This window comes from Ruditapes philippinarum, unplaced genomic scaffold (assembly GCF_026571515.1).
Source record: "Ruditapes philippinarum isolate M1 unplaced genomic scaffold, ASM2657151v2 ctg3025_1_1_1_1, whole genome shotgun sequence".
Lineage (NCBI taxonomy): Eukaryota > Metazoa > Mollusca > Bivalvia > Venerida > Veneridae > Ruditapes > Ruditapes philippinarum.
This window is the reverse complement of record NW_026853145.1, coordinates 23,866-95,954: the sequence shown is the minus strand read 5'-3', so window position 1 is coordinate 95,954 and position 72,089 is coordinate 23,866. Positions and strand designations below refer to the sequence as shown.

The following is a 72,089-nucleotide window of genomic DNA, read 5'->3' as shown; positions in this document are numbered from 1 at the left end:
ATTTGATAATGGGTAGTTCCAACAGTGGAATCTGTACCAGTACATTTAAGAAGTGCAGGAGGTCAAGAGTTTATGATGCCTTGTTAGCTGTATAGACAAAACATTAGGTTTCATTGGATTTAGATTTGTGGTAATTATTTTTGCTCTTCACTATGGAGATTTAGTTATAGGCACTCTTTTCTATATTATTGGTTGATGATTTCAAGAGATTCATGTTTGAAATTAACAGTCTACAAAACAATAAATATAGTTGTGTTACTTGTGTATATGTACTAAATTCAGGAGCCCTTGTTAGGTAACTGCCTGCCTGTAATTTTCTAAATTTCTTTTGGACTAAAAATACACAGACACTCGGGGTGTGGAGCTCAAAGCACCTTTAAAATCCAAATAAAATGTATATTTTTTAAATCCAAGCACATGTACTGATCATATATTATATATAAAAAAAACTTAATATAAGCCGTTTTGAAAAAAATTCATATTTCAACGTCTATAATAATACACAAGATAAAAATGTTCGCTGGAAAAAAATCTGCACACCTACCATCACCATGTATTTTATTCCATTTCCAATATTTTCACATAATCCTTTGGTCCATTGACACAGAAGATATAATTCTTCATGATGATGGTCAATTTTAAACTTCAGAGTCAATATAAACAACGCAACAGGCAAAATAAACAATAAGATTATCGCTGTTATACTCCATTTACAAAATATTTTGACAAATTCAAATGTGGCTCCCCAGCTTTGCCGTGTACAAATACGCCCCGCTTTGAATTATGGCAACCAACATATTACCGAATGGCTCCGCCTATAGCTAACTTGTTCTCATCTTCAAAGAGCAGTTCAGGATCCTTTGGGAAATTGAAATAAAACAAATTTTGTATACTTGAACAATTTCTTAGATGGTGAAGAAAAATCAAACATGTTCATAAAATGAAAAATAAAGTAAAGAATCACAATAGTCTTGTTTATTGGTCGTTTATAGTATATTAAGCAACTGAATTATTTTCACAGATGTCACTTGCCAGCACTTTATATTGGCCTAGAATATGGACTAACAAACAATCCTAAGTTAGCAGAGAGATTCTTCCGGCAAGCTCTTAGTATAGCACCAGATGATCCATTTGTTCTTCATGAGATGGGTGTGATAGCCTTTTCAAAATGAAAGAGTAAGTGAATATTTGTGAAGTCTATGTCAGGGGTACTTGTTGACTTAGTTGTTCAGTCATTTTAGTGTACTCAGGTTGCTACTATAAATACTTTTACAAAATAGTGACATTTTATTATGGTCTATACTGTATTCAGTAAGTACTAGATTTGAATATTTTGCCAAAATTGATGACTCCAGACAAGTCCATTTAGTTAAGGTGACAACGGAGTCAATTATTACTGAAAAATACCTAAAATAGAGATTCTTTGCTTAGTAGATTTATAAACCTTTTCTGAACCAATTCGTGATTTAATTTTGAAGCAGTTAGGTCCAAAAAATATTAGTTTTAACGTTTTAAAACGGCGTACCTGTACCATTTTTATTGCTATTCGCGTAACCTGTCAATTTATCGATAACGCTCGCCCCCCTTGTTGAGGCTCAATGAGGGAAAAATCGGTGTTCCATTATCCGGTTCACCCGTCCTATGGTCCATATCTCGTATTTATGTATCGTACTACCGTACATCTTTTATGAATATCGTCTACCTTTTATTTAAGCATTTTTATAAAAAAAGAATTGTCGGCCAATGTAGTAACATAATGTATGAAATATAAATAATTGAAGGCTTAGCGGCAAATGCACGACCCACGGTTGATTTTTAAATAATTGCTAAATCCATAATGTGTGAAAATAATTTGTCTGTCCCGTTAATCTGATAGATATTACATTGAGTTTATAATGGAACTTTTGTACGGATTCATCGGCTTGCTTTACATTCAACCTCGTTTTCTAACAATGTCAAGTAAAACAACAACAAAAACAGACAACATTTTTTTATGTGAACGCCTATATGACTTGTGGTAAGGTGTCCCTGAAAAATTTCTAAACCATTTTAGATTGTTTAAGGATGATCATTTCTCATGAATCAATAAAAAAAGATATAAATATATATTATCGGTGAATGCTCTGAATAAATTGTTCGCCAGTAAATCGAACACAGTACTAATAAACCTGGGACAAAGTATGGAATTTATTGTATATCCCAGTAGAAACTGGATATCTATGCCGTGCATAGATGATTTTCATGATAAAAGAAGTCATAAAGGTCAGATCATAATGATCGAGTGATACTTTTATTTCTATTATAATATGTCAAGCATTTATTTCAATTTGGAGGAAGAAATATATAATATCTCGTTTTTATTTTTACATTTACCATGGACTTTAAAAGACCATCAGAAGCTCAGTTTTTTGTTATTTTAATTTATATTTTAACGGAATTTCATACACGAATACACAGACAGAGTGACACTGGTATAATATAATAATAATGCTGATGATATAATAATAATAAACTTCAAAAGTGAAACAATAAATACCCCGCTAGCGGTGCGCAAATACGTTCCATTTCCCCCCCACCGAGTGCCTCAAATTTTACCGAAAGTCACGTGACATGTGCGACCGACAGTAATCACGTTTAAGATTTGAAGAAATTTCTGTTATAAAACTGATATTAATCAGCAACTTTTTAATTGGTCAGATGTCACTGGGTCATAAAATGTTGTTAGAGTATGTTAGCGCAACTTGTGACCCTCTCTGGTGCGATATTTGTGTATTATGCAATTATTTAGCGTGAAACGTAGGGTCCGAAGAGAGAACAGCCGATTTATGACACTTCGTTGATGCGGGTCGGACTAACTTTGAATCGGCATAACTTTTTTAATAATCAAGCAATTAACATGCGGTTTAAAGCACATGAAAGGGAATTTATTTACGGAGGGACCGTGTCAGGGATTTTTGTTTGCTCAATCAGCGACTTAATTATCTTTAATTACGTAATATGTATGGTGAAAAAAGTCGCATAAAATGTTTGACGTTACGTAATATTTTTTGAGAAAAGATAGAAAAAAATTTGAGACACGGGTTCCCCAGATATATATAAAAGTATGTTTATTTTCCAAAAGTTTTGATGACAAAAAAAAAAAAAAATGACTTTGATATGACGATTTAAAATTTTAGGATTTTTATTAAAAATCAATCATTTACAAAGGCATTTTTTTCAAATATGTTATTTTTTATGTTGATCAACGACATTTAATGCACAAAGATTAAATAAATAACAATTATTACTAAAATAAATTGGTTTAAATGACATTTATGTGAGTACCACGGAAAGTGTCTGTTGTCACCTTAAGCTAGAGATTATTGACATTGCTATGGAGACAAAATTATTCAGCTAAATAAGTAACTAAAACACCAACTTGCATCAGGAGGAATGTATCATGTAGATATACAAAACACTATCATAAAGCTGTCATATGTAACAGGGGGCCAATGTGGAAGATCAGTATAGTCACTTTTAGTTAGAGTCCCCATGCAGAAGAATGCCTTCACAAATATTGAATCATTTTATGTAAGGATGTTAAGTAGTTGGTTTACTTCTGATGCTGAACAGTTAAAAGTTGCTGACTAACAAATACTTAGACCTTGTCACTGTGGATTTGAATCATGCCAATGATTCTTTGCTTGGAGGAAACTGTCCACCCAGCTTACACCTAGTGGTTCTACTTAGATAACAGGAAGTTATCAATCTTGAATCTAGCTTACAGAAGGTCGTAGGTTCTCATCCAGTAACAGGAAATTATCTAGCTAGCTTAAAGAAGGTCGTAGGTTCTACTCAGGTGACAGAAAGTTATCAAGCTAGCTTACAGAAGGTTGAAGGTTTTACTTGGGTGACAGATTGTGAAAGAAAGCATGATGGTGCACCTTAGGTCTTTCTCCTGGAATGAAAACTTTCCTTTACAGTATTATATGGAGTCATTTAAAACAGAAAACAAAACTTAACCTGCATAAGTTTTATATATATGAAAGAATAATACATGTGCATTTTTACATTAAAGGTGGATGAAGGCAGAAACATATTTCAAGGATGCATTGAGGAGAATTCAGGTGTGTGAAAAACAAACAAGTGTACCAGAGAAATGGGAGCCCTTACTGAACAATCTTGGACACACATGTAGAAAACTCAGGGTAAGATGTTCAATCCATATGCTCTTACTTTGTTGTCACAAAGATACTGGTTTTGTGTGAACTATTTTCATGTGTATATAATCTAGTATGAATATAGCTTGGTTACAATCAAGTTAAAAACTTGAAGGATTTCATAAAAACTCAAGGATTTCATATCGAGGTTTGTCACACAAACTTCCCAGTTAAGACAATTTATGGCACACATTTTCCAAGTTCAGTATTGTTTAACTGTGATGTAGTACAAAAATCTCACAGCCTTAAAGGGAAAAACAAGGTTAGAATAAAAACTTGATTTCAGAAAACGAATACTATAAATAATAAATCTGCAAATTTTCTGCCGCCAAATAATAATATTAAACGAATGATAACGAAATTTTAATCGCTAAATCGCCGATTTCTACAAATCAGTAGGCGCGGCCATGTTTGTGTATTGGCCATATAAAAACCTCGTGCGCGTGATGTCATTTCCCCACATCTTTAGATTTTTATGATAAATCTAGTTGAATCGAAGCGAAATATTTACATAGTAAAGTATTGACGCAGCCAATTTGATTTTCACAGGAGGTGTAGAGGCAATTTTTTTCTTGTTCAAAATACGTAACAATATCAAAAAAATAAAAAAAATAAAAAAAATAAAGAAACAAAAAAAAAAATCAACGTCTACCGGTCGCACCACTTCAGGCCAGTGATGCCCGTTACTCCAAAAAATGCTATGTTATTAAAATCTCATCTTTATGAAATTAAACAATTTTCACAGAGTTAATAAATAAAAATTTTTATTTTTTAAAACAAAGTTTCAAAATCAAAAAATTTGGCAATTAAATAAAAAAAACCACCACGAAAAATTTGCTTTTAATTATTAAAACGGCAAAAATTATCATTTTATTAAAATCCTACAAAAACGTACCCTTTAAATAAAAATTTGAAAATTTAAATTTTTTCCCTTTTTGATTCTGACTTTAAAAATTAAAAAGGGTGTAAATATGTTAGAAATTTGATGAACATTTCAAAATATAAGAATCTTTAAAAAAGAAAATTGGGTTTAAAATGTCTGTCATATTGTTGTGGTTTTTTTTTACATTTTAATTTTACCCAAAATTTGGAGGGCAAAAATTTTTATTGGCTGCTCAAAAATCTCATTTGCATAATTTATTCACACAATTTGCTGGTTCTTACTACTTATGACCAATACTGTGCATTATCCATTTTAATTGTTCCTAATTTGCACCAAATGTTCCTGTCACACTGTGTACTAACGGTTTTTATTTGCTCCTTTGTATGTTCCTCTGTGCCGACAGACCTTTTGATCATGCAGACAATGTTTTTCCTGATTGGTTAATCACCCTTGTCAAATATTCTAATGACGAAATAGACATTTTTTTACGGCTCCATCAGTGAACTGAATGACCTTAGGGGGAGTCAAGTTTATACTGTAAATTACAGCATTTCATACAATAGCAACACATTTTTTCAGTTACCAATAATCATTTTGAATATTAAGTAAGATTTATGTTTTTTTTTTTTTATTGGATTAAATTTACGGTAGTAGAAAATGCGCATCTGTTGGGTGGTAAGTAGATAACGTGGAAAAAAGCTATAGGGAACTGGATAAACCCACAGGCGCTAGTCACATAATCAAATATTTTACATAATCGGTCTATATATGTATATAAAGATCTTTATATACATAATTATTACATATATAGACCGATTATGTAAAATATTTGATTTGTGACTAGCGCGCTGTGGATAAACCCTAAGATTAATGCGTGATTAATAGGGAAAATTATGGCCCAATGGGCAACCTGTTGCTGTTGGTACGTTTGACTGGGTGCCTAATTAACCGAACGGAACAGTTTTGTTTTTCATACGATTTGGTTGGGCGATTTTCCTGCCGCCAAATTTTATTTTTAGCGTCAATGTCGTAAAATCGCGGTCCTCGGAAATTATTCTGCATATTGGATTTAGTTGATAATTTACGCTGAGAAAAAGATACATGACCGGCGATGTACCCTATTCAGATACAGCTTGTCTAGCGAAAATTAAGTACCAATAAAAGGATATATCGTCAATTTGAAGAAGTTCTTCTCAAAGTACCCCAAATTAAATTGATGGTTTATCTTTGAAAAGTAGGCAGTCATTGCTTAAATCATGTGGTGGGATTCAATCAGCAAGTTTGAAAATCGGACAAAATTAAATGATAATTAATGCCGCGGCGTCTTCAATTAAAAATTAAAAGCAATTCAGTTCCATATGATGTTTTCAAATAAATAATAAATAATGTACGCAATAAGATTAATTAAGTTCTTCGTCAAGATATATTTCAGTTGTACAGCGTGTACACCTTTACCGGAAGTGGGTAAAAACACGTCACAATCTCGTCTCGTCTGTCTCGCTCGGGAATGACAGAACGCCAAAATGGCGGCGCCCATGAACTTATTTCTCAAGTAAAAAATAGTGTCTTAAAACACGAATTTCTCACTTAAATGGTTGATGTCAACAAAAAAACTGTCATGGTACCTCTTTTTCAATGATGAATATTTATATTAGACAGACATCATTCCATCCATTCCTATTCCTTTAAAAACAAAATCAATAAAAAAATTACCCATTTTCACACAAAGTGAAATAATTTGAATATATATTTTTAACAGAAAACTTGATGAAGCATTAGAATATCACCAGCAGGCTCGGATCTTAGACCCTCAGAGTCCCTCCACCTACTCTGCTATAGGCATTGTGTTAGCTTTAAAAGGGGAAGCAATCGAGGCAGTAGATTATTTTCATAAGGTTGGTAAACTCTTTTATGTGAGGTTAACTATCCAGCTAGCTTACAGAATGTTGGGGTGTTCCAACTCTGTGTGCCCACTTTTGTGCCTGAAATAATTCAGAAAAGCATCTGATGTCTTTTGATATAAATAAGCTAGAAAGTCACCAAAATGACCTCTATTGTGTTTCAGCGGCATTTAACCAAAAAACAAGGAAGAAAATCAAATATATGAAAGTTTTTTGAAACTGGTTATATTATAAAAATATATATTTGACTTGATAAAAATGATATATAAATGTTGTTCAATCATTTTTAAAAATTAGAAAATTCTATACATTTTTATTTGAACCATGATAGATTTTAAAAGCATAATTGTTTTTATTTTCCCATGTATGTTTTATCTTAACAGGCTCTAGCAATTAGGAGAGAAACGATGCTTTTTCTACAACATGTTTGTCAAAATCTTGTAGAATCTCTGATGTTACAGCTCTCACCTAGTGATGGTAAGTCGGATTTACTGATGATCAAATTTACAAGAAAACTTCTCTCATGATTGACATTAGGTATAAACATATAGATTTACCCTTGTTCATCAGTCACACAGTCTATTTTTGACTCTAGCGGCATGATATATAGAACTTTCGTATAGTGCTACTAGACAATGCTAAGTGATAACTATATATGTTGAGGGCGAACCACAGTTCATACGGACATTTACAAAATGCCACATACAAAATGTCTTAACTTTATCTAAAAAAAAAAAAATGATTTACAGTAAAATTGGTAATTAATATCTCTCTTGACCTACTTATGCATCAAACCATGAGTCCATAACCATTTATACTCCAATAAGTAGTGGACCACCTTGGAAGATATTGTTTAAAGCTGAAAATATGAAATCGTTGATGTTTTTACTGCATACTATGACCAAAGGGCCACAATTACAAAATGATTTTTCATCAAGCAAATGTATGTATCTTTAATGCTTATGCAATACTTGAAATTATTTCTTCCAACAAATGGAGCTGTAGCCTGTACTATGTAAAATTAGCCCTGTAATGTTAAAAAGTCTGTGTCATTTTTTTTCTATTCTTAGATGTTTATTATTTTATGATTAATGTACATGTACTTGTATTGGAATAGTTTTTTATCCTATTCACTATTTGATTAAAAGGATAAGTTTAAGTGCCCTCAATAGATAAGAAAACTGAATTTTTTACAGCAATAATTTACTCTTGATGAAATTTATTTTCCTGCTAATATTACTGCTTGTAAAGGAAACTTGATGTAATAATATTTTGTCCAACGTTGTCTGACAACATACAATGATATCAAAGGTAAACATATGAATAAAAAGGTCATTAAGTTGATTATATGGTGCCAAGACAAGCTACTTTTTGTTACCATTTATAGTAACATAAGTACAGTACATGTATCATGGCACAAAATTCATATCTTTGCAAGTTTGGCTAATAATCTGTGAAAATTGCATGGAGGTAAATTTTCACACCACCTTGTGATTCAAATTAACCCTTTAAGGTGATGTGTGCGGGGTCTGTACTCAACAGCGAAGCTGCTTTTTGTGCCCTCAAGTGCGCAGGGATCCTCATTAAGCATAGTCTACCAACAGACAGGTTAATTTTCACTGGGAGTTTAAAGAAATATATATGAGCCGCATTACGACAAAACCAACATAATGGGTTTGCGACCAGCATGGATCCAGACCCGCCTGCACATCCGCGCATTCTGATCAGGATCTATGCTGTTCGCTATCAGTTTCTCTACTTGTTATAGGATTTGTAAGCAAACAGCATGGATCCTGATCAGACTGGTCGCAAACCCATTATGTTGGTTTTGTCATGAAATGGCTCGTATTTATTTTTATTTTTTTTAAATTTCAGATGTAGAAGATAGCCCTGTGTTTATGGCTCCAACAGGAGTGCCTGGTTTTTTCATTAAGATGATCACAATGATTCGAAGGACTTACCGCCTCCACCTATGATGAGACTGACATCAACAGCTTGAAGATTCATCAGTGGGCAGATTCCTCCGCAGTAGACAGTAAGTAGTCTTATGATAGAAGAAGTAGAAATGGGAGATTGAAGAGAAACTAAATGAGCCGCGTCATGACAAAACCAACGTAATGCGTTTGCGACCAGCATGGATCCAGACCAGCCTGCGCATCCGCGCAGTCTGATCAGGATCCATGCTGTTCGCTTACAAACCCTATTACAAGTAGAGGAACTGATAGCTAACAGCATGGATCCTGATCAGACTGCGTGGATGCGCAGGGTGGTCTGGATCCATACTGGTCGCAAATGCACTATGTTGGTTTTGTTGTGACGCGGCTCAAATAATGATATAAAAAACCCACAAACACTGTGAAGGTTTGATATAAAAAAATACACTTGACAGTAATAGTCTTCATATCTGAGAGAGTTGCTATAACATATATAATCACAGTGCTGAGGAAAGCAGTTTTTTGCTACAAGGACAAGAAATATTACAGATCTATTTTTACTTTTAAGCATTTAGATTTTACCTATGCAACCAGTGCATTATCTTGGCAATTCAGACAGTTTATATTTTGAATTTGTCCCGAAAAATTATATCAAAAAAACAAAACATTCAGTTTGAAATATAAGTAAGTTAGCATAGTTTGGTTAATATATTTTAAGGTATGCACACCTTATATAGGCTGCAAAATGTACAGTTAACTTCACTGTTCAGTCAGATTTCGAGGGAGAGCAGGCTTGCCATTTATAAAGGAAATGTTCCGTTATTTCTGAGTATTTTCATTGTAAAAGATGCATAGTTCTGATATGGCTGGAATGATTTTGTAACTTTGTCTTCTTATTCATGTTTAAAAAAACCTGCAACAATAAATGCACTTATTTGTATATTCATGTAATGTATACTTCTTAGAATTTTGCTTGCAAATTAATGCATTTCTTTGTGGTTTTAGAATATTTTCCAGATAAAGGGCTTCAATCCTTTTTGGTCAACTTATTGAAGTTTAACAAAGCAATATTGAAGCACATTCATTTTTTGTTTGCTTTGAACTGCTTGTCCTTTTTTAGGAAAACGCAGGAACAAAGAAAAACAAATCTCACTATTTTGTAATTTAAATATCCAATTTATAAGTTTTCTCTGTGATTTTCTATTGGTTAATTATAATTATTACTCATCAATGGTTGGGACAAGGGGGTATGAGTGTCATTTTGACAGTTTCTTGTTATAGTAGGTTAACTCTTGTATATAGGGACTGGTTGGAGTAAATGAAGTACTTCACATATGTGACATGTGTCCTTCACCTTCAGTTAAAGCCATCATATAACTTCAGCCCTTTCTCTGTGGTGTACCAAATGTCATTAACCTTTACCACCAGTATAGAGCCAGGCAAGTGTGACCAGGCTGTACTGTAACATGGTGTGGTGCTCACTTTCTGTGTTTGATATTTGAAACAGCCTAAACATTGAAATGGACTGTTCCAAAATGGAAGCTGGGCAAATCCAATTACACAAATTCAGTACATTTAGGTCATGATTCGTAAATTACCACAAAAAATTTGTTTTTAATGCAGTAAAATATGTTTTATTAAACAAGTATGTATTAAGAATAAACAAATTGGTAAATTACTAATACTTTGCTTTATTTATTAAAAGCACTTGTCAAATTTACTTTTCTTATTAAGTTAGCATGTAAAAGAAAGAGTTCATATTATATATTGTGCAAGGAACATTTGACTCCTACTGTATATGAGCTTCACTTGCTGTAAGTGATAGTAAAGTAGGCGTAAGTTGGGTAATGTGCCAAGCTTAAGGTAGGTTGTTGGTTTTACCTCTGTGCTATAGTACCTAAATGTATTGAGAGTGTTACGCTATAAAGACATATGATCTTTACGGTATTTTTGATTTAAATTCTGTTTTCCACGCATGTATTATGCTTGTATTCAGATTATCTTTAAAAGGTATATAAATTAACCTCATGTTGGAAATAAATACATAAAGGAACAGTACATCATAACTGTCTCCCGTATAGTGTTCACATATTAGAGGTTTCACTGTACGTTTTATCTTGACATCTAAGTGTTAAATACATGTTCTAACATATGGTGAATTGTATCTTGAGAGCTACAACAACTTACTTCCTTTTTATGATTTGATCTGAAATTTTGAAATGAACCAATTATAAATTGATACGATACTTGTGTGTTGTCTCCCACCACTTTATGTTGTCATTACTGTGAGAATATTGGTGAATCTAAAACACTTGAAATTTTCCTTGTTCCTTTTGTTACATACAAATGATTGCTATGATATTATATGGTATAATATTAAACTATCGTATAAAACATTTTATAGAAACATAATATTCCAGAGTCCTTTTGATTCACGGACAAGTATCATGCTGTACAGATATGATATAAAAGGGTCCATTAAAAGTTTTCTGTAACTTACTGTATATGTTTATTGTCATTTAGAATATTTGTTGAGTGTGAACTGTGAAAACTTTAAAACGACTTGAAATCTGGAAGTTAAACTTAATACTCCCTCCACTTTCATACAGAATGACATTTAACTATTCATTGGTACATTTAACCCGCGACGTAGAGGGGGCGGGTGCAGATAGAATTATTTGCGAATATGAGTATAAATGTGTACATATAATCATATTTTAACCTTGTTATTAATGTGTTAATATAACTACTATATATATGCATGGCCCAGCGCTTCGATACATATAGACAGAAGCGCTTATATGCATGATAATAATAAACTTTTTATTTATAGAAGGTAATATATACAAAGTTTACACACACAAAAAAGAGAACATGTATATACTTTTCAGTACGGCCTTCTGATTTTACAATAATGCAATTACAAAGAAAAAAAGCATATTGCAGTAACATTTGTAAAAAAAAAGAACAATAATTGTAGATCTACATGATGTATAAAAAATTTGAATTCTTTTTTAGCTCACCTGTCACAAAGTGACAGGGTGAGCTTTTGTGATCGCTTTTCGTCCTGCGTCCGTCCGTCCGTAAACTTTTACTTTAAATGACATCTCCTCATAAACCACTAAGCCAATTTCATCCAAACTTCACAGGAATGTTCCTTTGGTGGTCACCTTTGAAAATTGTTATAAGAATTTAATTCCATGCAGAACTCTGGTTGCCATGGCAACAAAATGAAAAAACTTTAAATATCTTCTTATAAAAAACCGAAAGAGGTAGAGCTTAGATATTTGGCATGAAACATCTTCTAGTGAGTGTCTACCAAGTTTGTTCAAATAAAAGCCCTGGGGTCAAAATTGGCCCCGCCTCAGGGGGTCATTGATTTTCCCTATATGCATATAGTAAAAACTTAAAAAATCTTCTTTTAAAGAACCCAAAGAGCTAGAGCTAAGATATTTAGCATGAAACATGTTCCTTATATGAGTATAGCAAAAACTTAAAAATCTTCTACGAAAAATCCGAATAGCTAGAGTTCAGATATTAAGCATGAAACATTTTCTAGTAATTAAAGTGTCTACAAAGATTGTTCAAATAAAAGCCCTGGGGTCCAAACTGGCCCTGCCCCAGGTGTGTCATTGTTTTTAACTATATGTGTAAAGAAAAGACTTGGCCAGCTAGACCTTAGATATTTAGCATGAAACATCTTCTAATGGGTGTCTACCAAGTTTGTTCAAATAAAAGCCCTGGGGTTTAAACTGGCCCCGCTACGGGGGCCTATATACAGGTGAGCGACTTCAGGGCCATCATGGCCCTCTTGTTTTGTACATGCAAACGAAAATTCATATATTCTTTAATGTAAAGCTAAGATATTTTCATTTGTCTTGCTGACATTAATTATAGTACATATAGATAAAATCACAATAATTAAAAACATAACAATATCAACATTATCAACAGTTACACTATGAAGTGGTGTTGGTTGGCATTTTAATTTTCATCATGTAGCTAATTGTACAATATGAAAACGATTTTTACAGCTGTTTTTTTTTTTTTTTTTTTCGAATATTTTTTAAAACAGCAATGCTGAAATGAGAATTTTTTTAGTACTAGATCTTTAAAAGCGAGTGTTGATTTATTGTGAGAGAAGTCAGTATATATTCTCCTCGGTTATCCCTTCAGTGGCTTATAAAGATTTTAACAGGTTATATGGCCATATATAAACGGTTATATTGATTTATACCTTGAGTTGCTAAGCGAAAGCTATGTAGCAAACAGCACTTCATTTATTGCCTGTGAAGAATGTATATATCGAATTTATAATACAAACGTTCATTATAGAAAAAGGAACATAATTTCATGAATTGACAACAGTCGTGTACGGTACGTGTATATAGTTTATAAAAACCATACGATTATCAAATGCAAAGAGACTTTACAAGCGTGCAGTATTATAAAACAGTTAATAATAGTTTGTTTATGTTAAACGCAGAATACTATCGTCGGAGCCAGTCTTCAAGTTGCTCATTAAATGAATTTATGTTACGATAAAAATTACAAGGCAACGGGTACCACAAAACCTCCTTTGATTTAATCTTTGTCCGTATAAATGAACGAATCTCTGATGTCATATCTATATTAGAAATATCACCTATTATAACAGGCAAAATGATATTCCGTTTTGAGTATATGCCCTGATATGCAGCTAAATTAAACTCAAAGGTGTTCCAATAGTCATTACAGTAAGATGGCGTCAACAGTGCTATGACTTTACGACTTTTACGAATAGTTTTGGGTATGACACTGTATAATTTTTCATTGCCATCAAATTCCTCGCGAATGATTAATTTGTACCCTCGGTTTTCAAAAAATGGGTATACGTGTTCTGTAATTGTTCTATGCAATGTGACGCCATTGGTGATGTCAAAATGCTGTTCGTATGAAATGTAAGCGTCTATTTGAAGCAGAGGTTGTTCTTGATCATCCGGATGGTGATATGGGTCTATTTTGACTCTCCCTATATACCACAGATAACGTATTTGCCAACGCTTGTAATAAAGTAATGCTATAACTGAAAACACAAGTAATAATCCGACAAAACCGACCACACATGACGTCAGCACTATCCATGACGTGCATTCATACATCAGTTGTTCTGGTAAAATGTCAAGTGCCGATAAACTTATCACAGTTTTATTGATATATAAGCAATGAAGTTCGTCTTTTTGAACGATATTAACTTTTGTGTTGGCAAGCCAATTGATAAGATCTTGATTGTTACAGTCACACAATAGAAGGTTTCCGGTTAAAACAAGTTCTACTTCTCTTTTCGATGCTATGTAGTCAAGCGCATCCCTATTTTCTCTAGATATATATTCTATTACATTATTAAACAAATCTAGCTTTTGAAGATGTGCCATACGCCGTAACAAGAAGTTTACGTTTCTTATCGAATTGTTAGCTAAATTCAGAGTTTTTAAATTTGTCAAATTATGAAATATATTGTAAGGAAGTTCTTTTATTGCATTGTTACTTAGATCTAATTCTTCTAGTTTTTCCTGACTCGAAAAAGTTTGGCAATCATTGTCTCTGTTTAGAGAAGGGCCAATCTGATTGTTTTGTAACAGAAGTGTTCTAAGGTTCCCCATGTCGACAAGAGCACGTGGACTGAAGTACGTGAATCTGTTGTTTGACAAGTTGAAAAATTGAAGTTCTGTTAATCCACGCCAAGGTCCAAGGAAAGCTTTTAATAAACAGCTTGAAGAATCTAAATATCTTAATTTATTTGGTCCAAATGTCAAAGATGGCACAGGGATTCCTAATTTGATGTTGTTCATGTACATTGTCGTCAAATTTCTTGGTAGATCAATTTTGTCGTCTTTTTTATTATGACCATTCAAATGATTTAGCATATTGCTTATCTGTTCATTTGTGTTGTTGTCTTTATTTGTAACAGAGTCGTCAATAGTGTTGCTATATTGATAACTTATATCCAGCGTTTCTAGACTTTCTAATCTCCGGAAGTGGTCCAGAAATTTTCCCGAATCAATTTTATTTTCCTTTAGAGATATATATCTGAGAGTAACGGGAAGATTTTCAACACATTTAGGATCTATGTAAATAATTCTATTCCAACAGAGGTCCATTGTTTTAAGTGAAGTGTTTGTAAGCCCTTTCAGCATATTTTTTGTCAAACTTATATAAGCCGGAGAATTTCTACACCAAAAGTTGAATCGTATCATTTCTATATTTGTTTCATTTAGCCCAATGGTAGCGTTTTCAATGCCATCTGAACAAAGATGTCGATTATCCGTTATTACTAATGTTGTAAGATTTACCAAACTTCGGAATACATTTGGAGCTACTTTTATGACGTCACATCCTTCAAGATGTAAATGGGATAAAGGAGTTTGTTTGAATTGTTTGAAGGTATTTTCCGTTAAAAAAGGCATATCGCAATATCCATTTTCACCATCCAAATACAAGGCCTTTAGATTTGATAGCTTAGCAAATCCTTCGCTAAATTCTTTATTAGGTAAACCGTCTAAATGCAGATATCTCAGAGAAGTTGCAGACGACAAAGCAATATCCGGATAATAACAAACACTTGTATATACACAATTTCCTTGTAGATACAATTGAAGGAGTCTTCTTAATGGTTTAAACAAATCGTCTGCGTACGAACCATTCTTGTTTAAATAGTTATGATCCAATGTTAATAGTTTTAGTTGCATTAGACCGTTGAAAACTCCACTTTCTAAGAATTTGATTTTATTACGACTAAGCCTCAGTGTTTGTAAAGTTGAAAATCTTGCAAATGTTCCAGGTGAAATTTCTCCTATATTATTATTGGATAAATTAAGTTCTATAGTTTTGTTAGGAACACATCTGAATATATCAGATACATTTGTAAGTCCTAATTCCGAGCAATCTACAGTTAGCCTCTGTAAGTCAACTTTACAATTACATTGTTTGAGAATCTCCACTTCTCCACGGGTAAAATAGACAATACTTATCCATAAACACATTTGGATAATGCCTAGTTGCCGGTACATGGTTTGTTGAAACATCGTTAAGTTAAAACATCAATGATTAAAACATTGATCAACATAAGTTTATTTTCATACGAAAGCTAACGATCTGAAAACAAACAAAAAACGAAATATCACCCGCTGAATCGTGCATACATAGAATATATGAGCTGAAATTTAATACTCTTGTTTCGCCTCTATTGCCCAAGAGTGAACACTAATCTTTTATATATATATGATTCATAAGAATGCACGCCTTGTGAAATTTTATTACATTAATTGATAATGTATATATCCATCAATAAGTACGTTATATAACTCGCCAACAAGTTAGATTACCCATCAACGATTTATATTACCCACCAACAAGTTATGTTACCCACCAACGTCTTATATTACCCACCAACAAGTTATGTTACCCACCAACAAATTATATTACCCACCAACGTCTTATATTACTCACCAACAAGTTATGTTACCTACCAACGTCTTATACTACCGCAACCAACAAGTTATATTACCCACCTACGTCTTATATTACTACACCAACAAGTTATGTTACCCACCAACGTCAACGTTATATTACTCACCAACGTTTTATGTTTTACCCCACCAACAAGTTATGTTTACCCACCAACAGTTTTATATTACCCACCAACAAGTTATGTTACCCACCAACGTCTTATATTACCAACCAACAAGTTATGTACCCACCAACGTCTTATATTACTCACAACAAGTTATGTTACCCACCAACGTCTTATATTACCAACCAACAAGTTAATATTACCCACCAAACGTCTTTATATTAATCACCAACAAGTTATGTTACCCACCAACGTCTTATGTTACCCACCAACAAGTTATGTTACCTACCAACGTCTTATATTACCAACCAACAAGTTATATTACCCACCAACGTCTTATATTACTCACCAACAAGTTATGTTACCCACCAACGTCTTATATTACCCACCAACAAGTTATGTTACCTACCAACGTCTTATATTACCAACCAACAAGTTATGTTACCCATCAACGTCTTATATTACCAACCAACAAGTTATGTTACCCACCAACAAATTATGTTACCCACCAACGTTATATGTTACCCACCAACAAGTTATGTTACCCACCAACGTTTTATATTACCAACCAACAAGTTATGTTACCAACCAACGTCTTATATTACCAACCAACAAGTTATGTTACCCATCAACGTCTTATATTACCAACCAACAAGTTATGTTACCCACCAACAAATTATGTTACCCACCAACGTTATATGTTACCCACCAACAAGTTATGTTACCCACCAACGTTTTATATTACCCACCAACAAGTTATGTTACCCACCAACGTTTTATATTACCAACCAACAAGTTATGTTACCCACCAACGTTTTATATTACCAACCAACAAGTTATGTTACCCACCAACGTTTTATATTACCAACCAACAAGTTATGTTACCCACCAACGTTTTATATTACCAACCAACAAGTTATGTTACCCACCAACGTTTTATATTACCAACCAACAAGTTATGTTACCCACCAACGTGTAATATTACCAACCAACAAGTTATGTTACCCATCAACGATTTATATTAACAACCAACAAGTTATATTACCTACCAACTATTTATATTGTCTACCAACAAAATAATATACCCACTCAAATGTTTGATTAGCAATCCACAAGTTAGTTATAGTACCCACACAAACAAAATTGAATAAATAAATAAAAAAAAAAATAAGTAAAAAAATAAATGAAAGATAAATAAATATAAATAAATAATAGAAATGAATACAGGTAAACACTGATCATTTCAAATAAACTACTTAGAATTATATCTTCAAAACATTCAACATTATGTCTAAATTATCAAGGAATTTCAGCAGGTCAAAAATTCGAATCTGTTCCTTTGTCCGGAAAAAAGCCCCGCTAATTTGGCTATAACAAACTTTTTTCCTGCCATAATCGTATCCCGGCGGCGCAGCCTCACACAGAACGTGTAGGCCACTGTCTACATATTTTTTTTTAAAAAGTGAGAAAAAAAAATAAAGATAATAAATGCTCGCCGAGTTGCATTAAAACACCATGCGTTCAGATCCATGCTAATTCTCACGAAAATTTAAAAATATAAAATATTGTAAAGTGTAAAATAAAAAAAAATACACATTGCAAACTTTTTTCTCATAAAGTACCGAAAATGTGTCGGAATATGTAAAAATAGCTCTTACTGCGTTAGTCACGCAGTATAAATAAGTAAAGTGATAAATAATGCAAATCAGTGATTAATCGCACATAACATGTAAATTATTACTTGAATCTTTTTTTTTACTTTTCTTAAAATCTAAGAACATTTTTATAAGTTTGATTTTCTTGAAATATTTTGCTCATCTGGATGCATGCCGCTCAAAATATTGTCAGAATGCTATGCTTATAATATCCTATCGTGTGCAATAGGCGCACACAAATCCCAGACATTTCCTCAGTGGGAAAACAATATCTTGAAACAAGGGACTCCAGATTGATAAACAATTTAAATAAATATATAATAAACCTCATTATTTTAATGTGCATATAAATATAAAAGAGCTATTAAGATGTAGCGCCTGGGACGCTTGGAAGAATGCCAGATTTATGTTATATGTACCTTATTTTTCAATATATATATTCTTTAACATTTGATATTTTTTACCAAAAGTTATTAAAATCCCTACATACCTTGAAACATATCCAGTATATTAGCTTTTCATAAAAACCGTTTGAAAATTATTTTAATATACTGGTTTACTAACTAACTCTGGTTTATCAAACGCTTGATTGACACATCACATAAATAACACTTGACTTGCTTGATGTTAGCTAGACATTAAAAGTACACGGATCTATACATGTATACAGTCAAACCTGTTGATAAAGGTCAACCAAGGGAGAGGCCGAAAATGTCCTTTAAAGACAAATGGTCTTTATTTGGAGATTAATTTGTTATTTTTCAATCAATGAAAAGTTGTTTTAACACGACCTCTACACACATGTTGATCTTTATACAGAGGTGTTCGTAGATAGGGTTAACTATACATTGTTTTATGGACGGGAGTTGTGCTTACAAGTGCGTGCGTGTGTTCAATATGGAAAAACGGGAGCGACTGACTCGAAACCTTACTATAATGTTTGTACAAAAAACCTTTTTCACACAGTACGATATTGTTATTAATTTAGTAAAAAATAAGAACATTACATGAATAATCTAACCGCTAAAGATATAACACAGATGTCGTTGGGGCAAAGGATGCCTTTTAATTCCCATTCGGTATTTTTATAACCACCTCTCCTGCCTTACGATCACTCGCTGTCGGGTGCCCACATTTTAACGATATTTACGGGCCCAAACATTGTCCGTTTCTCATAAAGAGGACAGTAGTTACTAACGTAATTTATTCAGCAATCTATCACATGATTTAGATACATAGAGGATATTCAAGTTTTTTCTATAAATACAGGAATTATTTTCATCGAGTGGTTTAAAAAATAAATTTTTAGAATTTAGAAGAAAGAAGTCTGGCAAGACACCAGTGAAAATATGGAAAATATGTTTCACTTCAGTTAAAAGTAATTTTTTACAGTGAAAATACAGAAAATGAAAATTATTTCATCATTTTTTCTCCATTATTCATTTATAGGTATATTATAAATTTTGTTATTATTTAACGATGACAAACATTGACTTCGGAACGAAAAAATAAAAACGACAAATGAGCCGTGTCATGACAAAACCAACATAATGGGTTTGCGACCAGCATGGTTCCAGACCAGCCTGCGCATCCGCACAGTCTGATCAGAATCCATGCTGTCCGCATACCAAGTCTATTACAAGTAGAGAAACTGAAAGCGTACAGCATGGATCCTAATCAGACTGCGCGGATTAACCCATTATGTTGGTTTTGTCATGACACGGCTCAAATAAGAAGTTTAACACAACAAAAACTGTTTTCTGTTTTTATCGTTTCCTGATAAAGAAAATCTCACCATAAGTTTTGAGAACAATAAAGCAGAAGGTTCGTTGGAATCTTTTTTTTTTATATATTTTTCCCCTTCAATTACTTAATTCTTTCTATTCGAAATAACAACATATTTTATGGTATCTGTTTCTTCTATCACAATAAATGAAGAATGTCCGTAACCGGAACAAATGATGTCTCAGCAGCCAGTGTCCGTTTTTGCTATACAGACCTTATGACCGTAACGATTCTATTCAGCCCAATACAAATAGTTTCGTTTGGCACACCATTAGGTCCAGCATCCGGCTGTCCGTTAAGAGCGCATAAACATGAATGGCAAAGTTTGAAGTCTAGACCCGCGCTGTTGGTGATTCGGATATGTTCATTACTGATATAGAGTGTAATGATGTCAACATTGTCAGCAAGAGCGTCGACGATATGCATCAAACTTTAATTGAAGGGCAATTGTCGCTCGGATATACTGTGATGTTAGGAAATAGTCCCTGCGTCTCTGCATCGTTCATTTGGTCATTATCATCACCCCCTTGAATGGAAATAGTCATGAAAATATAAGAATATTTTAAAAACATTGAACAGACCATTTTAGAAGAAGTTAGAAAAATATATGTGTATAATGATCAATCTTGCGAAGAATTTAATTAATGTTCATAAATAAACATTTACAAATTAATTATGTGAACACTTACAAATGAACACTAAACTATACGAAATGTAAACAAATAAACGGAAATTGTTGGTTCAAATTATATCGGTGAGAAAGAAGATATAATCAAACTTTCCTTTATCTAAAAAGGCGGTGTATGCTGTTGGTAAACTTTTAGACTTTATAAGTTAGCTTCTGAGTTGGTCCATATATAGGCATATCTCTTTGCTCCTCTACGTAAAGTAAGACAAGAGCATCGCTAATTCTCTCGGGCTTATAAAAAGCATTTCTATACTATATAAGCTTAAAAGGAAAATTATGTAATGTTACTCCTTGAAGAAACTCCTCGATACCGATTGTGTGTGAGTATAAATCAGATTGCCGAGTGTTTTGTTGTTCTTTCTCTTTTGTATCATAGTCAAACATGACAGCACGTTCCCTGTTGTCATAATATGAAACCCCAGAAAAAATGAATATGATATTTCTGCCCCTTTCCCTTTCTCTGCCGTCACAATAAGTAAACCCCAGCAAAAATGAGCCAATCAACGGGCATTATCTGGAGTGCGGGTAACTGATACCTGCACTCCAGTTACCGCACTGTGCATGTATATGTATACAATTTAACTCTGACACTTTTTCAACAGGCAGGTCCCCAAACTATGATACAAACATATTGTTATTGTTGAATGAAATAAAAACACAGAGAAACTTCTTTTGCGATCATTACGTTTTTTTTTCAAAAAGAAGTCCTTTTATGACCTTAAAACATACAAAACATTGGTTAATGTAATAAATAAAAGTAAGCAAAACAACTAACATGATATAATGCATGAAGTACTGTAGCATAAAAAAAGAGTAAAGAAATACTTACATATCGTTCAGTTGAGTCATGCAACAGTTAATACATAGGAACTTACGTATTGTCAAACCATGTAGCGTCATTTCTATGCGCGGATATGTAACCTTTTGGTCGTACAAACACAATTTAAATATAATGTAATTGGATATACATTTCATGAGCTTGCTATTATTTTTCTTTATCAACCTGAAAATAGGAAAAGCAAAAACAGTAGGTTGCTTAAATTATTTCAGCAGATTATGTCATATATCAAATCATTTACATAAAGCAAACGCATAAGACATTATACATCCCGGTTAAGGCCTCAACAGCAGTAGGCTTTTGAAGTAACTAAGATGTACCAGCAAATCTTAATGTGTGAAGGCTACTTTTTCTTGAATTCGTAAAATTTAAGTCTAGGTGTAAGGGTTAGGACATGTTCTATTTTGAAAATCTTGTACAGATTTCTACAGACCTCCCACAATGACAAGTAACAGATTATCAAATTATCTCTTGATAATGGGTGTAATGAATGAAATTCCAGAACAATTAGAGCTAAAAGGTAAACATAGTAGTAAAATGGGGTAAAAATGATGTTGAAAAACTCTTCAGGAGAACCAAAGTTGTGGTATATTCGAATTCCAAATTATTCCGAAAATGATTATGTCCCCGTATTGAACTCAATCAGGGATGTAGTTTGTAGGCGGCCAGATAGCTCAGTCAGTAGAGGCACGGTACGGTATTCCGAGGGTCCCATGTTCGATCCTCGGTCAGGCTGCGCATTAAAAAAAAATGAAGGTGCTTCACTCATTACTCATGGAGAAAAAAATATTTAGTGAGTAAAGTATGTAAGGGATCAATTTGGAGGGACCTTTATTTTAGGGAAACCTCAGATGATTCCTACAATGCAGAATTACAGTCTGATTGCAATTAAGTGTTGTATTGCTTTGAAAATTGTACATCTTATCTCTAAATATAGTTGTACAACTAAATCCTACATTAAAATGACAAGTTAAACTACCTCTATTTTCGATACATTGATAGCTAAAATGTATGGCCGGTATTTTTATCTTTTCCTTCGTCGCCGGCATGTTTTCAACAAATTGATTATAAATGAAATGTAAGAAATTACACGACATGACGAATGTGACGTTTTCATCTTTGACGAGCTCGATATTCCCGCGTATATTTAAACCGATATTGACCTTAGATTCGATGTTCTCCATTGCAAGAATATGAATCATTTTGTTACTTTGTAATTAGCAAGGCTTCATAAATGATTAAATAGTACAAGAGGAGCATTGTATAAGAATGTTTGTCATGGTTATTAATTATAATGCATACATGTATATACTTTTGAGATAACTTCTTTACACAATTCATAAAAACTTCACATTTATTTAACCCGTAATAAATCAAGCAAAACTTTAAGACTCTATAATTATTATCATAAAGTTTTTACGTACAAGATACTGGAATGCTTTCCTCTGTTGTTTGTTCAGTAACTCCACTACCTTCTGATGTATGTTCAGTATTTCTCGTCATCTCTGTTGTAATAAGTTGACTTTTTGAACTTGTTTTTGGGAGAGAAGACAGGCTAGTTTTACTTTCCTTACTCTCTGTTAGCCATGGCTTTTCATTCTTCTTTGGCCATGAAAAGCCATTACTTTTGCTCTTCGTTGACCAAGGAAACCTATTGCTTTCGCTTTTTTGTGGCCATAAGAATCCATGACTTTTACTCTTAAATCCGGTTTGAGAGTTTTTGTCTTCTTTAGATGATGAACGTGACGATTTGTATTTACTACTGTGTAACGATTTTCTATGGGAGTCTCCTGATTCGGAAGAATGACCTTTTACTGATGCCTTAGATTCAGAATGTTTTGATTCCTTTGACGAGCTTTCAGATTTTGTTTTAGAAGATGAAACGCCCGACTTACTGATAGAGTTTCTCCAATTATTATTAAATGTGGGCCTTTTAAAAAGCCATCCACCCACATCTCCAGCTTTATTTGATCTAGAATTTTCTCGAGAACCAGACGTCTTTTTGCCAGATCCATCAACATTACCCCAAGAGCTCCAATTAGTTTTTGTATTTGAAGGTTTTTTTAATACTCCGGAGTTACCAATTCCACCATTTTTGCGTGATCTAGAACTATCTCGTGAACCTGATGTTCTTTTACCAGAACGGTCAACATTACCCCAAGATCTCCAATTTGTATATATAGGTTTCTTGAAAATGTTGAAACCACCAAAGCCTCCAAAATGACGTGATCTAGAATTATCTCGTGAACCAGATCCTTTAACACTGCCCCATGCATTCCAGTTTCTATTCGTTCTTGTAGGCTGTTTTAATAAAGATCCAGTCCCAAACGTGTGTAAATCTTTATTATAAAATGTTTTTTGGTTTTGAAAGTTATTGCCGTATATTCCCCATGTTGACATTACTACATCAAATGAAGCTGCTAAAATGATAAGTTTCAATAGAGTACCCAACATTCTGAAAATATATCATAAGTTGGCTCAATACATATAAGTAACCCTGGAAGGCACCTAAAATGTGTACTTTATACACCATTGTCGTCTATAATCATTTCTTTTGTTCGAATCGAAATAATATTTTTTGTACAGGTATGTTTTCATAAGCATTTGAATTCCTCTTAATTTTAAGAACTAGTAAAATGTAGGTGAATAGTTATTGTTTTCTTAAATCAGCTATTTCTTTAAATGTTACGTTAAACCATAAACTATATAGATATGTGAAGAATACTATTAAAACGTTCAAAATGTATAAATTCACAAAATATATAAATACACACTCTATATTGCTATAGCTCCGTAAGCGGCTATGTGAATATACTGCCGTTACTTCATTCAAAGTGAATGGTAGAGATGCATTCGACAGATATGCAGTGGAGTATCTATTGCCTTCCCTGTATTTAAATTGTTAATTAATGTGAGTCAATAAGATAGGGATGGGGCGTCCGTGCCTGAATGGTTAAGGTCGTTGACTTCAAACCACTTGCCCCTCACCGCTGTGGGTTCGTATCCCGACAGGGACTTTGGATTCTTTCATGTGAGGAAGCTATCCAGCTAGCTTACGGAACGTCGGTGGTTCTACTCAGCTGCCCGTTCGTGCCTGAAATAATGCATGGAAGGGCACCTGAGGTCTTCCTCCACCAGTATAGCTGTAACGTCGCCATATGACCTATACTGTGTCGATGTGACGTTAAACCCAATCAAACAAACAAAGAGATATGGGAAGCTATTTTGAGATATTTATATCAGATACTAACAATTACCCAAGTTATTTGTTCTTATCAGTAATGAAAGTATGAAACTGCAATTCATGATTTAATTTACTAAACTTATCTTAATTGTTTTTATTTTCTTGGCAATGGGTCTGTCTACAAGACACAATTGATAAATTTTCAACTTTTCATTAAAATTCTAGAATAATGATAGACTATCACTATTTCTACAATCTTGACTAATTCATCATTCTATCTTTTATTTAGTTAAACTGTATCAAAATATATTACCTGTAAATATCAATTACTTATCATAACGCAAATTGTTCAGCTGCTAATTAATCCCTTGTGTTTCTCTTTCCTATTACTCAATGATTTTATTTGTAGCAATTCACCACCCCAAATGGAACTTGGAAGGGCCAATAATTTTTGCCGCAAGTGTTACGCAGACAACTAATCCTTTAACATATACTAATTCTTCTATAATCAGTATTTACAAGTTCTTATGTAGGTGATCATTGATGCCTCATTTAACACTGTCATAATCTCAAAGTAAAGATAGATTAGCTATATGCACTTGTGAGAATACCCTTCGGTTCTCCGAGTTCAGAACACAAGTCGTTCATTTTGAAAGAAAGATGTAGAGACATGTTCTGTGTTACAAACTTTATAATGTTATTTGACATGTGTGTGTGTGTATTTTTATTTATCTCCTGGCTTCGAGATACTATGTCGTGGCCACGAGATACTATGTCGTGGCCACGAGTTACTAAGTCGTGGGAACGAGATAACTAAGTCGTGGCCACGAGATAATTAACCAATCAGAATACACTATATATATATATTATGATTCTTTTTAACTTAACAACTTACTTTAACATGCAACGTTAATCTTTGAAAATACTGAAGATATTCGCTATGAACTTGTCTTTAGGATCATATTACAAAGTCACCTTCCAAGGTCCATCACACAAGAATTTTGACTATAGACCTTTGTTGGGACAGTTCTGTGATATAATTGGTCAGTTTGTACGTACTACGGCCTGTTAACCTTGTTTATACGATAACTTGAGAAGGAATAAGTAGGGACATTGCCCATGGACAGTATAAAGGAAAAATCCTTGTCTGAAGGGACAAGCAATGGTTTATATAACCCAGAAAGATCATTGCACCTGATCAGTAGATGACATCTAATAATTTCGAGGTCATTGGGTCAAAAATCAGGGTCACAGTGACGCTAAATGTAAAATTATTGACCAGTCAATAAGTTGTATAAATGGCACTTTTACAGGCTGGTGAAGTAGGGGCATCCTTGTACTATAGCACATGTCTAGTTAATTAGGGAAATTCATATAAATGGTGTAATCTGATTGGTTATTTATCTCGTGGCCACGACATAGTATCTCGTGGCCACGACTTAGCTATCTCGTGGCCACGACTTAGTAACTCGTGGCCACGACATAGTATCTCGTGGCCACGACTTAGCTATCTCGTGGCCACGACTTAGTAACTCGTGGCCACGACATAGTATCTCGTGGCCACGAGATAAATAAAAACACACGCATGTCACCTTTGTACCTCCGTAGAAGTAGCTTCAATAATAAATGAAATAATTAAATATATAACTTCGCTTATTTTTGTTTCACTTCATCGAAGATTTTTCAAAAGAATTAAATGTTAAAATCATGTCCACGTTCATGCATGAAAAGAGTATTATATTGCATTGATTAATGAGTAATCGACATTCATAATACATTTACTGATGCTTTTAAATTAATACCACAAACTATCTATTCAATTGTTTAAGTTGGCATTGTCATTGTCTAATAATGAAATTAACTAGATATGGAACAACATCATTAAATCTATCATCTAACAAGATGTCCATATTGTCTAGCGAAACTTAATCTAATCTATATCTCTTTCGGGAAAAAAAACAAAACATTTATTCTTAAATTGAATATTTTTAATCAGATGTTAAGGTAACGTGAACGGTAATGCAACTACTAAATTATGATAAACAGAAAAATCAATGTTAGTTTTCGCCTTCTGGAATACTTCGATGGTAAAATATCCTGCCTATAAACCACCTGCTAGTGAAAATATCCACTTTCTGTAGGAACATATGCTGGTTAAATGTCCAACTTTTTGGAACCATCTGTTTTGAAATATCTGTCCTTTAGAAACAATCAGCTGAAATGTAATCCGGTCTGAGAGATCAATCTGCTTGTAAAATCACAACCAAAGGGTCCAGCGCTGCGGTAAAGGACCAACTCTTATAACGCGTAAGGAGATAATACTGTCACTCTTGAAACAATTAATTTATTACGATTTAAAATCCCCTATGCGCTTACATTTGTCATGTTGGCGATTGCTATGTGTAATATATTTTAATTTTTAAAAAGAAAGAAACTAATACAAACAGTATGAACTAGCTAGTACATTTACACTAATTTCATGCGCCAATATTTTGTATTTCAACTAAGGCAGAAAACCAATCTTTTATTTGCTTTGTACGTAGGCTTTAAAATCAACAAAGTTGGGGTCATCGTAATTTCAGTTTACCAACACAAGTGGTCAATGTTTTCTCTATTGATTATTAATATTGATCAGTCTTTTGTAACCGAGTTTTATTTACATGTGTATATGAATTACATACAATATGACCATTTGATAATAGAGTTACTTTTTCTGACGAGATCACAGTGATTATGCAGGTCATGTGACCCTTAGGCTGACTAAATATCGGATTAAGATTTTACAATCGAATAACTCCGCAATGGTGAACATTTTATGACCTCAACACTTTTGAAAGACCATTGTTATTGCGAACTTAAGTATTTATATATGTTGTTTGATTCAATAACAAAGTAAGCAAAATTGTAATTTTTAACGCATTTTTGTATTTGGTTAAAAAGGAAAAGCTATAGTTTTGTGTTTCGTACTTACGGATACATATCAACAACAATTTGACTGTTTGGAAGTGAATAGTGGAACGTCTCTGTTATAGCAAGTAGGTGCTCTTGTTGTTGTTATTGTTATTGTTGTTGTACCTCTCGGTAAATTTAGGTATTCGTTGTTTAAAGAGTTTAGGTAGAAGTTATTATGGGCTGCTGATACGCTACCGGACGTTTGTAATGTCATATTGAATCTGGTTATAATATACCCTCTACTGAATTGTCTTGTCTGTCTGCTTGTGTCACTTTCAGTAGGTTGGTAAACGGCCCAGTTCAGTTACAAGAGCATTGTGCCGGCTGATATTCAATACATTTTCAGCATTATACCGACGGGCAGTTGCCGTATTTTTTACTTGCCTTGTCTGTCACACAAATAACATAGAGAAGTTGAAATAAAGATAAGGGATATAATGTCATAAGACATGTTATATTAAAATTTAATCGCCTTGACACAATGTTAAAAGGTATAACACTGTGCCTACTGAAGTAGCCAGATAGGTTTGGTTTGGTTGGGAGTCTATTTCAAGTTTAAAGAGACTCCACTGAGGTTTTTTGACATAATGGGACTGAAAATATTTGTTCCAGATAAATGTGCCATTTGATGTAGGTTTAGACCATTAATCTTTCAGATTTAAAATTTCATATCATTCGCGAACTTCGTTTTTCCAGAATAATTATATAAATTGCAAAAATGACCCAAAATGAAAAACGTTTAAACACTTTTCATTCAAATCTGACTACGAAAAGCATATAAAATACGATTTTCAATTTATTTCAAAGTATATTTCTTACTATCTTTGCATATATTTCTGTTTAAAGTGTCCCAGCTCATTTATGTAAGAAATTCAAATGTTAAGTTTTTATGCTTTTAAACCTCAGTGGAGTGCCTTTAATTGCGTGTATAGGAGTTGAGAATGTAGTAGAATTTCAAAACAGGGAATAATCGATGATGTGTTTGTACATTTTGTAAATTATTTGATTTTTTAGCAAGTTCAAAAACGGACGTGAGTTAATTTACAATTACTTTATATATCAACAAGAAACCTAAGTGATCTAATCGTCTAAACGTGCCACCGGTATTATCATAACATAATCTCTCAAATCTGGTTACTTCATATAATCCGTTCTTAATACAAATGTTAAAATACACGATATATCACAATATGGGCATTAAACAATATGACCTTACCTAAGGGTGTCAACCACAACCTATTTACTAAATGTATATTATACAAACGAAAATTAGAATTAAATGTCTTTCTTTTTTATGATGTCTGACATATTGTAGATCTTTAATCAGAGGTTAAAAACTGTTAAACGGTTCATAACAAAAGGCAACCGTTATAAATAACAACGGTTAGGCCAAGTTTAACATAAGTTGACATTTCCACATATACTTTATTTTCCCTTAAAGCGAGAGAGCAAGACCGCTATAATAGATATCGCATGCCTTTAAAAGTCAATTCGATGACGAATCCATGAATTGTTTAATCATTATTCTCTTTGTAGAAAAGCTGAGGAGATAAAGTTAAATGATGAAACATAAACGGACTGTCGTCTGGGCGTTACGACTGTTATTGTGGATCGGGTTAGGAATATGTTCCATTGTGATTCTATATCAAGGTATTATATACTATATTACTTGCATTTCACGCGCGGAATCATTACCAGTTTTATAGTACTGCACGTTTGTAACATCGCTTTTCATTGGATAATCATGACGTTTCTATGGTTTTATATACACGGCTGCAATCAATGTATGAAGACATCTCAATTTTTTTCCGCAAAAAAGTAAGTTTACTTATTATGAATTCGTTATAAATATTCCTGACAGGTTATATGACCATATAAAAACGGTTGTTTGCAATAAAATTCCAAACAACCGTTTAGATAGGGTCATAAAACATGTCAAAAATCTCTATAACTAATATTATAATATTCTACGTTTGTAACGTTGCTTTTCATTGGAGTATCGTGACGTTTATATAACCCATATTCACGGCTGCTGTCAATTTATGAAATTATGTCCTTTTTTTCTATAATAAATATAATAATGTATTATAAATTCGTTAGGTAATATGGCTGTATAAAAACGGTTGTTTGCTATATAACTGGTCACTTCGAAGCTCGGGTTATATATATAAACAACGTTTGTACAGGGCTATATAACTTATCAAAAATCTTTATAACAAATAATATCAAGTTATCATAAACGAATCACCATTTTCATAAAAAACGTGTAGAAAAGGGAGGTTATTTTTATTATTTTAGAGTGGTTTGTAAAACGAATACAGTATCATTGTTGGTTTTGGTAGTTATCTAACTTTTAACCACATCTTCAACATCCTACATCTCTCTTCAAATGCACCAGCCTCATTTTCCGTATCTGAACTTCGTGAAAGCACACGCAGTTTAATGTCTCATTTATTGCATGGTGCAATATTGAAATATATGATGTATTTCGATATATAATAAATGCAAAACCAATCTAAAATGGATTTATTGGGACACTATAATATTCATACATTACACAAGCAGGCCTACTATCGGAACACCATAATACAGACACACTATTTCCCTTCAAGCAGGATAAGCATTGATTATCTTGTTACAATCTTTTACATGAGTTACATAACCTTATTGAATAAAACATTAATCGATTTAATAGCTGACTTGAACAACATTGGTAATCTTCTTATCATAGACCCGTGCCGCTTTTGCGACTCCGTAAAAATGGTATAGCACGGCCGTTCATATTTTGACGTGACGTCATTTTGCTTTATACAAACATAGCGTAAAGACGCATGTACATTGTAAGTGCGTCAATGAAAAGTGATTCTTACTCACTTTAAACGGTCTTTATTTTGGATATGTGATAAATAAAATAATTAATATATACTTTGAGGTTCATTACTGAATTTATTGAACTCTCGTTGAATAAAAACAAATGAGCCGCGTCACGACAAAACCAACATAATGGGTTTGCGACCAGCATGGATCCAGACCAGCTTGCGCATCCGCGCAGTCTGGTCAGGATCCATGCTGTTCGCTTACAAACTCTATATCAAGTAGAGAAACTGATAGCGAAAATCATGGATCCTGATCAGACTGCGCGGATGCGCAGGCTGGTCTGGATCCATGCTGGTCGCAAACCCATTATGTTGGTTTTGTCGTGACGCGGCTCAAATATTTTTTGCTCGTCAGATAATCGATCGCATAATAAGATCAAATAAGAGATGAACTGATTATCAATGATTTTATAAAACTGCGCGTGTGTAACTTCGCTATTCATTTAGAAAATAGATATCAAATAAGAGCGCTTTGTTATAGAAAAAAGATTTAAATTCTGAGTGCATTGCTGTAGAATTATGTACAGTTCGAGTTCAAATGCGTAGCCTAGGAATACAATCACGAAGGCCGGTAGGCCTGGATGATTAATTATGAAGCATGTTAGAAGGAAAAACCGAAAAAAAGAATTACATTTTAACATGCTTATTAAAAGGAGAACTGATACAAAAAATAGATCCTTGTTGAAATACATTGAGCGTAGAATTAATTTTCCTGACGTCATTTTGCTGTTTTATAAATTCATTATAGGGGCCTATAAAAATGTCAGACATGTTATATAACCATGTATAAACGGTTGTTACTTCATGTAACGGAAATGTTACTTTACAACCATTTACACTGAACCATGTAACATATAAGACATCTTTATAACTGATATTATATTATATAATATATTTATTACTAAATGTCTTGGACTCGTAGTCTCGTAAAATAAAATTATTCTATTCAACAAGTTCAATGACATCAGAACATATATTCATTCACATCTTTGCATATAAAATTGTTACTAGATTTTACCATTCACTGAAGCTGACCGTCTTAATACCATGTCGCAATTGACATTACGCCAGAGAAGGGATCGCTCCGCCCACTGATTCACGTGACCCGGTCAGTAAGAACCTTAGACAAAATACGGTACCGATGTATTCGCAAAACTGTTAAACTACTTATGTTACCAATGAAGTTACCTTACATAAATTTTGTATATATAAAATTTTGATGCTTTTAATGGTTTTATAGAATAGTAGATCTATTATGCAATGTACTCGTATTAATGTATTAAGATATTTTAAAAATGTCAAAAAAAAAATAAATCTGCATTCACTTATTAATGACGCATGAAGCGTTTTGCAAAGATCGTGTTATTTCTTTTTGACTTCAATGAATATTTAAAACTGACAAAATATAATTATATCTTTCAATTTCAAAGAGAGACTATATGTAGAAAAGTATATGATATGATCGTTTTATTTTGAAATTGAAGTAAAACAGTAAAATTATATTAGTGACACAAATAAAATTTAAAATCATTTTTTCGTGTTTTATGTGCGAAATTAAATATAGATAATACAATAATTTGTTCATGAATTGTTAAAACTGATTGAGAAAATTGCAAGACCTTGCTAACGTTTTATGATACATGTATTTGATTATGTATTGTTAACATACATTTGACATGATTTACGACACAACACAACGTTATTCTCTTTAAAATACACACAATTAAAACTCTTCACATAAATCAGACATGATGTTATTGGTATTAGTTTGTATTAAGTAGATCTATTTGAATATTTTATTTAATTTATTGAACTTTAATAGAAATATTCAGGTTAGATATTTTTACCCAATTTTTTTATTGTATTTACTCATTATATTTGCATTTTACGGCTGCGTTTTTATTGACTCTATACGTTATAAACAAAATATGTCATATCATCTGGATATTCTGGTACCTTATAATATGCAATGTGATTATGAATAGATATAATGGAAATAAAAAAATGGATTTCTTTAAACCTTTTCCCTTTTCAATGCATTGTATAATGTTTTGTACTTATTATTTCCAAATGTAGAAATTTATTGTCCTTTTGTATAATAAACTAACTTACTCGAGCTGTCAATATGTCAGTATATTCTGTGGCCTCTGCCAGTTTGATTGACAGGCGGTGTAATGTCATTTAAGTTTTTTTTTCTCTCTATTTTTGGAAACAATATAGCTACTAGAAACTAGTTGAACGCCTTTGTACCTGTCGTTCCACACAAGCCTGTAATAATAAATATACGGGTCCTCCTGTCCAGTCAATCTGTGTTTATCCCGTGATGTTGCTCTTTTCTTGGCATTGATTTCTTACTTTATTTGAAAATCTCATACATTAAGCAAGGTCAGAATGACGTGGACGCTGGGTTTCCTTTCCTTTTGTATATGTTGGTTTTTTTTTATATTTCAGGTTTATTTAGTAGAAGGGACCCAGCTGTCAAGGTATCTATATCTCTCTCTATATATATATTACCCTTTTTAAGAAACGGTATGCGGGCTCGGACTTTGAATGCGTCCTCTTGGTTCTGTAGATGTTAATGCACGAAAAAAGATGCATTAACCCTATATTAATACACGAATGAGGCTTTAAATGATATATACATTCCGCAATCGTAAATCATTTGCCGTATGGAGGATTCTCTTGGTTTTGAAACTATAATAAAACGAAAAATATCGAAATATGCCGGATTCATTCGAGCTGACGACGATCCGATTAAAATTTCATCATTTTTCTGGAGTTAAAAGGTTTAAATTTTATTCTCTTTTTGCAGGGTGTTCAGCCAAATATGTTAGAAGTGAATGCTGTCAAATATCATGAGACAAATAAAGTTGATATAGAAAAGGCCATGCCAGTTTTACAACTATCAGAAAGCGTACGCAAGGCATGTTCTGCTGAAGTGAAACAATCAGGTCCATCTCGCGTTCTTTCGACTTTACAATATATTCCTGGTAAAAACATACTATATTGTCCCGTTGAGAAAATTGGAACAACATTTTGGAGAAGAGTATTTTATACATTTGCATTTAAACATTCGAAAGACAAGTTACCGTTTGACATCCCTGAAGAATTGGCTCAGGAAGAGATTAAAGATCATTTTTCTAAGTCTTATTCATCCGATTTCCCAACTGATTACTTTTCATTCATGTTTGTACGAAATCCATTTTCCCGCCTTTTATCAGCGTACGTTGACAAAATTGTTGCCCCTAATCCGTTCTACTGGCGGCAGTTTGGTGCGCTAGCAGTTAATAAATACCGCCAAAATGTTAATAAGACAGCCGTTAGAGGTCACGACATAAGTTTCGCTGAGTTTGTGAGATTAGCAACTGATATGGAAAGCACAAATATGTATAAAGATCCTCATATCAAAAGTATTGGAACTAGTTGTCATCCGTGCCATCACAATTATTCATTCATAGGGCGGATGGAAAATTTCAAGGAAGATTCTTTATATGTTTTAAAGAAGATTGAAGCGCAAAATGAAATGATAAAAACACTGGATAGTCAATGGGACACGCTGTCTACAAAAGCATCCATTGAAGTTAATATCGAGTATTGGTTTGACAGTAAATCACAGATATCTAAATACATTTCATGGGAGAAGGCGTTAAAGAGATTTTGGCTATATATGCAGATGCGGGGTCTAATAGAAAAAAGACTACCGCTTAATATAACAACAGATAATGTTGAAAAGATAAGTGCTAAAGACTTTGAAAATCTTGTGAAAGAGGCCAACAATGCCTCAAATAAAGCGGAGCTAAGCAAACAAAAACGTGATGTTAAAATAGAAGCATTTACTAGCGTAGAACCCTCTCTTTTGAAGAAATTTGTGTATGTGTTTCGAAAAGATTTTGAATTGTACGGATATGATCCATCGCCGTCGTATATATTTAAACGTGACGACACAAAAATAACGACGAAGTTTTTCAATTATCCACATTTGAACTAGTAACTATGTCAACAAACATATCGATGTACGGTATATCAGCTGATGATGATAAACCGGAGTTTTATCTAGAAAGGAACTATGGTTGACTGATTGGTATACTCCATCATTTGTTTTGTCCTATATATGTGAATGCCAATGCTTTACTCTCCAAGTTTTATTTGACTTTTGTATGTGACTGGCATTATTCCTTATTTTGCATTATATAAATTTAAATTGAAACTTTGAATGGACGTTTATATCAATTTTGACTTGTGAAGTCGACCAAACGTTTCATGCAATTATACTGAAAATAAATTTTGATACCACAGGTGATCAGTATAACTATGGGATTTTACTCACTAAAGTTGAAACAGTATGTGCCTATAGACCCTTAAAGAAATCATGATCACAAAGCAGGAAAAAATTGCTTTTTTCGCCGATTCACACATTTTTCATTCACTATCGTATATAAATCGGTGTGAAGAGTTGAATAAGGCATTATCAAGTTCATTTCGTAGGGTGAAATCATTCAATCATCCAAGCGCCTTATCCGGTCTATACCGGAATATGGTATTAAGTGTGGTGTTCCAACAAATTTGTTAGTCTCACTCATAACAATGTGTTACTTTTAGAAAAATGGCCAGTACATGTGTTAATGGCCAGAGAAGACAAAGAAAGACAAAGAGAAGACAGAGAAAACCTTGATATCATGTGTATGTAATTAAGTTTTTTGTTTTGTTTTTTCTTTCAACTAGTTATGTTATTTTGTGTGTAAGTAACTTTGAAAGAAATGTTAATTTAGTGTTTGCTGATAAGCATTTACAAAATTTAATTTAATATAGCCGATTTACTAAAGTAAATGTGTTAAGATTCGTTTGAAATACTGCATTTCTATCGGACAAAAATTATTTCAAACACGAAATAAGGTTTTAAATAAACTCTTTATCATTAGCTGAGTAAGCAAACATATATAAAATTACATTGAAACTGAATAAATATCACGTAAATATCACGTACACACGTCGTTTATTTAACAGGAAAAAAAAGTTGTCTGTCAAGTTGAAGCTAGTTTAGTCCGCATTTACAACAACATTGGTAGGAAACTACGTTATCGCGCACCTGCAAAATGCTCTCAATCGGACTGGGCTTTTTTTTGTTAAGGAAAAATAGGTTTTTATTCGAATATCAAAAAAATAATGTGGCACACCAAAGATTGGCTTTAGTACTTGATGTATTTTTTAAAAAAACGTTTAAAGTTTTACTGCCTAGTTTAGTCCTGTTAACGGGGTAAAGTTTTTTTTCCTACTTCCTGCTTCAACTCGGACTCCCAGACTTAATTTATCCCGTTTTCAGGCTTAAACCAGACAGTAAAACAGTCCAAATGAGATCATTTTGCAGGTGCGCGATGATGTAGAATCCTACAATTGAACAACATCTTCAAGTCTTTTGTAGTTCAACACTCAATTACCGCCTTCGTGATCTATGGGTTAGAGTCGATGACTTCTAATCCAGTTACCTCTCTGGCGTGGGTTCGATCCCCGGGAGATGCTTTGGTAGTTTAGCGCAGAGGAAGATAGTCTAGTACTGGTGTCAATCTCCAGGAACGATGGTTAGGAAACTACCCGCCTATATGACTGAAATACTGTTGGAAAAAGGCGTAAAATGAAACAAACAAACAAATCAACACTCAGTTTTCTTTTTCGACTTAATAATTTTGCAATATACAGTGCGTTACTCTCTTAAAAATGCATTTAAAGCCATGTAAAAACAAATAGTTTATATATATATAGAATTTAAAAAAAAAACAAATGCAAACTCCTTTATATTTTGACCCTGGGGAAAAAGAAATAGATCTCGCAATTTCACGATGTCCATTCCTAAATTAGCTTTGGTATTTTCTAAAAACATGCCTATACTTAGCTGAGATTCTTGTTATTTTTTTTTCTATTTTTAACTGAAGTTAATTTAAAAGTAGCTGAAATGTTTATATGCACTATATTTTAAAAAATTTGTTCCTGATTTAGCATTTTTTTCCTCATCGCCTATCATTCTTTTCAAACTTTTATGTAACATCATTATATCAAACGTAAATGATAAACAGGTAAACAGGTATTAAAATTCCCGGCGGGAGGGGGGGGGGGATAAATTATCTAATCTATTTGCTTTCTAAAATAAGTTTGAAGTATATTTTTTCTTCCTGTTTCGCTGATAGATATTGGATAGAGCAACGGGTAAAGTCCATTCGTTATCATTATCAGTTTCGCAAAATATAGTTTATTGGCCTTCGTGATAGTGCATTATTCTACAATTGATGTCTATTTCCTAATTAAACTTGAAAAGTCGCATCTAACTGAAATGTTGACGCACTTTTTTTTATCTTGAGCATAACTGTCGTTGGAAACAGGCAAATCCCCTTAAGCAGGGCCAAGTAGAGGAACCATGACCATTACTTCAATCAAAGGCATGGTTAATATTAAAAGGTGTTTCAATAATTAACAATTTATTTTTTTAAACTGTCGACCTGGCCACTGAATGTGACAAGTTTTGTGTATGTGCCTCAAAAGTATGCTTAGTTCTTTCAAAAATCAATTAAATAATGACATTTTTTGATGACTCGATTTAACCAACGATGTACTTTTATGAAAGCATGGCCGTGATCTAAAAACTACAAACTCATCACAAGTTGTTTTAAAGAATTATATCTTTAAATCAAGATATTAGAAGAAAATATCTCACTGAATGACAAAAGAACATGGACTGGATATGACTATCAATGCACTATCATATTACATACTTAGTATCATCTTTATGAGCAGCATATTTCTGCATACTTCATGTTTCACCATGAATGACAAAGCAATGCAATGTGTGACCTTGACCTTTGTGCAGTGCGAAAGAAACTTAACTATGCCTTACCCTAATTTTTAAATTATTGCCCCTATTTATTTTACTGTTTTACACTTTGAACTTTGTATGGGACATAACCCTGAAACCTTCAGAGATATCAACAAGAAGCTTTGTAGGTAGATAGCTCTCATAAAGTATAAATGGAAGTGCATAAGAACCAAAACTTTGCCTTGTTACTGCCTTTTTTCATTTTTACACTGTGAGCTTTGTCAGGGCCATTATTCTGAAACCACAAGAGGTTATGAACAAGAAACTTAATAGGTAGATATATCGCATTGAGTAGAGGCGCAATACAGAACCGTAACTCTGCCTGGCCTTATTTTGGAATTATATCAACAAGAAACCACTTCTGTGTGTCCAAAAAGTTTTCGGGGAGCGTCACCCGGCTCTACCGACTCTTGTTGTCACGACATGGTATCAGAGCTTTAAAGGTGGGACTGATTCAATTTTAACCAACTATGAACCTCAAATGATCAAAGAAGGAAAAACTATTTTTTCAATCTTTTAATCGATGCACATCAGATAGCTAAATACGGTGCTCAAACATTGTTGAAATTGTTCCCTTAATTCCGCCAGTCTGACTGGCGACGAAATATAGGCGCGCTATTTCCAGCCAACCGAAAGCTGCAGTAATAAAGTGTACATAAGGTTATTTACCCTGGGTCTTTCAACCGTTCATATTCAAAATTGGTGACGGTTACCAAGACAGCATACTGTGATATCGTATTAATTGTTGTTTTTTTTTTCAATTTTAAACACAAAGCACCCAGTAAACGGTTCTATTAGGTGTAACCTTACTGTCTGAGGATGCTCCGACCTACAAGTTTTCGATAACTGTTAGGTGCCTGGTCTACCACATCTTTCTTAGAAGACCTGGCGGTCACCACTTCTCCTTAGTGGTCGAAAATTTCAAACCATTTTTTAGTATTTCAAGAGACCAGACTATGAAGTTTTTATAATTTGACCTTTCATTGTATATAGATCATTTTACTGAAAATAATTAACAGGTCAATTAACCGTAATATGAAAATGATGTTTGGATGGTATAAAACACGTTGGCTTACAAATGCAACATTTTTTACATAATGGAAAATCCAGTCTTTGAATGACAATATCTCACTTTTTTAAGCGATATGTACCCAATTATGTCATATGTGTGCAATCGCTGCATAAAACAAACTTAAGATTTTACTTACATATCTACTTATCTATTTATTGTACCATGCATTCAGTGTTTGTTTTAGTAATTCTATATAAACAGAATAAAATGTTCAAACATTTGTCAGTTTTGCAGCAGAATAAGCTGGTACCCGTAGTGCCACACCGTATTATTTCCTGTACACCTTTCATTATGTAACCTTCTAGCTATATATTTTGCATAACCAAGTTTACACAGCTTATAGGCGAGTAACGTCAAATCGTCAATGTTAGAACAAATATCGGAAAGATAAATGTTGGCATAAAGATCGGCTGTTGTACCTCCATATACCTCAGGAAAGCAAGATTGACAATAGCTCTTTAAAAAATAAATAGCCTTGGCTTCATTCGGTGCAGCAGACTTAATTTTTATGGCCTCGACAACTTTTTTCAGGACATCAGAAAAATACGATTGATTCCTTTGCTCTAATAATGATATTCGTTTTTCATAGATCACAACATGGTGAGATTCTAAGCATTCACACAACATTTTCACGTCAAGGTACTTTGCGATTTCATACAATTCTAACACTCTTTCCGTGTGCTGTAGCGTGCCAAATTTAAGAAAATTCAAAACGATTTTGAACATCTCAACATCGCAGTCAATGAAAAAGCATCCGTCAGAGTCCTTGAGAAAAACGTTGTTTGCCTCCAACATGTTGGCAAGTTTACTTCCTCCTTTTTTTAATGTGTCGTCGGTTGTTGTCATGTATGCTCCTCTAACGTTAAGTTTGACCAACTTTTGTAAAAGAAAATAAGAAGAATGTCGGTGTCACATTAAATCAACAATATAGTTCGTTACGGCGAAATAAAGTGCAAAATAGAAAGAAACAAATGTTGCAAATTTGTAGCTTTGATGTTGACGCTATTTCTATAATTGTACTAAAGACGATTTAAATCTTGCTATCAACATAAAATTATCATATACATATATTTAATTATATTTAAACATTGTATATTATTCAATTATATTTTCCAAATAATTGTTTTGTTTTAACTCATTAATCTTTAACTATGTAAACATATTAAGAATAAAACAAATTAAATTATAGATACCTGTTCAGCCATTTTGGTTTTATAACAGTTGACGAGATTGAAGAATGTTATCTTTATCACTCAGAATGTATAAACCGTAGTAACACAAAGCTGTATTGACATGAAATCTTTATTAGCGGGTAGGAGGAGCAAATTATCAATGCGTAGACCACAGCTGTTCCCTCTGGAGTTTAAAGTGTTTGATCACAGTAAAGTGTCTGACTAAAAGGAAAAAAAACTTGTTAAGTGCACGCTTTATGCGGGAAAAATTTCTATGTACATGTAAAACATATAGTGAAGTAAATAGTATAATTCCCTACTTCTTAAATCAAAGCACAGAAGGCGCTGAATTTGTTTGGGTCTCAGAATGCCAGAAAGGTGAAGGTTGTGAGATTATAAACCAATTTGTTTTTGTAAAGTGCCACCAATGCTTTCCAGTATTTTAACTTTAGTAAATTGGCTATAAGACTAATTGCAACACTGATAGTCAATTCAATGTTTGTTTGACTAAAAAAAAATTAAAAAATGAGTTGCCTCAACGGGGATTTGAACTCCAGACCTCTTGATTCATAAGCGAGCGTGCAAACCCCTCGGCCACGGTGAATAATATTTTATCGGCCTGTATTTCTAAATTAGGGATTCTAACTCTTATTATTTCGACGCTATTAACACAGTTGTAAATAATCATGGAGCTTACTGTAGGCTTTTATATCTATAAAGAATGAAACAATATTAGAAATCCTCGACCATTCGGGAACTACTTTGCTTGAAAATTAATGCACCTGTTATTTGACAATCTTTACGCATTGATCTCCCCTGAATTTGTCGGCGTTAGTGTACATATAAAGGGAAGTAACCGCTTTAAAAAAGTGGACTACTTTAGGCATTTGCAATTAACAGCATTAGACTCTGAAATTTCGCTACCATTATTTGTCTGACGACCCAAACAAATAAAAACTAACAGATGGCACTAGTCTTTTGACCAAATTATTTCGTCATTTCATTATTTTACAAGAATATAGTTATCCTGTTTTTGTAAATAAAAATAAAGCAAGCAATAATAAAATGAAATGCGTTTATCAATCTATAGTTAATGAAATATTACGACCGCTTTTGTTAACGACGATGGTGCTAATATTTTCAGGCACTGTGATTTCAAGCATTGTTGTTTAAGCATTAAGGAAAACGTTTAATGAAAATTACCTGCCCGTTTATCCAACAAGCCCACTCTTGATAAGCAGCCGTCACCCATGATTTCTGTCTAGAGTATTTTTCGGATCGTTGAGGGATCAACAGAAATAACAACAAAATCCTGAGTTGATAAACGCTCAAGTTGCGAAAGTTATCACGGATGTTATCGCATTCAGAAATGTTAAATTGTTAATTGCTCAATTGTGATAGAAATTTATAAAGGAATGTGAAATCAATCAATCGATTGATTGATTTTCTTTAGACCGGGCGGTCAAGGATAACCTACGTAAGTGCAAGCACTTATTTCCAGTAGGGGATTATTCCAGTATTTCCACTAGAGACAGCTATGACATACAAGGGAGTCCGGGAACTAGTCCCTAGCTCTTATTGAATAGACCCCTTTGTTCTTTTACATGCGAAGTGTATATAGCACTGATACATGCGAGGATTATCTGGGTTTCTAACCTCTCTAGGTAGGTGGGAAACACGGAAAGTGTCTATGAAAAATCCCAAGGGTGTTACCCTTAATCTTAATCAAAGATTGTGTATGAATCATGCCATTTTCTCGCGCAATTTCAGCTGAGTCGAATCCTATAAAACGTAAACACCCCATCATGGAATGAAAAAAGTATATTTTTCTTTATTACTCTTTTTGTTTGAAATGACTGAAAACCAGATATATCTATTAACACGCTCCACTATTGTTCAGCTTCGTTCGGTGTATGTTGCTTGCACAACTATTTTGTCAAAAATTATAGAGAACTTGCAACTCGAAGCGGTCCAGAATTGTTTGGAGATTTTTTCATATTGTTTTAGATTCAAATCAATTATATACTCGTTTCAGAGTTAACCATAAACTTCAAAATATAATTTTACATCAATTACTAAAATTTTATTTAAAAGAATTATTTCAATCGGACAAAATTCACTTTCATTCATTAAAAATATTTTTAAAATGTCTGCCTTCATAAGAGAGATCATTTATGTCATTCAACATTGAAACCGTCTCTGAACATGTTTTGTGTCAATTTTATATGGATAACGTTCTGGACCCAACTTTGGTAAAAAATCTGGAAATAAAGTGATTCCTCGGAAGCATTAGTCACAACAATATAACGTAAGAATCGCAGACTCGATTTGATTGAGTCTGTACATGAGGGATAATGAATAAGTGCAACATCCCTCGCGCCTCCTAGCACCGGCTTGAGCGGTTCTCAATTCTCAACTCTCAATAGTGCTGGCATCAATGATCCCGAAAGACCAGAAAAATATAACAACACTGTAGTGAAGTATGGGGCAACTTTTTTCAGCTGCCACACAGCACTTGACACCTGCTGTTGTAACAAAGTGATAAGTTTCCTTATTGACATGCTAAGCTTGACGCGATGTTCAGTTGTATATGGCGGGGGATTTTTGTAGGTGGGGAGCTCTTTATACTAATATTGAAGTGAATACTCTTGTTTATTACAGTAAATGTATAAAATCGTCTGTGTAATTTAAATATTTATTCTGTCAATTTGTTTTGTCGAAATTTGTCTACTTTCTGTTTCGTCTCGACAACGGTGCAGACACCTAGCAATGGTTAAGGAAAGTCTGCGCCGTTGCTTAGTGTCTGCACCATACAGAGCCTCGTTACCGCCGTAAACAGTTACCTTCGAGCAAGAAATGCCCGTCTATACCGCAGCCAGTGTCAGATTCTTATATAATCACCATCGTGTTTTCACCATCGTATCATCGTGCATTGCGGGTAAGGACGAAATGAAAGAAATCACGATTGTCCAAACGGAACACCGTTCCGTGCCTCTATTCCACTTAACTATTTGTGATCTACGTAGAACGAAAGACGGTTCATGTTTTATTCTCTTCCCTAACCTTTTTATTATATTTATTTATTTTCAAATTTTTAATCAAGTGTAGAGGCCGCTCAAATTCGTGAGGAACATGAACATATAATGTTTCCCCGTAAAAAAAGAAATAATTACTGTTTTCGTAATGTCAAACTGCGTGAATACCTGATTCTTCAAACTATAAGCGGTTTCACTGAATAAGTAATGTTTTATAATCGTATTAAGGACACATTTAATAAAAGAGGTAATAAATAATATCTTATCTGTAATCTAACAAAAAAAAAAGAAACACACTAATCTTATTCTACCTTTAAACTGGATAAACATTTTGCACGCATATCATTATTTAATCAAAAATAAAAACTGCAGTTCGTCAACGTATTTATCATGAGACGCTAGTTCAATCCGCTTTTATCATGTTTTAATAGATATGAAGTATAGAACACCCGTTCACAACTAAACCGGATGCTGACGGATTTAATTTAAAAGATACGCACATAGCTCATATATCACAAACCGTCAATGTGCGCCCATTTTACAGAGCTGTTTTCTAAAAAAGCAAACGTATAATATTATTACCTGTTAAACCTATTATTACACATGCTTGCAACTTCAAATTAATGACGCGGCAGATGGTTTGATATTAATGTAGTTATGTTCACAATCACCTCCGAGTTAATTATACTGGAAAGTGGTCAGTATGGACTGTCAATATAAGTAAAATAAAATATACACAACTTCAATAAACCATTGTATGACAAATGATAGCAACAAAACTTTGAATTTGGAACAATCTGACTTTCAATGTTAAAAATACTCAAGACTACCAGCCGTATAGAGCCTGGTCAGACTGCCTGGAGGTCCAGATTACCTAGTCAGGTTTTTGATACTCGTACCATATAACTTCAACGGGCTAAGTTTTAATTTTTGATTTATAAAAGGAGAGAATAGTTCGTTAACTAAAAAGTTCGTTACAAAAATAACTTTATTGTTCAAGTTGACTATTTGATTATCATGTTAATCTTGAATAATGTTTTTTTAAATACCATTGGACCGAGTGGCTTTAATAAATGTTTAATGGGCAACATCATATCTAATAAATCACTAAAACATTTGCTTTTTTCTTCTCAGAGTTATTTGAGATCATATAAGGTGGTCACTGTCCAGGTCATATAACTCTTACAATGAATTTGACATAATTTTGGAACTTGTGAGCTTAGAAAATTCCTGGTCATAGTTTTGCACGCAACATCAATCTTTAATACTACTAAAGTAAAGTAAAAAGGTGGTCATAACTTGAGATCACTTTCCGGTATCTGAATTGTGAAACGTTGGAAAATCTTGTACTCAAAGACATAATTTGAGATTACTATTCATGGCCCATAACTCTTACAATGATTTGACTGACTAATATCCCTTTGTTTTGCATGCAACATAAATCTGAAGGTGACCATAAATACATCAAATCTTCGAATTTTCTGAGGGATATGTTCACTTGAATCCCTTTACATGTCTTTGTTATCATAACTGGTGGTCATGATCAAAGGTCAATAGATCTGGCATATATTTTCTCTGACTTGTAACCCTTTGTGAACTTCCACAAATTTTGATTAAAGCGTATGCATGCATCGTCAATCTTCAAAATTATTGATAGTATCCGCTTGAAAATTAATTCATGTTTTATGAATTTTATTTCAGGTCACTTTCCATGACCTATGTCTGATATGGACTTTTAATACGATATGGTCCTTTATCCAGTTCGTTACTATGTGATTTAGTTTTCGAGATGGAATTTCCCCTCTGTTAATTCCTACATCATCCATGCTTTTTCACTATCAATCACTGAAAATATTTGAGTGCATTGTCCTACTGACAACTTTTGTTTTATAAATTAATCACAACATATAGAGTGGTTATTTGAAACTATATTTATTTTTCATTGTACATACACACTCAATGTGATTATGATTATGAATATATAAGAAAAGGATAGAGAACGAAATGGTTTTTTTTTACAGTTGATTACAGTTCAGCCGTTGGCAAATTTTAGTTCCATTTCAACTGAAATGCAAAACAATACGTTGTTCAAACTAAGTTAGTTTGTAAGTAAGATCAGCTGAAGGCCGTCGTGCCAATATCCATGAGGGTTTCCTTTGCAAGGTTCGTTGTACCGCCTCTTAGCTATTTGTTTTGCATAACCAAGTTTACATAGGTTATAAGCTAGTAACGCCACAAATTCATCATCAACACTCATATTGTTCATGAAAATGTTAGCATAAATACTGGTACCGCATGCCTTTAGTTCATATTTCTGAGAAAAACAATATTCGCAACGACTTCTAAAGAAATGAATGGCTTTAGCTTCATTTGGTGCAGCATTTATCTCTTCTATTCTCTTGATCACTTTCCCTAGTTCTCCTTCAAAGTTTGAAAATCGCTGATGCAAGGAAGCCATTTGGTTTTCATACTTCACTGCATGGTATGACTTCAATTTATCAATCAATGAATGTACATTAAGGTGTTTTGCAACATCATACAATTGTAATACCTTTTCTACCTTTGGCAAGGTGCCAAATCGGAGAAAATTCAAGATGACTTTAAATATTTCAGCTTCACAATCAATGAAGAAGCTTCCATCAGAATCCTTATGAAAAACATCGTGTTTCGTTAGCATGTTGGCAAGTTTACTTCCGGGATCCTTCATTAATGTTTCGGCTGTTGTTGTCATACGTGTTCCTCCAACATTAAGTTTGACTAACTTGTGTACCTAAAATAAAATTAGGTGTTATATGTGTGTTTTTGTCAAGACATATCAGTTAAAATGAAATAAAGAACAAAATAGACAGAGGGAAATGCTGTAAATCGACAAATTGTTTTCAAAGGCACATTATGCCTCAGAAATGGGTAAATATTTGCTTCTTTTAAATGAGAAAGGACAAACATGAGTATGAACGTTCAAACAAATGATTTAGAGAATGTTATAAGCTTATCACCTGTGGCAAATAGTGCTGCATCTGTAATTATGTGTCATAAAAATAGCACCCCCACAAACAAAAACAAAAAAGACACACACCAAAAACCAAAAAACTATATACATGTAGTATTTTTACTTCTTTACAAAGTACTAAATTACAAAAACTGTACTACTATAATTGCTAAAAAGCAGCAGAATCAAAGGATGATTCAGGTAGCTGGCATGCAAGAGAGTAAATTTTGGAAACTGTAAGAGAACACAAAGAATGAAAAGCTTTTGAGACATAAGAAAAAAAGACAATCTAGAGGCATTATGGGCAAATAATGATAGAAAATACATATTGATCCGTTATACATGTATATACATTCAAATTTCATAATTCAATCTAAAGTTAAGATTCATTGTTAACTTGGTAAGAATACTCGAAAAAATTTAATTCAACATACCTGTGACGCCATTTTGATTTTTAAACGAACATGCACTCCATATGACTCAACTCAAGATAACAATTTACGCAAAATACAAAATTGATATCAGCGGCGGGTGTGTGTGTGTGTGGGGGGGGGGGGTATGACAACAAAAGAGAACGACAAATAATCATTTCACATACTGGTAGATGATTTATTTTATTTGACCCTTAAAAGATTTGTGTGTGGGTTGAGTTTGATAAAAAGATAAACATGTAATAGCAAACAAAGACATAAACACTGTTTAACAACACATGAAACAAATATCTTCAAGATATAAACCTTTAAATCAATTGCAAAATCATTTGCATAACATAAATCAATTCTTTAATTAAATGATAAAATAAGTAAAGATATATTAACACATGAGCTGATTGACATGACTGTTTAATCTTTAAGATTAAACATTGAATGACAAAAAATTGAGACGATGAATGTATGTTATGTCTGCAGACCTCTTTATGTTGAGGTATGTCTAGATTGGCAAAGCGGTATACGATTGCGTTTCTCATCAAAATTATTTTCATTGCAATCTTCATCGCAGAATAAAGGTAAAAAATAATGTAAGTTTCAAGCTGTACGTTTTTCAAACTTTTCCTTTTCAAGCATATATAACCGGGCAACACGGTATGGAGAAGCGACAGCTTGCAAAATAAATTTAATGAAAAGAAAATTTCACACACTGGTTTTTAATTCAAAAACAATGGAACAACCATTAATCAAAATATATTTTTCATGTTAACAGCAATATTAGATAGGTTCTTATATAAACTATCCACTTTTTGAAAGTATTTATATCATTTTTGTCTGATATGTATTACTACAACAGTGTTATCATTAAGTTGTTTTAGGATGTTGTGCAAGTATAATCAAATGTTAAGTGGATTATCCAACCTTTGAATATAGTGTTCTTTATCAAATATAATTTTTGTCATAACTTACTACTATACATACCTTTGGCTAGTTTTCTTTACTAATAACTTATTTATGTAAAGAACTCCATAAATAAGCTATATGTTTTTTCTTGATTTATTTACTTTCGAAAGAGAATCATTAGAATTTCTCCTGTATACGACAATATCACAAAACTGACCACCAGCCACTAGCCTGAGACTAATGTACACGCCTTCGACAAGATTTGTCATAAACTTATGTAATGTATGCTAGACAATTCTAAATACCAAATATTTGAGCGTCCAGATAAACTGTGTGCCCTGTTTTACTATCATATACGAGGGCAGGTTATAGTTAAGTAGTTTTAATGAAGGTCCACATATTAGAAATCTGAAGTTCCAGTGAGAATATAATCAATGGTTGTACAGTATAGTGACCACTAGAGCGGCATCATATTTAATATGCATATCTAAAATCCTGTATAATAATTTAATATGTAGTTCCGTGCAAATGATGTAAGCTATTTGATTCAGTGTAATGTAGAACTTTTATAGAAGGTGTAGAGGTTTATGCAATGCTGCTCATCGCTGGATGAAGGGACAATTACTAAACATTTTACTAAATTTAGAATTAACCAAAAAGAGCATTTTCTACCTTGGTGTCAACTTTTGTAGAGACCCACAAGGAAAAAATAGAGTGAAACAAGAATCCCTCAAGAAAGCCCAACGCAGCAAAATTGAAAATGTTGCAGGCTCGGTTTGATTGAGCCTGTTCATGGACGGTACTGTCAAGTGCAAACCCCATTTTAAGTTATTTTGCTGCCTTAAATTTCAAATACTTTTACGTTGCAGCTGATTACGATCGTACATTGTGAACAGAATGCATTTGTCATTTATAAATTTGACAACTTGGACCATTGATTTTTAGAGTATTTCATATCAAGGTGTCATTTATATCTTATTCTATTACAATTATTGTCATATTTTGCATTTACTTGTCATCGCTTCATAACAAGTCCGATGTCGCCTTCACCGCATTTTTAATGTAAAAGGGGATCAAAATTCGTTTTAATTCAGTTTCACATCGATATGCATCAAGTGCATATTTTCAACTTGACTTGCCCAAATATGAGGTCATTTTATTATGAATACATATGTCAACATTCCGATACTGATGTACTGATGGTGACGTATTGATGATGATGTACTGATGATGATGATGATGTACTGATGCTTATTATAATGATGGTGGTACCGATAATGGTAGTGATGATTGTGATGTTATGATGATTTTAAATATATTCTGTTCATTATGATAATGATGATGATATACTGGTGATAATGATGAAGATTAACCGAAAGCTGATATCCTGACAATTATGATTATGATGTCCAGAAAATGAAGATGATGATCAAGATGACCATGTACTTGTAATTATAATAATGATGATGTTTTTGTACTTGTAATGAGAATGATGGAGATGCGTTGTTGTTGTTGTTGGTTGATTTTGATGACTGTGATAATGATGATGATGATATTTATAATGATGTACAGATAATGAAAAGTATGATGTTGATGATATCTATAATATTGTACTGATTATGATTATTTTGATGTGGTATTTATGATGTTGATGATGGTAGTGATGATGTTGATGATGATGATGATGATGAGGAGGAGGATGACGACGACGATGGTGATTATGATGATGATATAGATGATGATAATTACGATGATGATAATAACAATTACAAACATAAACTTGAAGAGCTTTATCCATCAAAATTGGGCGTCTTGACGTTTACAGCTCCCCTTTGTTGAGGACCTAAATTCGATACAATTATAGTAAGGTGTCAACAAATAAAGCTCTTCGGAGAGGTATATTCGTTTACAGCTATATGCACAGTAACAAAGACAGATGTTATCTTCGTTAACATTATTATATTTTTTGAACATTATTATATTTTTTGTCATTTTAAAATTTTTAATTGCTTTTTTATCGATATAACGCAAGCGTGAAAATTGCATGAATAGGAAATTTGTAACATATCCATATTTTCCTGTATCGACTTGATGATATTTATCTACATGTATTTTTGTTTCAGCACATTGTCTGGAAGCTTTTTTTTATTTTAGAAGTGACCTTGACCTGGATGGAAAGACTGCAAAACATTTGTTTGATAATGTATCAAAGTGTGCAATATTATTTTATAGGATAATAAAGTCGTGTCACAGGCATAGTAAATGATACTATCTGTGTGAAACATGCTGTTACCATTTTGATCTGAAAGCATGCTGTTCAAAAGACATACACAGTCTCTGTTTTCTAAATGTTTTACACTTTTATTCCGCCAAATATGATAACAATATATGCTAGCTGGACTATCAGACATGCAAATGCGTTAACAAAAACGTGAACGGTGTCTGTACATATATAGGTTAGTTAATATTTTAATAGCACCAATATTTTAATAGCATCAATATTTTAATAGCATCAATCAAGTTTCAAACGCAGTTTGTTTTGTATCTCCTTGAGAAATGAATTGTCTGTAAACTTAATTCAGAAGAGCTAACATTACACTCATATATTCTTCTTTTTCTTTCTCTCCTTCTTCTTCTTCTTATCATTATTATCATTATTATTATTATTATTATTATTATTGTTGTTGTTATTATTATTATTATTATTATTATTATTATCATGCACTAATGCCACCCTAAGACCTTACAAAAGGAAGTGCAAGTTCAAGCTAACTAGTTGGTCAAACTTGATATAGAATACAATATCAATTGTTGGTCAGAATGCGTTAGTTGATCGATGAAAATGTTCAAAAGTTTCAAGTTCCTCATTAGTCAAAGAGTTGTCAAAGTTCTAGCAGATTGCAAGCCAATATAATTAATGATTGATCAAAGTGAATTAATTTAATTGCTTGGAGCTTAAACATCTTTTATAGTTATACATTCTTTATTTATTTATCTATTAATATTGTTACTTTCCCTGGTGATTTCACGCTACAAAGGAGGTCATCATTGATATTACACTTTGAATTGTAAATAGCTACCAACAATATATAAACATATTACATTAAAATGGTAATAACTTTTATATCTGTTCAGTGTACGATCACGAAATAATTTATTCATTTTTAAAGGCTTTATCTATCGTTTCTTATTAATTCTTTATATTTTATATTTACGATAAACCATGATAGCCAAATTTATCGTATTGCAAATTACGTCTATAATATGCAAGTTATGTTCAGGTGTAAAGAGAAGAGTAGTTCTCGTCACGCATATTGACAACATGCGTGCCATTAGCTTTGATGGGTATGTAAAGTTAATAACTTCAACGGGTAATACGCATTGAACCAAATCTTTAAAGGCATTGATGTTGGACAACTTAAGCGGATGTTAAGGATTTACTTTTAAGGTAAACTTATATGCTTTTATTATTTATTTATTCTTATATATTCTTAGTAAGGTGAGACAAAGTTAAAAGGCCCCTAATAGGAAATATTAGCATTTTTTACAAAGACTAGAGTTACGTTATAGGGTTATCTGGCATGGAAATAAACACAATCACAATGTCATTTTTAAAACTAAACTGTTTTTGTCAATCATAATTTACAAGATAAAGGTCTTCTTTAAAGACAAAAAGTGAAAATGTTTACAAGATATACATATACGTAATGCCATTTTTGCAAATGTTTAAACATTACAAGCCCATTTCAAAATTTTCGTTTTTCCTAAATATTTGGACCACATGTCATTGCTAATGAAAACGTATACATGTACAATGTTGGCAATCATTAAATTTTGAAAGGAAAAAAAAAAACAGTTTCATTTCAATCCAAGTTGGGTTCCAAATTTCTAAAGGTGTTAACTGAGTTCTGCTTAAATACTGAGTGCTTAAATACTGAGTACTGACTTTTCTTTTAATTTGCAATATGAAATATTTAAGGTGGAGTTAAAGATGGCGGTCGACATCACTGTGCAATCAAATAATTATATTTTGTGTCGTTTAAATTCTGATTTTGCAGTTATTAAAACTAAATGTTTTTGTTGCTTAATAAATGTAAGACATTGTTGAAAAATGTTTTATGAATTATACAATGTACCATTTTAAATATCACAAACATTGTGACTATATAAATTTTAAATGTTTTCCTAAAAATAACAAATGTTTCGAAGAGCGTGTTCTATGAGACATTTACTCGATAAGTTTTGGTGGCATATTGAAACCCAAAATGAAACATGATGGGAATGTAATAAAATGCATTAAATATCACCTCATTGCATCTTATTTTCAAACACTTCATTTTCTGTTGAAATGACTTGTAATAAGTATGTTAAAAGTAATGTTCATAGTAGTAACTTTGTGTGAGGGTTACAGCTGTAAATCGATTTCAATCCTTGCTTGAAAGAATTCGATGAATGGCGCGGATCGAACCTACAGCGATGACAGGCAAGTGGTTTGAAGTCAACGACATTGAAAGAAATGACACAAGTTGAATTTAATGTAAACATATATTTACAGCACGAGACATTTTATACCCTGAATCAATGAAATCTTACAAGTTATTTTGGGATTTTTGTATGGTTTTACAAAATGCATCTATTTCCTGTACAACGAAAACGTTGACACTTTGAAATGATCGCTAAATCAGAATAGAGATGAATTTCGTATTTTCCTAAAATTCCTTTATACGTGTATAAAAATAATTCTTGCGATAAATGGACGTGCATTTTATTTAAATATACACTACAATTATAATCTTGATGGACTTTTAAAATTTGGCACTAATTTTGGTATCCGTCTTAAAGTAGTGTTTTTTTTCTAGTGGTGGCAGGATGGCACCCGCATAGCACCCGCTACCTGCTGAATTCTTTTCTATGAAAGTCTTTTCTACAACATTCAACAGAGAAAGATCTTTAAATCAATTAATATAGAAATGTTACCTTTCTTTAATATAGCTAGAAATAGAGAAATTCATCATTTTATTGTTTTAATTTGTGTGACCGAAAGTGCGTTAGTTTGTCTGTTGAAAAAAAAATTGCATGTACTCGTATACTTGTATAGCGCACTTTGAAGTCAAAGTTTCAATACAGAGGAAAGTGCTCCAGTTTGGTCCTCTATTCGAGAGGAGCCCTATAGGGTAGTGTAGAGCGTGTTAGATATCAATCTCGCGAAGAAAGCAGCGTAAATTTATTGTCATAAAATGTAGAAAGAAATTTCGAAAACAGCGGTACGCTGTATTTTAATGGATCGATAGTACATTCATTTATATTTTTTAAAAATATCAAAAGATTAATTGACTAAGGCGAAAAGGTACTTGGTAAATAGAGAACCGTTCTACATAAGTTGAACTTGCTTTTCCTTTTCGATTCCATAAAGGGTTCACCATGAAGACTTATTGTTCGGGTTTTTACGTAAATACCTAATATCTATAAATACTAAATACATTTTTTAGATTTTGTCGATTACTTCTGGGGTACGTTTGTATAAGCTTCATTTTATTAAAACATTTCTTTGTTGTTGTTGAACAGACAGGTTATATCTTATTATACCTTCAATTTTCTTATGTTGTCATATTTCGGAGATGTGTATCTACACTGTACTTAATTATCATTTTGCATAAATTCCTCCAGATAAACACTATCAAACATTTTAAACGAGTTTTTTTCCTGATGGTAATAAACTTAATGGTATATTTCACAACTGATTAAATTTCACGTCTGACCTACATTACGTATTTTTATGAATTGTTAATATTCGGAACGATAAATAAATGAAACACGATACATTCGATAAATCGTATATGCAAAAACTGCATTGAAGAAAGAATGTTCGCGACTGTCATCTCTGAATGAAAAATGAAATGTTAAAGTTTGCGCCACCATGGTTGAATTAATTCAATATAAGAAATTATTAATGTTATCAGACTGAATATTAGATTTTATCAATGTTGACGACGATAATAGTGTATTTATGCCACTAATGTATTGACAGCTTAGTTTTCAGCGGTTCAACATGGCCAGGCCTGCAAAATATAATATCCATTATAAAATCCATTAACACTGTACTCGAAAAAATCTTAAATGTTTCACACTGGCACTTTGTATTTTTATGCGAAATGTTGTTTGATTTATTACCTATATCAATCATTAAATGTCTACCCTTTTGCCAAAAAGAGGCAATGTTATAACTGCTTAGTTTAGTTTATTAATGTTCATTTCTGATTTTTTAAAGATAGTGTTTTAGCCAAGCCTTAATCTCTTTATTTCTGCACTATACAAAATCATAATTACTTGGATTTTTTCTTACAAGAATTCATGAATTGTGTAACATAAGTGTTGTCTATCATTTTATTCTTTTTAAGGGCTCTCATTAAAACTTTTTCTAAAATTTTTAATAAGTAGAGCTTAGGCCAGGGTTGATTAATGATAATGATGATCATGATCATGATAAAGACAATTGTAATAATCAAAATTATAGTGACGACGATAACGAATAAAATCGACGTTAGTAATGATAATAATCATACTGATATTATTGATGATGATAATGAAGAGGTGGAGGGCGAAATTGACGATAAAATGATTAAAACTTCTCCCAAAATTTATAATAAGTAGAACTTAGGCCAGGGTTGAATAATGTTGATGATGATGATCATCATTATAAAGAACATAATAATAATGATGATATGTATACTGATGACGAAAACGAATAAAATATGACGATAGTAATGATGATGCTGATACTATTGATGATGATTATGATGATGATAATGAAGAGATGGAGGACGAAATTGACGATATATTATTGTTGATTGCAATTAAAGAAAAAGTACATACCATTGAGGTACTCATAGAATTGTCGTAACCAACTGGTCAGCCTGCAAACATTCGGCTGAGGTTCGTTCTATGTTAAGGACTACCTGGGGGTCACTATAAAGCTATGAGGTCAGAAGTACTATGTGGTGTGGTATTCCATATATACTACCCCACTTTACTAGACTGTAATGGTGAAAGCAGTCCGACAAAAACATAATAGTTTATTGTTCATACAACAACAATCTATGAACAGACATATTGTAGTGTCAGATTTATAAATTATACTGCTTGCATTTTTGTTTTCTTTTAATTTTTATATTGAACGCTTGTACATGTATTTTCAATAACTCATACAGCTTATTTCGCGAAAAATGTTTTATAATAAAACAGTTTTTATAAGAAGTCAAATATAGCTTGCAATTCGGACAAGCTTACTTGACTGTTCCGACACATTTGATCAGTAACTTTTGAAAATCTAATCTTGATGATGTTAATTGTTTCCTATTACAATACAAGTGATTTCACATTTGAACCATTTGTGTCTCAATTTATAGTCATACATTACTGATCTTTCATCTAATTAAATACTTCAAGCGGCACGAAAAACACGGTGCCTCCATGACCAAATGGTTAAGGCTGTTGATTTGAAAACACTTGCCTCTTACCGCTTAAGGTTCGAGTTCCGCAAGGGACATTGGATTTTTTTCAAGTGAGGAAGCTATCAAACAAGCTTACGAAACATCTTTGGTTCTACTCGGATGTCCTTTTGTGCCTAAAGTAATGTACAGAGGGGTAACAGAGGTATTCCTCGACAGTAGAGCTGGAAAGTCGCCATATGATCTTTACAGTGATGGTGTGACTTAAAAGAGATAAAACAAGGATGAAAAAAAAAATGAACATAACAATTCGAACGGTATATATTGACTATCATTATAAATTATTTACATTTGAAAAGAAAGTTAACTTTTTTGGCATGCACTTTTGAAAGAAACATTCATTTTGTTTGGGCTCAAAGTTGATATATTCATATGGTTCATTTCAATTTTGTTGGTTACCTCTATGCTAAGGTTAACGTCTGTCAGAGCATGTGAAATGTTGGATAATTTAGTAAAGCATAAGAACATACTACTAGTTAGTTGTCAATGGATACTCTCTTCCAACTAAAACAAAGCAAATTTTATAGAAAAGCACTTGACTTTATTGATAAATACCATTTAATTAAAGTAAAATGTAATGTAATTTTGCAGAAAAAAGGTCTATAACAGATACTACAAAAAATGGACTTAAATGTATTGCTACTGGTGCTAGCATATACCACAAGATGTTTGTGTGTGTTTGTATCAACACCAACCAGCAACGCTACGGAACGACATCGTCTATACACAGATCTATTCGTGAATCAGGGTTACAACTCTAAGATACAGCCATATACTAATCGGTCTGAAAAGTTTGGTAAGTGCCTGATAATTGCGTCTTATCTTTCCTCTGATTATTATGAAAACAGTTTAAATTGATTTCTTCCCATTTATCCTTATTATGTGCTATGGATATAAAAAAATAACAAGAGTTTCAATCAGAGATGTTATATTTCCGATCCTTAAAGATCGTTCAGCACGACATTATTGTTGTGCTTGTGGTAATTTAGTTCTTTTTTTTTGGCTATTTTCTTGTTGGTTGGTTCCAGTATTCCTCACTTGAATAATGTTTAATCACCCTAAGATATGTAGCCTGCTTTTTAAATTTGTTTTTTGACGTCTTATCTGTGATATGCAGGCTCCATAACCTCTGATCCCCTTTCAAAATTATATTCTATTTATTTTCGCCCATTTTTTCTCTGCGGATGTTTCAGAATTCAAAATTGTACCAGTTCATGTTAAATGTAGAATTCTGCTTAACGTGGACGGTAGTTTGTACTTGACAGTACCGTACCGTCCATGAACAGGCTCAATCAAACCGGGGCTTTTTTTAGGGATTCTTATTTTTCTATTTTATCTGTTCATGTTCATAGTCCAGTCAGTGGAGCCAGAAAAAATGGGTCAACCTATATCAAATTGCAAAAGTTTAGTTTTCACATTGTTATTTATTTATTTCAATATGTTGTTAATTATTAGTAAAAAGTTGCAATCATTTTACCTTGGCAAAATTGGTAAAACTTGGGTTCAGTAGGACAATGTTAAAAGCGCAATTCATTGTTATTTTTATCACAGTATATCTCATTGATATGAAAACAATGCTTTTGAACTGGATTATTTTATACAAAAATGATATTTTCATAAATATTCTGTTCATTATGATTTATTTTAAGCAAGTTTTATTTATTTTCCTTTTTTCTACCATTTAAAGAAATAAATATATATATGAGATACCCCACCCACTATTGTAAAAAGGTAAGTTGTTACTTTTTTAAGCTTTAAGAAACATTTAAAAAGTAGTATTGAGCATGTAAAACGAATTATTTTCAACACAGTGAATTCTTAAACCTACTATCAAATTAAAACAAAACAGTTTAGAAACATTGGCTGGAAGAATTTGTAAAAATACATATAAATGTAACTACGCGATTTTTGATAGACATTATGATTAAAACGATAATTATAATTCCTTTTTCGCAAGCATAATTTGTTTTCTTTGATTACAAGAAACTGTTGAAGGAATTACCACACCCACTTCTAAAACAATATTTTTTTTGTTTTTTAAATTCAAGAGACATATACAATCTGTTATTCTGTATGTAAAATTAAAGGTTTGGTGTTCAATAAAACAAAACGCATAAAAAGCAATGCCATTTGTTGCACCTATTCATAGTAATTAATACTTTCAACACATTTTACATTCTTTAACCTTCTATGATATACCAATAAAAACAATTATGGCATGCAAAATTAATAGATTTAATGTGATTGCATCGTGTTTTTTTTAAAGAAATTAAATAATAATTCATTTCTCTGCTGGCATAATTTCTTTTCAATGATTCAAAAACGATATATTGAAGAGTATAAATCAAATAGCATAAAAAGTAATGTAATTAAGTAATTAAGTGCACTTATTCTCAGTAATAGTATAATTTGTGTGCATTCTGCACAATATTTTCAAAACAATATATATTATTTAACCTACTATTATGTTAAAGATCCTGTGTGTTGTAATTAAGGATGTAACCACAAGTAAGTGATCTTTATATATGTATATGTAATTGTTCTTCTAAAACAATTTTCAATTCCCAAGAATATGTTAAATTTGTACTGCAAATGTATATACGCATTATATACTGTATACGCATTTTATTAAAATATGTGCATTCATTTCTTAACTGAAAAATTTGGCTCAGACTTATGCTGTTCACTCTTTGTGTAGTTCTTCCCTGTGTATTGCTGCATAACAACATTTATTTCAGTAGTTGCTGGTATTGAAAGTTACCAAAGTGCACGCTGTTCTTCTGTCATTCCTCTATCTCTTGTCAGTCCTCATGTTTTCACAGGGACCTCATTAGTACCTGTTCAATTGCAAGTTCTGTTGAAATTCCAGATCAATATCTGTCACTTCGTCTTACTTCATGGTTTTTGTCCAGAAATTGCCTGTACAAATCAAGGTGTGTTTTTAGCTCACCTGAGCACGAAGTGCTCAAAGGTGAGCTTTTGTCATCACTCTGCGTCCGTCGTGCGTCGTGCGTCCTTCAAAAAATGGCGTCAAACTTTTCAAACAACATCTCCTCCTAAACTACATGGCCAATTGCAACCAAACTTTACAGAAATGATCCTTAGGTGGACCCCTTTCAAAGTTGTTCAAAAATTTAAATTCCATTAAAAACTCTGGTTGCCATGGCAACCAATAAGAAAAACTTAAAAAATCTTCTTCTAAAAAAACCGTAAGAGCTAGAGCTTAGATATTTGGCACGAAACATCTTCTAATGAGTGCCTACCAAGTTTGTTCAAATCAAGGCCCTAGGGTCAAAATTGGCCCCGCCCCAGGGGGTCATTGATTTTCCCTATATGCATATAGTAAAAACTTAAAAAATCTTCTTTTAAGATATTTTGCATGAAACATGTTCTCATGGGTGTCTACCAAGTTTGTTCAAATAAAAGCCCTGGGGTCAAAATTGGCCCCGCCCCGGGGGTCATTCATTAGCTTGACTTTTTTTTTGAGCGACTTTGGGCCATCATGGCCCTCTTGTTTCTAAAGCAAGCATGTTCTGCAAATATATATAGGCAGATTTCAAGCAAAATGAATGTCCAGAAGAGCATTTTCCTTAGCGCTGTAAGATTTCAAGTCCAACTTCCATTTCCACCAGCTCGTATAAACTGCTGTAGAATTGAAATAATTTTATATATTGGATCCATAATGCGGTTGTTCTATATTGCTTCAAGTTTAAAATAGAGTAAATTGAGGTTTATGTCATTGTTCAAAATGCCATCTTTCAAACTATTACTATTACTATACATTGATTTTCAGAGCGTATATCCGCAGCATTTTCTGTTACAAAGTTGGATACAATATCAACTTCAATTATTTTTTCCAACAATACTGTTTGTGTTTACCGAAAAATGTCCCCTTACTGCTCTTGCAACTGCATTTGGTGAGTACACTGTTTCTAAGAGATCGTTCAATCCGGAACCACCCATGATGTGACCAAATGCGCTCAAAAAGCTTATTTCTGTGTGAAAGGCACCAAACCTTAAAACTATTTTCTTCAAATAACTATCCGAATCTTGAAGATTGATGATATTTGTTGCTTTCATGAAGAAAGGCTGATCAAAAGTTAAAACTGGTGTCACATTAAATTTGCCATATATATATATATCACGGTTGACGGAATATACAAGATGGATCAGTTGGACTCATGTTTATCATGGGAAGAAACGATATACTGGATTTGCCAGGGTGGTTAACATGAGTTTTGTCATAAAATTTCATGAAGCCGGACCAGGATGGGCATAAGTTGTTGATTGGCCAAAGAGGTTTTACAAATTGTTCAAAATTGTCTCTTTCTTCTGATAATGAATTAGAAATGTTTTTAAAATAAACAGGAATTGTGTCGATGACGGTTGAACAAAATACTTTATAGTTACTTTAGCTAGACTCTGTAGCTCCTCGAGGCTCACATTTCGTATTCATGAACAGCAGCCGCAGCTTGATCAATACTTTTGCGTTTCCCAATTTGATACACAAAATCCAAGAGACTTTAATACATCTATAAGATATTTTGACCCAAAGTGCTGATGTACTAGTATTTATACTGCAAGGTCGAGTTGCAATAGTGCTATAACGCCTCTTGGTCAACATGCTTGGATGATGACTTGACCAGTTGATCCAAGTTTAACGTCATCATAGATCGCTTAGCAGATTTTAAAGACTCTCTGGAATATAATTCAGATTTTCTACACCAGAACCTGTAGATGAAAAAGATAGATATATCCCATTTGGTGCATCAAATAAGTCAATGCCGGCACGAATGAATTTGGCATCTGTTTTTACAATACTTCTCTTCTTCACTCAGAGATCTTTTTTCATGAAATCATGTATAATGGAACTTGTGGTTTCTCTCAAACTAAATATATATCCTTTACCATCCTTTGAAAAAATCATTAAAAAGCTCCAAAAGAGTTCAATAATCTTTTTCCTTGAATATTTACTTGAGTTTGCATTTGCACCAAACATTGCATGCATTTGAAATACAAGATGTTTAAGTGGTACTGGATTTTTATCACATGCATTTATATAATCAATGAGATTATTAAATGCTTCTGTCTCATGTCGGGATCTTCTTGTCTACCAACATAATTTTACCTCAAGGCATTTACATCATTCTACATTTTTGGTAATTGCTTTCCTGTTCTAAAATTAACGTTACATCTATGGTGATATCGTGCTTCTGCTGCAAGAAGGTTAAGTACATGTGATAAAACCCCAAGAACATTATCAGCCCATTAATCATCCATTTCTACAAATTTATATGTAATAATTGTCTAAAATTCTAAGCTTCTTACGGGAAATACATCATCACCTCTTTACGATGTCCATACTTTGCTATTTGATAACAAAACTAGAAATTACTTTTAAAATCATATGTGTTAATAGAACGTAGAATTTTCACACTTCTATAGTAACAGTTAAAGCAGCACGCCTCCAGATTCATGTTAAATTTCATGAAAATTTTGATAATGTATTTGACAGTAAAATATTGTAAGGTGAACAAATAAAGTTATTTACATATTGCAATTGGCACTTACAATCCATAAAAATAACCAAAAAAGAGGTCAAAATGTGCAAAAAAGCCCTTACTGCGTTAGTAACGCAGTAGAAATATGGTGATAAAATACTGCAAAATCAGTCTTAAATCGCAAATAACATGTAAACTTTAACATTGATCTTGATTGTTTTTACCTTTCTTGAAATATTAGTACATTTTTCTAAATTTTCATTTTCTTGAAATATTTTTGCTCATTTGGAGGCGTGCAGCTTTAAACTTGAAGTTGCGATATTTCTTTGATGTATAAAATTTCTTCTGCGGTTAACTTGGCCCGGCTCTGTTTTAATACTCACAACACATTGAAAAAAAATGTTATATCTGGATTAGTTATCACATAAACCTACGTCACTAATTTCAACGTCAATTCTTTCCGCCTGATTGATCATAAGATTTCAAGATTTTATTCCAAATACATGTGGGTATTATACCCATGAGCACACAGCATATATACAAACATACATACATACAGAAACATAATATCAAGGTCATTAAACATATATAACATATATTTAACATTTACTGTATATTTGAGTCATAAGTTTGCTTTAATATGAACAGAATAACATATTACAGCAAGGTTTAAATGAAGCACAGGTTTTGCATAATGATATCAATTAAGTAACATTACATTTACCTTCCTAGGTACTATAATTTACGAATATTCAACATTTGTTCTTAATTCAAACATTTTAAAGATAAACATTGATAATTTTCTTATAACATTTTCATTTTGAGTTGTTAACAATTCAATAAATTTTGGTATATTTGTTTTTTCCAATAATATTTATCTATGAGCTGTTTTCTCAAAACATTGTATTGTGGACATTCTAATAATACATGAAATTCATCTTCTAGTTTTAAGCAAATTTTACATTTTTCTTTCATTATAAGGAATTGCTTCAGGTTTATGCCATCTACCAGTTTCTACTTTTAATCTATGCGAAGAAGTTCCTGAAACGTGATAAAGAATTTCCTAAATTTTTCAATATTAACCATTGACAGATATGACTTAAAACTTAAAACCAAAATCACAAATAATACATAACTTCTTGCTCTTGATGAATCTCTTAAAGTTGCATACCAATTTTGTATAAATGTATCTGTTAATCTTTTTTTGCTACTTTAGCTAAAAATAAAATTTATATCACCAAACGCCCTGATTAATCCTACTTCATTGAACCTAAAGATTGTAACAGAAATCATAACAGACTTAGCCCAAGACTTTTGAATTCGTGTTAAGTTCATAATATGACATTAAAGAGTCTATGTTGTTATTGTTGTTGTTGTTGTTGTTTTTGATTGATTGTTTTTAAATAATTTTGTGATTTTGTGTTCTAAAGTTATTGGACTAAAGTTTAGTACTACATTGGCTGAAATATATTTGTTTTCACTTCATCTTCTGAGACTTTTTTATGTTTCAGGTGTATTAATGTCGTTTGTTCTTAAAACGATAATTGATTTAGATGAAGTAACAGAAACATTGAAAACATCATCTTACATGGTCATAGAATGGAACGATACATTCTTAAAATGGAATAGAACAGAATACGACTATTTATATATAACATACTGGCCTCAGGTATTTTTCTTATTTCTAGTTACATATATTCATTAAGCATTGCCCTTATTTTACTACTATTTTGATACATTCCAATGAACACTTTATTTGATGTCCTCTTTTCACACCTCTCTCTATAACTAGCTCAGATCGCTCTTGTTTTTTTAATACGTTACTTGGTCGACATTCATGTGGTGAATCTTATGTTGGAACTAATTTATCCCACATTTGCATCTTTTAAAGCAACGAATCACTATAGAAAAGAAATAATCTATTTACTTCCATAAACAGAGCACATTTCTTGCCACCTATGCCAAAATTAAGACGATTCTTAATATTGAATCTATGTCACAGTCGTATACGTGAGAAACAATTTAGCAATCTTCAGTTGCAGCATAAGTGAGTGAGCATAGTTTATATATGGATCAAAACATGCTTTAACTTATCTAGGCTCTCGTGACTACCTGTCGTTGTTGCACGTTTAATTACATTCTACGACACGTAACTCAGTGCGAAATGTAAAAAACAGCTTCATCCAAAGTTCTTTTTTAAATATATATTTTAAATGACATCGCACTAGCACGCGGAAAGCACGACAAAAGCAATGGTTTCTTTATACGAAGTACAAATAACGAAACGCCGAATCACCTCTACGATGTGAACAGCGCTAATGCACCTTTGTTCGTGCTTGAACATAAGCAGAAGATCCCGGCCTTATTAAATCACTCGCACTGCGAGTTTTGGTTTAAATGCGTCCTCGTGATTTTTACATGTTAACGCATTAACCCTCTAGTGGTATCAGTTTAAAACTAACTTAATGATCCCGTAGTGTTTGCATTATTTTTGAGAGTAAAATATAATTTAAGTTCTAGATGCATTTCATATTAGAACAATCCACATAATATCTATTTAGACAAAGTTAAAAAGTTTTTGATAGGTTGTATGGTTTTATATCAGTAGTTGTAAATATTATTTAAACCTAGCCACAGGGCAAAGCCGTATGTATTTGAACTAACCACAACATGTTCCTGTTTATTTCAGAACGATGTATGGAAGCCAGACATAATTCTGGCTAATTCAGTAAGATCCTATGAAAGTTTAGGACATGAAACTTTAATGGTTGAAAACTTTAATGATGGCACTATAAAGTGGTTCCCTCTAGAGGTATGTAGACGTTTAAATAAAATCCTCTTATTTATAAACTAATTATAATGATATCATAAACATATAGTACCCAATCATGTATTTAAAACAATATCCGCCACAATGCCAATTCAACAGGATTTATCAAATTTACTCACTTTTATGTTGACTTGTTTCTGAGAATGATTTGCTTAACCTGAAGATTTCTTGATTTTTAAATAGTTAGAACCAAAATTCTGTGATAAAATGACTTAAAGGAGTTTTGTTTTAAAACATATTATAACGCACGTTTTGTTTAGAAGCGAACTGAAAATCCCTTTTTGATACAATCATAAAGCGATAAATGTGCATTTGTTATGAACTTTATATTGTCGAAAAGCAACCACAAATAAAAAATATATATAAAACAGACGCACGCACGCACACACGCACGCATACACCAACAACAACAGCAACAAAACAACAGGACAGGTGACAGGTAATAGTAGCTGAAAAGCACCGTGTATATCAGTAACGCTGGGTAAACTAATAAAAGATGGAAACATTTTCATATAACTGTCAAAACACTATTACATGTATTAAACGAAGCAAAGATAAATCTGTTTGTTATTTCATTATTACAATAAACACTAGACCTGTCATTTTAATGCTGTTCAACATACCAGCCGGTTAGTTGAAATAGGGTGGAGTGAATGTAATAATGGTAAGAATTTTGTTTGCGATAACACTTTAGCAAAGTATCATAAAGTTTCTCTATGTGAATTGTAAATTAATGCTGCGTTAACACTGTGTTCCCGCCGTTCACGGAAGATGTGACCATACCGCGGTTATCATGGAACCTTCAATGTGACACGCAAGTGTCAAAAACTGGAGAAAAAAATCAACTGTTGTGGAATACGTTAGATTCCTTTCAAGCCCTATTGCGAACTGATATGCATTAATAATTATAGCAATTATAGTTTAATTGTTAAACGTGGGCAGTCCCAATATTCTGTGACAAAACAGATTAGAATCTTAATAAAATAAATTTTGTAAAATAGTCATGAACTAGAATCAACTGAACATAACCTTTACCATGAGAAATTGGCGATAGAGATTGGTCTTCCTACTCTTCTTTTCTTTATCGCAGATTTCTTACTTCTCTTATTTGTAAATAAGTGCTTTCGATATGTTGCTGAACTATTCTGTTTGTAAACAGGTGCAATCTTGATGTCCTAACAAAACATTAGAAAGCAACATGATTGTTTCAGACGTAAAACATAATATTTGAAATACAAGTGCAACATATATAATTAATTCAAACATACTCATGATAAAATACAGAACAAATTGACGTGGGCCGAGAATATAGATGTCTTTATTCATGAGCATTTAAAAGTAATTGGAGAAATATTCTATTAATGAATAAAGGGAATGTTAAATGATACATTCATAGATAATATGTAAGAATTATATTTCACTGGCGGCCAATGAAATTTGTCATGGACTTTTGGGACAAATATACTAATATTTAAAACAAGCAAAATCATGTAATCATATAATTACAATGATATACACATATACATATGATGTTATTATGCTAATTTCTGAAACATTTAACTGCAACATGTTATTATGAACTTTTATACAATATTTCAGATGTTTGAAACGTCCTGCGATATAGACATGAGATATTTCCCATATGATGTTCAAACTTGTGAGATACAGTTTATGTCTTGGAGCTATGTTAGCGTAAGGAGCCTTTCTTGTTAAAGCAATCGTTTACAAATAACTATAACAAAACAAGTGTCCATATAATATCGCCATCAAAACTTTCCTATAAGATAAGATATTTGTAGGTCCTGCTCACACCGGCATTTATATCACTGTAAATAAAGAAGTTTATAGAATGTTTACATCATATTTTGATCTTTGATGAAGACATTAAAACAAACAAAGCCATCTAGACTGGTTAACCTGGAGATCGATGGATCAATCCTTGTGCCAGCACGGAAACAGTCAACTAAAGGTTTTTCTTTACAAATGGTATCGTAAAACATTTTACAATATGTGGACCTGAAGATCTTGTAGTCTTTTCTTTTATACGACATTTATGTCAGATTTGATAATATCCTATTTAAACAGGTCATAGTAATTCCTATGGGTACTTATTGTGCACCTTTCGTCTCCGATTTGTTTTAACATTGCTATAGAAGAGACTTTATGTTGAGTCTCTCTGAAGATACACAACAAAGATGTTATAATAGCATTTAATAACACTTCATGATACATTTATGAAATTTTTGATTTAAATAATTCTTATTTTGATCAAATGGTTTTTAATATCTAACCCAAAGAACTTCAACTGAATAAAACGCATTCTTGATATTTACCACATCATTTTTGGATCTTCATAACAATACTATTTACATAAAATCTATCATAAGATAGATGACTTTGATTTTGGTATAGTCAATTATCAATACTTAATCCAGATGCACCCATGCAACATCTTACGGGGTATATGTATCTCAGTTAATAAGATTAGCCAGGGTTTGTAGCGATGTAAAAGATTTTCACGAACGGAATATTTTCATTACTAGCAAACTTCTCAAAAAGGGCTACATTTATCATAAATTATGGAATTATTTTCCTAAATTTTATAATCGTAATTTCGATTTTATATGAAATTCAATAGCGATTTGAAAACTCGTCTACGACTAGGGATTAGCAAGCCTGATTTCTATGGAGATGGGATTTACAAACTTTTTGAGTCATGGTAATATTTATGTTGCCTTTTTTAAGATATTAAAACGTTTTTATAAAATACGTTATGGCCTTACTATCTTAAGACATACTGCATGGTTAGTGTTAAGCCCGTTTAACAGTTGGACACTACGCTTTCCTCTTTTGATTACAACTGACAGACCAAGTGAGAGACTATGATGGACAGTTCTAAAAGCCCATCGAACTGAATTGTTTCATCATCTTCTGCCATGCTGCATCGAGGGGGAGGAGCTTGTAGGTGATATTCTTGTTTCTCTGTCTTCCTTTAAGACATTGGATACTTTTGTTATAGTCATTGTGTTTACTTTTATATGTATCTACATGAGCACTTCTGTGTTCTACTTATTTATCTCTTTTGTAACCATAGACTTTGTAAAAATTACGCTTGGCGGGGATTCATTTTATTTATATTGTCTCGTTTAAAAGGAACATTGTGAGGCTATGAGTGAGGTTTAATGCACCAATAACCGGTTTAAACTCCTTAGCAGTACTTATGCTGTTACAAGGCGGTGCGCCCCTGTATTCATTAGATGTACATCTTGTTTATTGTTACATATAATTGTGGTGATACTATTGTGTCACTTACGTTTTTCTTCTACTGTGATAACCTTCCCTTTTCCTTATTTTTTTTGTTAATTTTACCCACACCATTGCCCCCTTCTTCTTCCTTCTGTCATCCTTCTTCCCGTTCGCCCTAACCCTTTTGTAGGTTTTTAGGTATATTTTCATTAATTAATTTTCATCCCGTTTTACCTTGTAAGTTTTTATGATTTCCTGTTTTATAATAACATCCCGTCTATTTTAAGACCTTGTGCCCCGTCCTGTTTGGTGTCCATCCGGGCTCCCTGTCGGTGGTCCTGTGTTGGAGGATGTGTTCGTTGAATGTCTCCCTGCCTTGTTGATGTTGTTTTTCATATTTTCCTCTACTCCGGTAATCTTCTACTTGTAAATGATAAACATATAACGTATGAACCTGGAAGCGTTGGTGGACACTCTACAGAAATAGAAGTAAAATATATTTTAATCAGCCAAAGTTACATTCCGGATAGTTACACTCTATTTTTCAGTTTTGTTTGTTTATTTCAGTAATGAAATAATGATTACGCATAAGGCGAAATTGTCTGGGTTTTTTTCTTCATTTTGCTAAGAATTGATCAAAGTATTGATATTTAATTTCTTTTCTCTATCACTGCGATATTTTTATATTCAGTAACAGATACACAATTCCAGACATTAATTCTTTCTATTTAAAAAGTTTTAATAGCTCAAATTATGATTGATTGTATAGCTACAGTTCAAGTGTGCAAGTTACAGTGAAAGAATTGTTAAATTTTGACTAAGCCATTAAACACTATACAATCATAAATACATAAATTGTACACGAGATTCATTGAAAAGGTTAGCTAAGAGTTGGAGCAAATAAATAATTAAGACAATTAGCAGAATATTCCATCATAAAAGTTTAATGATGCCATTGACGCACGCGCATTGATAAAAAGAAACAATTTATCAAAATTGAATGTCTAATCACATATAAATGTAATGTAATCATGTATATTTGAGCGAAATATACTGTTGGGATGTAAAATTGCTCTAGCATGTCGCTCAATATTAGGGAAATATTTTCAAACGGTGCAGTTCACTGCTATGATATGATATTCATGTCAGTGATAATTATTCTATGACTATCAAAGCCTGTTAACGTCGCTGCACGGGTGTGACATAAAGTTCTACAACTTCACAGACGTGCCACAAAAATCATGGAGAAAAAATACGGGATGAATTGCATCGCCACATAGGGAGGACGGGGCAGTGTCAAGACCTCTGCCAAATTCAGTTATTTATCAAGAGTTGCCAAATCTGTACAAAAATATGTACAAGTTTATGTCAAATTCGTGCAACGACGGATGTGATCAACAGTCAGGGTGGGAATAATCATCACTGACATCATTTACTTTTCACGTAACATCAAATTTAATGAACATGTGTGTTGTGTTTGTTAAGAAACTGAATGAATGGAATTTAAAACCATGTCTCTCAACTTTATTTATTTCAGCATGGTTGGGTCAATAATTGATATTGATACATTGAGACCATTTACACATGACCTTAAGTGTACTAGTACGTACTGATATTTTTCTTTCTCATTGCAAGTACACCTTAAAGCACGTGCAGATGAAATATCATTGAGGTATTACGATGTAAATCCTTTATGGGAAATCTTAGAAACAAGAGTAAAATATTCAAAAAGAGCTGGCATAGATGTCTTAATATATGAATTAAAGTTAAAGCGGAAACCCCAGCATGCACTGTTGACTTTATTTCTTCCAGTTTTGTTGCTAACCATTTTAGGACTTTTCGTGTTTGCAATACCTAATGGCGGTGATAGATCAGGATACGCGGTTACAGTGTTCCTTGCTTTCTCCGTCTACTTAACTCTTGTAGATTCTGTTATGTCTCCCAATTCCGAGAAGATATCACTGTTTTCGATATATCTAGTTGTTCAAACTGCCCAGTCAACAATCATCACAATTCTATCTGTACTTTTAACGAAAGCAGAATTAATGGACAAGGACACGACAGTACCACATTTTCTTGTGTTTCTAGTTAGAATTAGCAAGGTTTGCTGTAAGAAAAAGTTGAAATCCTACAACGTCTATACCATTGAAAGTATTGAAACGGAAACAACTTCGGATAGCAAGAGCGATAACAAAAAGGAGACCAAAAATGTCAAGGAAACATCACCTTGTACTTGGGACATGGTTGTAGACGCCGCTGATAAAATAGCATTAATATTCTTTACTGTCACTTTCATTGGAACAACCGTATGTTTCTTTTGTGTAATCATTCTTGCTAAACAATAACTGTTTTATTTGAGGGAAAAAACTTATCATGTAATACTTACTACATATAGATGCAGTGTAAGTTTTATCTTTTATCTGAAAGGTTGTAAATTAATTCGATGTGTCATCCAGCTAGTGTTCGCGATGTGTAAGACACCATGCGTTCTTGGTTGTGCAATACGAAATATATCTGATTTTCTATTCACATCTAGTTTATTTCACTGTCAAATGCATAATGCTAAAGAGACATGATCATTTAACATGTTTTGAGAAAAAAATAAACCAGGAGAATAGACCGCCATGAATACATGTATACATCACTGTTAAACACATATTTTTTTCTAAAATCTGCCCCTTTTGGATAAAAGCTGTTATAAGAACTGTGTTGAAAAAGTGTAAGAAATTGTTCCACATTAAACACACTATTCTACCTGTGAAACAGTGTTCCTGTAATAAATTCATAGCTTATTATATAGTGTTATAATGTATGCTAATGTATAGTAAACAATGTGTATTTCGATAATACAGGACGAAGGAACGAATGTCTCACTATCTCTGAGTTGTGGTTACCTTTTTCGACACAAATGACTGTCATGTCATGGAAACTTCTACAACTGTACATGTACTAATCTACAACTGTACATGTACTAATAACTAATAATTTTTATTGGTAAAAACGTTCATAGAATTACTACATTGTGTATCTTCTATCAAAATAAAAACCAATGTATGTACATGTATGTTTTGTATATATATTAACTTAATCAAGACTAAAATTTACATAGGGCTATTTATTTAAGGAGCATATTATCCTTTCTTTACAAGGAGTAATTAATTTCAGTTAGATTTTCTCATTTTATCATTTCTACTCAGTTTCTACATAATAACCAGGGCAACCTGTTTTATCTCAAAGTCCACAATCCGTGCTGCTGCTTAAACTAGTTATGAAATCCAGGACGAAGTGATCTGGCAAAACCTTTAAGCGCTATGTCCCTAAAAGAGAGTTTAATATCGAAAGGAAAAACAAGCAGAGATCCTGAATATATTTTAATACTTAACTGAGATAAGAAGATTGGATAAATCCGAATAATGAAAATTCAAGAGAGATACCATTCACTGAGGTTTGTCTCGGTTAACACAAGTCCTCAAACTTCTCGCACAAATCGCAAGAGATTAAATAATGGTATATTGTGCTTCTGGCATGCCTTATGTGCTGTTAGCTCGTAAAATCCTTTTTTTCTCAGAGCCGAAATCACTTGTTGTGCTTCAATATGTCTTTTTTTGCTGGTAATGTTCAGTAACAAGCTTAGTCATATGATATATTTTGGAGAAGTTACCTTTTTATCTTTTTAAAATTGTCAGCCTCCAAAACGAATTAACCAGTCTTATAACAATGGGTTATGAGACACAACTTTGCTGTCATTCTTACCAAACTTCCCTTTTACAACATATTTACTTCTTCTAAGAATTTGCACTAAGTTATCGTTGCATTATGTCGCCAGTGACATTCCGTAGTTCTCTAACCGCAATCTCGCTATAAGTCTACATGCAGTTCAAGGTACGTACGGTGGAATTACAGTAGTATTAAAACGTAACATCCGGACTAACTCCTGATGTAATTTATTCCAGCTTGATTATTTATGTATACATTGTTTAATGCCATGATCGTCATTGAACTATTTATTGTGATATCTGTCTTTACTTCAGTGTAATTGCTAACTTGCAAACACGACGGTCAAACAATTGTGCTCTGTTGAAAAAACTTAAGACGAGTCTACGAAATGCCTCTGCTCAGGTGTTGAGTTTCCAATGATAGCATTTAACCAATCAACCGGTTGCTAAGAAATCGTCTTATTTCATTTCATTTCATTTATCTTAACAATATAGTATGATTGAGTCAATCTTTAACTCAAGTTCAATAAAGCTTTAATATGATAAGCAAATAATAACAATTTTTTCCTTAAGTGTAAATATACGCCTAAGGTTTAAAGCATAATCAACGTATATGTCAAATCCTAACTATGATAGAGTAATCAAAATTGTTGGCATATCAAAGGCATGTTTTGAAAGGCTATTATTATCACATAACTTAATATTTGGACCATAGCCTTAGATGTATATATCCTACATCTGACTTTCACATTTTTGAAAGGAAGGTTGGCTCTTCACAAATACTTGTCTGAATGCACCGGATAAATACGGATATACTCAATTTCATTTTCGCCATAGGTTGGCATTTATTACGCACATTAACATATTATGCAGTGAAGTATAAAACAAAAGTCGCCGTGAAAAGGAATGTCTTCTATGTGTACAAACATTATAAACCACCCTTAACAAATATTCGTAGTACTGCATATGATTAAAATGGGAAATTTATAACAACGATCTTATATTCCCTTTGTAAATGAAATATATAAAGCACACGGGCTTGAAAAACTCATATAAGAAAAATGAATTTGAAAGTAAAGCTTATTTACCGAAATATAAAAATGATGTCGGGCAGGCAAAAACACAATGAATTTCAAATATAACAATGTTTTCATTATGAACATTTAATCAATCATTAAATGACAATATTTTTTTATGTCCCTTTTATAAAAAAAATTGTTCATAATAATTTTGTCAAATCTGTACAAATGCTGTATCAAACATTCTTAAGATCTTAGATTCAGTTCTCCTTATTGTATTATGTATTCATTGTATTTCTTGGTAATTTAATATATACAGAATTATGTTTTATTTCATTCTAATGTGAATTTTATACTTAGTTATTAGCGAAGCTGATCATCAAACCAGTTTTGCAGCAGAGGAAGCTGTTAACCCCTATGCTAAATCTACTTTGCATTACCAAATTTACACAGATGATAAGCCAGTAACGCCAAAACGCTACTGACCATAAAAATACTGTCATATTTAGTGGTACCGCGTGCTTCCAATCCATATATCTCAAGTATTTTCAGAAAAGCAAGACGAACAATATCTATCTAATCAATGTATGGCTTTAGCTTCATTTTGTGCAATATTCATCTTTTCTGTTTTCTCAATCCCGTTTCCCAGAACTTTGGAAAATGACGACTGAAATTGTTTATGTAAAGAAGACATTTGTTGTTTTGTTTATACTCCACAACATGGTATGTTCTTTACTTTTCAATCAATAATGTCACGTTAAGAAGCTTTGCGGGATACAATTCTGGTATACTTCCAGTGTGTAATAATAATAATAATAATAATAATAATAATAATGATAACTATTGTTTCAGGCAGTCGACCGACAGGCAGTTTTAATTTGAGAAAGAGCATTGACCATAATCGAGATATTAAAAAAAAAACATTTGTATTTGCAAACGATGCAATTTTATTTAATTGGATGATAAAATTGTGTAACAAACATAGAAAATGATACTGTCTATGCGAAACATGCTTTTATCATAATTTCAATCTGAAAGCATGCTGTTCAAAACAACATACGCAAACTCTGTTTTCAAAATGCTTTCCACTTTTAATATCGATAATGAGTGACACCAAACAGATGCATAACCGAACATGATTATGATATAATTATGCGTGAGAACATGTTTATGATATAATAATGCATGAGAACATGTTTATGATATAATTATGCGTGAGATCATGTTTATGATATAATCATGCGTGCGAACATGTTTATGATATAATTATGCGTGAGAACATGTTTATTATATAATAATGC

General features: G+C 32.7%; 7 protein-coding genes across 7 annotated transcripts in view; 4 read left to right on the top strand and 3 right to left on the bottom strand.

Annotated features, from left to right (window-relative positions):
- Positions 1-1,172, top strand: part of LOC132734947 (cell division cycle protein 16 homolog) — a 12,897-nt gene extending 11,725 nt beyond the window's left edge. The window contains exon 13 of the mRNA XM_060721837.1: positions 1,022-1,172. Coding sequence (XP_060577820.1) covers positions 1,022-1,172 — 151 coding nt within the window. The remainder of the gene's footprint in view (positions 1-1,021) is intronic.
- Positions 1,173-3,886: 2,714 nt separating this feature from the next.
- On the top strand, positions 3,887-7,387 carry LOC132734936 (cell division cycle protein 16 homolog; the record flags this gene model as incomplete). Its single annotated transcript, XM_060721825.1, has 3 exons — positions 3,887-4,186; positions 6,842-6,977; positions 7,367-7,387. Coding segments are annotated over exons 1-3 (282 nt in total), but the record flags the coding sequence as incomplete, so codon positions are not given.
- A 5,001-nt stretch (positions 7,388-12,388) lies between these two features.
- On the bottom strand, positions 12,389-18,806 carry LOC132734928 (toll-like receptor 4). The gene is made up of 2 exons (XM_060721815.1): positions 18,675-18,806; positions 12,389-16,051 (listed from the first exon to the last, which is right to left on the bottom strand). Exon 2 carries the CDS (start codon positions 15,979-15,981, stop codon positions 13,408-13,410), a length of 2,574 nt encoding a protein of 857 aa, XP_060577798.1. The 5' UTR covers positions 15,982-16,051; positions 18,675-18,806; the 3' UTR covers positions 12,389-13,407.
- An 8,628-nt stretch (positions 18,807-27,434) lies between these two features.
- Positions 27,435-35,441, top strand: LOC132734912 (carbohydrate sulfotransferase 11-like). The gene is made up of 4 exons (XM_060721794.1): positions 27,435-27,714; positions 29,168-29,281; positions 32,959-32,990; positions 33,320-35,441. Exons 2-4 carry the CDS (start codon positions 29,191-29,193, stop codon positions 34,493-34,495), a joined length of 1,299 nt encoding a protein of 432 aa, XP_060577777.1. The 5' UTR covers positions 27,435-27,714; positions 29,168-29,190; the 3' UTR covers positions 34,496-35,441.
- A 2,627-nt stretch (positions 35,442-38,068) lies between these two features.
- LOC132734921 (BTB/POZ domain-containing protein KCTD7-like) lies at positions 38,069-39,822 on the bottom strand. Its single transcript, XM_060721804.1, has 2 exons — positions 39,635-39,822; positions 38,069-39,317 (listed from the first exon to the last, which is right to left on the bottom strand). Exons 1-2 carry the CDS (start codon positions 39,644-39,646, stop codon positions 38,664-38,666), a joined length of 666 nt encoding a protein of 221 aa, XP_060577787.1. The 5' UTR covers positions 39,647-39,822; the 3' UTR covers positions 38,069-38,663.
- A 3,819-nt stretch (positions 39,823-43,641) lies between these two features.
- LOC132734888 (BTB/POZ domain-containing protein KCTD7-like) lies at positions 43,642-46,174 on the bottom strand. The gene is made up of 2 exons (XM_060721758.1): positions 46,072-46,174; positions 43,642-45,418 (listed from the first exon to the last, which is right to left on the bottom strand). The coding sequence occupies exons 1-2, from the start codon at positions 46,081-46,083 to the stop codon at positions 44,747-44,749; spliced, it is 684 nt and encodes a 227-aa protein (XP_060577741.1). The 5' UTR covers positions 46,084-46,174; the 3' UTR covers positions 43,642-44,746.
- A 4,048-nt stretch (positions 46,175-50,222) lies between these two features.
- LOC132734880 (acetylcholine receptor subunit alpha-type acr-16-like) lies at positions 50,223-64,981 on the top strand. Its single transcript, XM_060721746.1, has 5 exons — positions 50,223-50,416; positions 55,068-55,272; positions 61,489-61,646; positions 62,667-62,789; positions 64,407-64,981. Exons 2-5 carry the CDS (start codon positions 55,098-55,100, stop codon positions 64,518-64,520), a joined length of 570 nt encoding a protein of 189 aa, XP_060577729.1. The 5' UTR covers positions 50,223-50,416; positions 55,068-55,097; the 3' UTR covers positions 64,521-64,981.
- Positions 64,982-72,089: the final 7,108 nt, after the last annotated feature.

Excerpts from the sequence above, each read along its gene's own strand:
- LOC132734928 (XM_060721815.1), bottom strand. The coding sequence starts at position 15,981 with ATGTTTCAACAAACCATGTACCGGCAACTAGGCATTATCCAAATGTGT.
- LOC132734912 (XM_060721794.1), top strand. The coding sequence starts at position 29,191 with ATGATGAAACATAAACGGACTGTCGTCTGGGCGTTACGACTGTTATTG. Across the intron at positions 29,282-32,958 it reads CATTGTGATTCTATATCAAG|GTTTATTTAGTAGAAGGGAC; the intron begins GTATTATATACT and ends TTTATATTTCAG. Across the intron at positions 32,991-33,319 it reads GAAGGGACCCAGCTGTCAAG|GGTGTTCAGCCAAATATGTT; the intron begins GTATCTATATCT and ends CTCTTTTTGCAG.
- LOC132734880 (XM_060721746.1), top strand. The coding sequence starts at position 55,098 with ATGGACTTAAATGTATTGCTACTGGTGCTAGCATATACCACAAGATGT. Across the intron at positions 55,273-61,488 it reads TAATCGGTCTGAAAAGTTTG|GTGTATTAATGTCGTTTGTT; the intron begins GTAAGTGCCTGA and ends TTTATGTTTCAG. Across the intron at positions 61,647-62,666 it reads ATATAACATACTGGCCTCAG|AACGATGTATGGAAGCCAGA; the intron begins GTATTTTTCTTA and ends TGTTTATTTCAG.